This window comes from Leptodactylus fuscus, chromosome 2 (assembly GCF_031893055.1).
Source record: "Leptodactylus fuscus isolate aLepFus1 chromosome 2, aLepFus1.hap2, whole genome shotgun sequence".
Classification (NCBI taxonomy): Eukaryota; Metazoa; Chordata; class Amphibia; order Anura; family Leptodactylidae; genus Leptodactylus; species Leptodactylus fuscus.
The window spans coordinates 285,677,557-285,749,645 of NC_134266.1; the positions used below are offsets into that span (position 1 = coordinate 285,677,557).

Sequence of the window (72,089 nt, forward strand, 5' to 3'; positions counted from 1 at the left end):
ATTCATAATATAGGTGAACTGGATATTTATAATATATGTGCACTGGATATATTATATATGTGCACTGGATATATATAATATATGTGCACTGGATCTATAATATATGTGCACTGGAAATTTATAATATATGTGCACTGGATATATAATATATGTGCATTGGATATATAATATATGTGCACTGGATATATAATATATGGGCACTGGATATTTAATATATGTGCACTGGATATATTTAATATATGTGCACTGGATATATTTAATATATGTGCACTGGATATATATAATATATGTGCACTGGATATATAATATATGTGCATTGGATATATAATATATGTGCACTGGATATATAATATATGGGCACTGGATATATTTATAATATATGTGCACTGGATATTTAATATATGCGCACTGCATATATTTAATATATGTGCACTGGATGTATAATATATGTGCACTGGATATATTTAATATATGTGCACTGGATGTATATTATATGTGTGCACTGGATATACAATATATGTGCACTGGATATATATAATATATGTGCACTGGATATATAATATATCTGCACTGGATATATAAAATATGTGCACTGGATATATATAATATATGTGCACTGGATCTAAAATATATGTGCACTGGACATATTTATAATATATTTGCACTGGATATTTTATATATGTGCACTAGATATATTTAATATATGTGCACTGGATATATAATATATGTGCACTTGATATTTAATATATGTGCACTGGATATATATAATATATGTGCACTGGATATATAATATATGTGCACTGAATATATAAAATATGTGCACTGGATATATATAATATATGTGCACTGGATATATAATATATGTGCACTTAAAATATAATATGTGTTCACTGGATATATATATAATATATGTGCACTGGATATATAATATATGTGCACTGGATATATATAATATATGTGCACTGGATCTAAAATATATGTGCACTGGATATATTTATAATATATGTGCACTGGATATTTTATATATGTGCACTAGATATATTTAATATATGTGCACTGGATATATATAATATATGTGCACTGGATATATAATATATGTGCACTGAATATATAAAATATGTGCACTGGATATATATAATATATGTGCACTGGATATATAATATATGTGCACTTAAAATATAATATGTGTGCACTGGATATATATATAATATATGTGCACTGGATATATAATATATGTGCACTGGATATATAATATATGTGCATTGGATATATAATATATGTGCACTGGATATATAATATATGGGCACTGGATATATTTATAATATATGTGCACTGGATATTTAATATATGCGCACTGGATATATTTAATATATGTGCACTGGACCTAAAATTTATGTGCACTGGATATATAATATATGTGCACTGTATATATATAATATGTGTGCACTGGATATATAATATATGTGCACTGAATATATAAAATATGTGCACTGGATATATATAATATATGTGCACTGGATCTAAAATATATGTGCACTGGATATATATAATATATGTGCACTGGATCTAAAATATATGTGCACTGGATATATATGTATATATATATATATATATATATATATATATATATACATATATATATTATATGTGCACTGGTTATATAATATATGTGCACTGGATATATTTATAATATATGTGCACTGGATATTTTATATATGTGCACTAGATATATTTAATATACGTGCACTGGATATATAATATATGTGCACTTGATATTTAATATATGTGCACTGGATATATATAATATATGTGCACTGGATATATAATATTTGTGCACTGAATATATAAAATATGTGCACTGGATATATATAATATATGTGCACTGGATATATAATTTATGTGCACTTAAAATATAATATATGTGCACTGGATATATAATATATGTGCACTGGATCTATAATATATGTGCACTGGATATATAAAATATGTGCCTTGAATATATATAATATATGTGCACTGGATCTAAAATATATGTGCACTGGATATATATAATATGTGTGCACTTGATATATAATATATGTGCACTGGATATATTCATAATATATGTGCACGGGATATATATAATATATGTGCACTGGATATATAATATATGTGCACTGGATATATAATATATGTGCACTGGATATATATAATATATGTGCACTGGATCTATAATATATGTGCACTGGAAATTTATAATATATGTGAACTGGATATATAATATATGTTCATTGGATATATAATATATGTGCACTGGATATTTAATATATGTGCACTGGATATATATAATATATGTGCACTGGATATATAATATATGTGCACTGGATATTTTTATAATATATGTGCACTGGATGTTCAATATATGTGCACTGAATATATTTAATATATGTGCACTGGATGTATAATATATGTGCACTGGACATTTAATATATGTGCACTATATATATAATATATGTGCACTGGATATATATAATATGTGTGCACTGGATATATAATATATGTGCACTGGATATATAATATATGTGTACTGTATATATATATAATATATGTGCACTGGATATATTCATAATATAGGTGAACTGGATATTTATAATATATGTGCACTGGATATATTATATATGTGCACTGGATTTATATATAATATATGTGCACTGGATCTATAATATATGTGCACTGGAAATTTATAATATATGTGCACTGGATATATAATATATGTGCATTGGATATATAATATATGTGCACTGGATATATAATATATGGGCACTGGATATTTAATATATGTGCACTGGATATATTTAATATATGTGCACTGGATATATTTAATATATGTGCACTGGATATATATAATATATGTGCACTGGATATATAATATATGTGCATTGGATATATAATATATGTGCACTGGATATATAATATATGGGCACTGGATATATTTATAATATATGTGCACTGGATATTTAATATTTGCGCACTGCATATATTTAATATATGTGCACTGGATGTATAATATATGTGCACTGGATATATTTAATATATGTGCACTGGATGTATATTATATGTGTGCACTGGATATACAATATATGTGCACTGGATATATATAATATATGTGCACTGGATATATAATATATCTGCACTGGATATATAAAATATGTGCACTGGATATATATAATATATGTGCACTGGATCTAAAATATATGTGCACTGGATATATTTATAATATATGTGCACTGGATATTTTATATATGTGCACTAGATATATTTAATATATGTGCACTGGATATATAATATATGTGCACTTGATATTTAATATATGTGCACTGGATATATATAATATATGTGCACTGGATATATAATATATGTGCACTGAATATATAAAATATGTGCACTGGATATATATAATATATGTGCACTGGATATATAATATATGTGCACTTAAAATATAATATGTGTGCACTGGATATATATATAATATATGTGCACTGGATATATAATATATGTGCACTGGATATATATAATATATGTGCACTGGATCTATAATATATGTGCACTGGAAATTTATAATATATGTGCACTGGATATATAATATATGTGCATTGGATATATAATATATGTGCACTGGATATATAATATATGGGCACTGGATATATTTATAATATATGTGCACTGGATATTTAATATATGCGCACTGGATATATTTAATATATGTGCACTGGACCTAAAATTTATGTGCACTGGATATATAATATATGTGCACTGTATATATATATAATATATGTGCACTGGCTATATAATATATGTGCACTGAATATATAAAATATGTGCACTAGATATATATAATATATGTGCACTGGATCTAAAATATATGTGCACTGGATATATATAATATATGTGCACTGGATCTAAAATATATGTGCACTGGATATATATATATGTATATATATATATATATATATATATATATATATATATATATATACATATATATATTATATGTGCACTGGTTATATAATATATGTGCACTGGATATATTTATAATATATGTGCACTGGATATTTTATATATGTGCACTAGATATATTTTATATACGTGCACTGGATATATAATATATGTGCACTTGATATTTAATATATGTGCACTGGATATATATAATATATGTGCACTGGATATATAATATATGTGCACTGAATATATAAAATATGTGCACTGGATATATATAATATATGTGCACTGGATATATAATTTATGTGCACTTAAAATATAATATATGTGCACTGGATATATAATATATGTGCACTGGATCTATAATATATGTGCACTGGAAATTTATAATATATGTGCACTGGATATATAATATATGTGCATTGGATATATAATATATGTGCACTGGATATATAATATATGGGCACTGGATATATTTATAATATATGTGCACTGGATATTTTATATATGCACACTGGATATATTTAATATATGTGCACTGGACCTAAAATTTATGTGCAATGGATATATAATATATGTTCACTGAATATATAAAATATGTGCACTGGATATATATAATATATGTGCACTGGATCTAAAATATATGTGCACTGGATATATATAATATATGTGCACTGGATATATAATATATGTGCACTGAAAATATAATATGTGTGCACTGGATTTATATATAATATATGTGCACTGGATATATAATATATGGGCACTGGATATATTTATAATATATGTGCACTGGATATTTAATATTTGCGCACTGCATATATTTAATATATGTGCACTGGATGTATAATATATGTGCACTGGATATATTTAATATATGTGCACTGGATGTATATTATATGTGTGCACTGGATATACAATATATGTGCACTGGATATATATAATATATGTGCACTGGATATATAATATATCTGCACTGGATATATAAAATATGTGCACTGGATATATATAATATATGTGCACTGGATCTAAAATATATGTGCACTGGATATATTTATAATATATGTGCACTGGATATTTTATATATGTGCACTAGATATATTTAATATATGTGCACTGGATATATAATATATGTGCACTTGATATTTAATATATGTGCACTGGATATATATAATATATGTGCACTGGATATATAATATATGTGCACTGAATATATAAAATATGTGCACTGGATATATATAATATATGTGCACTGGATATATAATATATGTGCACTTAAAATATAATATGTGTGCACTGGATATATATATAATATATGTGCACTGAATATATAATATATGTGCACTGGATATATATAATATATGTGCACTGGATCTATAATATATGTGCACTGGAAATTTATAATATATGTGCACTGGATATATAATATATGTGCATTGGATATATAATATATGTGCACTGGATATATAATATATGGGCACTGGATATATTTATAATATATGTGCACTGGATATTTAATATATGCGCACTGGATATATTTAATATATGTGCACTGGACCTAAAATTTATGTGCACTGGATATATAATATATGTGCACTGTATATATATAATATATGTGCACTGGCTATATAATATATGTGCACTGAATATATAAAATATGTGCACTGGATATATATAATATATGTGCACTGGATCTAAAATATATGTGCACTGGATATATATAATATATGTGCACTGGATCTAAAATATATGTGCACTGGATATATATATATGTATATATATATATATATATATATATATATACATATATATATTATATGTGCACTGGTTATATAATATATGTGCACTGGATATATTTATAATATATGTGCACTGGATATTTTATATATGTGCACTAGATATATTTTATATACGTGCACTGGATATATAATATATGTGCACTTGATATTTAATATATGTGCACTGGATATATATAATATATGTGCACTGGATATATAATATATGTGCACTGAATATATAAAATATGTGCACTGGATATATATAATATATGTGCACTGGATATATAATTTATGTGCACTTAAAATATAATATATGTGCACTGGATATATAATATATGTGCACTGGATCTATAATATATGTGCACTGGAAATTTATAATATATGTGCACTGGATATATAATATATGTGCATTGGATATATAATATATGTGCACTGGATATATAATATATGGGCACTGGATATATTTATAATATATGTGCACTGGATATTTTATATATGCACACTGGATATATTTAATATATGTGCACTGGACCTAAAATTTATGTGCAATGGATATATAATATATGTTCACTGAATATATAAAATATGTGCACTGGATATATATAATATATGTGCACTGGATCTAAAATATATGTGCACTGGATATATATAATATATGTGCACTGGATATATAATATATGTGCACTGAAAATATAATATGTGTGCACTGGATTTATATATAATATATGTGCACTGGATATATAATATATATGCACTGGATATATAATATATGTGCACTGGATATATATAATATATGTGCACTGGATCTATAATATATGTGCACTGGAAATTTATAATATATGTGCACTGGATATATAATATATGTGCATTGGATATATAATATATGTGCACTGGATATATAATATATGGGCACTGGATATATTTATATTATATGTGAACTGGATATTTAATATATGCGCACTGGATGTATAATATATGTGCACTGGATATATTTAATATATGTGCACTGGATGTATATAATATGTGTGCACTGGATATATAATATATGTGCACTGGATATATATAATGTATGTGCACTGGATATATAATATATCTGCACTGGATATATAAAATATGTGCACTGGATATATATAATATATGTGCACTGGATCTAAAATATATGTGCACTGGATATATATATATATATATATATATATATATATATATATATATTATATGTGCACTGGATATATAATATATGTGCACTGGATATATTTATAATATATGTGCACTGGATATATTTAATATATGTGCACTGGATGTATATAATATGTGTGCACTGGATATATAATATATGTGCACTGGATATATATAATATATGTGCACTGGATATATATCATATATGTGCTCTGCATAGATAATATATGTGCACTGGATATATTCATAATATATGTGCACTGGATATTTAATATATGTGTACTGGATATTTATAATAATTGTGCACTGGATATATAATATATGTGCACTGGATATATAATATATGTGCGCTGGATATATATAATATATGTGCACTGGATATATAATATATGTGCACTGGATATTTAATATATGTGCACTGGATATATAATATATGTGCTTTGAATATTTAATATATGTGCACTGGATATATATAATATATATGCACTGGATATATAATATATGTGCACTGGATATATAAAATATGTGCACAGGATATATATAATATATGTGCACTGGACTTAAAATTTATGTGCACTGGATATATAATATATGTGCACTGGATATTTATAATAAATGTGCACTGGATATATAATATATGTGCACTGGATATTTAATATATGTGCACTGGATATATATAATATATGTGCACTGGATATATAATATATGTTCACTGGATATATATAATATATGTGCACTGGATTTATAATATGTGTGCACTGGATAGTTATAATATATGTGCACTGGATATATAATATATGTGCACTGGATATATTTAATATATGTGCACTGGATATATAATATATGTGCACTGGATATTTAATATATGTGCACTGGGTATATATAATATATGTGCACTGGATATATAATATATGTGCACTGGATATATAATATATGTGCACTGGATATATTTATAATATATGTGCACTGGATATTTAATATATGTGCACTGGATATATTTAATATATGTGAACTGGATGTATATAATATGTGTGCACTGGATATATAATATATTTGCACTGGATATATATAATATATGTGTACTGCATATATAATATATGTGCACTGGATATATATATAATATATGTGCACTGGACATTTAATTTCCCGTACGTCCTATGGCAGCACAATTACACAAGGGATTTCGTCCCCTAGGTACAACCAGAGAGACAGGTTAGTTAGCAATCGTGAATAACGAATTAAACAATTAACAAGGACCCCTCCTATAAAGTTAAGGAATTCGGCTGGCCCAATTGTGTTCTTTTTTTTCTCTAGGTGCCTGAAGAGACAGGATGTGTTGAGGACTTTTCGGCAGTTGCTGGGCTTTCCGGGCTGTATACAGGGCTGTGTCCCTGTCCCTCAGTTCCGAAGGTGTTCCAAGATGATGCCGATCATTTCTATTTGGACTTGCCTTGGTTCACATGTGGGTGGAATTACATGGTCAGGAATTCCCCACTAAACATGGATGGTAGCACATGGAGGCTCTTCAGGTTCTACCTGAAGTATGCGCGCCTAGCCCAGCAATCCACTACAAATGGCGCACTGAAAATGGCGCGCGCGCTCCTAAAGAAATGAGGCATGTTGTTCCAGGACTGGCATCAACGCTGCAGCCACCATAAGGAATGGAGCCAGTATATGGCAACATGGCGCACTTTGCCTCCTGCTCAGCCCTCTGCTTGCTGAGGTAAGTAAGGCTGAATGTTCTGAGCAGCTCCATGTTGTCTTTCCTGGTGTTCAGCTCTGCACTGGTTTTATTATACACTGTAACCCTTCACATGCCAGTAGCCGGCAGTATGGTGATCACCTCCTGCTCAGCCCTCGGTTTACTGCGGTAAGTATGGCTGAATATTCTGAGCTGCTCCATGTTGTTTGCCCTGCTGTGTTTAGCTCTGCATTGGTTCCAGTACACACTGTGACTCCTCACATGCTGCACTCGCCTCCTGCTCTGCCCTCTGCTTGCTGTGGTAAGTATGGCTGTATGTGATAAGCTGTTCCATGTTGTTTGCCCGGCTGGGTCCAGCTCTGTGCACTATTAACTCTCCGCATGCTGAAGCTCTGCTAACTGTTTGTGTTCTGTTTAGATGTCTGCGGGAGCAGTAAGAGGACCTGTAAGTCCAGACACAGGGGGCAGTAGAGGACCTGTAAGTCCAGACACAGGGGGCAGTAGAGGACCTGTAAGTCCAGATACAGGGGGCAGTAGAGGACCTGTAAGTCCAGACACAGGGGGCAGTAGAGGACCTGTAAGTCCAGACACAGGGGGCAGTAGAGGACCTGTAAGTCCAGACACAGGGGGCAGTAAGAGGACCTGTAAGTCCAGACACAGGGGGCAGTAGAGGCCGCAGCCCCTACCTGAGGACCTGGTAGCAGACACCTGTGTGAATTGTTCCTCACCTGTGGCCTCTTCTCCAGGAGAGGGCACTACAGCATGTATGGAGAGGGCACTACAGCATTTATGGAGGGGGTATACAGCAGCTTACTAAGGGTTCAGGATGTCTCCCTCACCCAGTGACCAGTACCAAGCTCCTCCAGCTCTTACAATCTTGAGGGATTAAATCCTAAATTCAGATGACCCAGGAGTTTTGTGTGCAAGGACAATGGGAATTTTTTACTTAACGCAGTTTAAAACTCAGGGAATTTTGCTAAAGAGATGTAACCAGGTTCCTGTAATCACAGGGCAATGGTGCAGCTGCCTTGGGCCCGGCTGGCACTTCATATGAGAGAGGCGGAGAGTCTGCAAAAGAAAACAAAACCAAAACAAATAACAAACAATAAATATATTGCCATGATTGGTTTTATTTCCCCCTCTCCTGTTGGGCAGGTAGTCACGTTGTCAATACCTTTGCCAGCGCAGCAGCCTATGGGCCCTATGGTTAGGTTTCTTACATACAATGTGCCTTGTTATTTGCCAGGTATGGCAGTTCTGGAGCGGTGCAGAGCGGTAGATGATGCATTGCTGCAGAGCATTCCCTCTACATCCCTAATGAAGGGTCTGGTGTTGATCCCTTAAGTTTGAGAAACAAGTAAAGAGCCCCTCATGATCTATGGTTGCATAACAGGCTCCTGCTCATAGAATAACGCGCCAATGCAGCCGTGTCCCACCTGAAGCAGATTGTGTTACGGTCAATTTTTCCTATCCCTGTCTTAGAGATCGGATATGTTCTGTGGTCAGACCATTGAATCTGTTTCCTGGAGAGCTGGGTAACAGCCAATGGATTTACTGTTGCAGATGTGCTGAAGTTTAGGTGGAGCCCTGGATGGCGGCGTGCAGTGTCCGCTATAATGACAAATATAGTCAGATATATATTCCATAATAATCCCTTCATAAAGTGACTGATTATCCTCTGCGCCAGGGCCCTCCCCAAACCCTACACTGCACAAATTTGCAGAATGCCGCAGACAAGGCGCAGGTCAGGGCTGGTAGAGACATATCCGGATAATGTTTTATGCTGTGCCCAGTTAGGGGCCATTCACACTGCTCCTCTTCATTGTCCAGCCTTCTGCTCCTGCGGCTGAATGTCTGACAGACACCGGCTTCCGCTGCGGGCTTTCCTCCACTATTGGGGCCTTGTCCATAAGGAGTCTTACAGGACTTACAGGAGTTAGCGGTTTCTCCTTCCAGTGTCCTCCCACAACCTGCACCTTCCATTGGAAACAATAGAGGCGGAGTCTGGACAAAGTCTGTCGCTGTTTAGGGGCGCAAATCCCTACATGTGAACGCCTCCTTACACCACTGTAAGCGCTGTATACTGTGCACAAGAAAATCTGCACTGGGGTCCTCGCCATACGTTTCTGTTGCATAGATTATGTGGTAAAGCCGCGCACCATAGTGTAAATGGAAAGTGTCAGACTAATGATAAATCTACCGCACTGCATAAAGCGGACAGGTCTATCAGGAGATTCTGCTGAAACTGATGTTATATTTAATGAGGTGCTGCAGCAGCTTGCACTGGGCCCACTAATGAGTTAAAACAGCGTAGGATGGAGCCTGAGAAAGAAGCTCTAATATTGTCATGTAACTAAGGGCAAGGTTTACCCGAGTCCTCCAGTCCTGCAGGAATAGCTACAATGTGACCAGGAGACTCCGAGAAAGTAACAAAACAAAACAAAAAACAAACAAACAAAAACAACCTGTGTATCTGGATCTAGATGTAAAACAACCTACAGCCGGGATATCTTCTCCACTCATGATTGGGAATTGGTTCCTAAGCTAGATCTTCCTGTCACTGAAATGTCAGTGACCATTGTGGACTGTAAGTGCCTACCATTGTCTGCTCCGGGCCGGGCAAGTGCCAGCGGAGGAGACTGACTGGGAATCACTAACTCCATTGGCTAAAAAAGCAAGCAAAACAACAAAACAGATTCTGTCTTGTAGAAACCTTCTATATCCTCCATAGGAGTTTACAATACATCTTTGTAAGTGATTCCAGTTGCCAGGTCACTATGTATACGGCTCGCTCATCTCAACAGAGATTTAGAAGACGAGTCTGAGGGCAGAAATCCTCCAGTCACTGACACAGATGGAGAATCCTTCAGATTTCTCTGTGATACTCATTTGCATAAAATAAGATCTGTATCCACAGGATCCTAGAATATATCATCTGTGGTGTATATACACTCCACTGTCTATATACTCACACACTCTATTGTGTATATACACACATAAACTCCACTCTGTATATGCTCACATACACTCCAGTGTGTATATACTCACATACACTCTGGGTATATACTTACATACACTCTACTGTGTATATGCTCACATACACTCCATTGTGTGTATACTCACACTTCATTGTGTGTATACTCAATACACTCTACCGTGTATATATTCGCATGTTCTTTATCGTGTATATATTCACATACACTCTACTGTGTATATACTCAATACACTCCATTGTGTGTATACTCACATACACTCTACTGTGTATATACTCACACTTCATTGTGTGAATACTCACATACACTCTACCGTGTATATATTTGCATGTTCTTTGTGTATATATTCACATACACTCTACTGTGTATATACTCACACTGTGTATACATTCACATACTCTGCTGTGTATATACTCACAAATACTTTGTTGTGGATACACTCTAGCATGTTTACACTCACATAAACTCCGTTGTATACATACTCGCATGTGCTTCATTTATGGTTGCACTCTCATATACTCTATTATAGAGATACTCATGAACTCTGGTGGATATGGTCCTTTACTATATGGTGATTATACTCACATGTAGTCTGATGTGTGGACTCGCATATCGCCCATTGTATATACTTACATATATTCTATTGTGGCTACATGCACATATCTTCCATTATATATACTCGGACATTTTTCATTGTATATTCTCATATATCCTATTGTGGATATACTCACATATTGTCTGGTATACTCATATATCCTATTTTGAATATGCTCATATACTCGTTAGTCTCCACCTCATAAGAACCTTTCTTCAAAGCATTGCAAATGTTAAGTCCGTTTTTGTCACCAAAAAAAAAAAAAAAAAGTTATTCTTCGGGCCCTGCAGGGTCATTAATGTGATGAATCTCCATTTGAGCCACTTCAAGAAGTCTCAATAAATGGCTAAACTTCAAAGTTTCTTCTTAATCGCCATCATATCTACCAGACCTATTAGTGTATTACAGGCTCTCTACTACAAAGAGTCCTATCGGAGTTCCTAGGAGTTTTGTCTTCTCTTGAGAGCCATCCCAGGGTTCCTTCCTAAGGTCCCTCTTTCAAGCAAATCAGCCCAGACGTTGCCTTGCCAGGGTCTTCCCTAAACCTTAGGGAGAGGAGTAACTAAAGTGGCATCTTTACATGTTAAAGAGAACTCCTGTCTGGTTGCAGAGATCCTACAGCTTCAGGAAAGCCAAAATTTTACTGGCAACATTATGGCCCAAATAAGGGGGCAAAGCACAAGTAAAAGCCCCACTGGCAAGATGGTTCAGGGCTGCGGCTGAAATGTGCTACCAACTGAGTGATCTGCAATCTCCGCTAAAGTCAGAGCTCATGCCGCTCGGCCCATGTTCACATCATGGGAAGAAGTGGGACATATTCCACTAGAACAAATGCACATGGCGGAACCGGATCCTCTTCATTCACATTTATCAAACTCTACAGACTCGATTCACGAGCAGCAGTGCGATCCTTACTAGGCAAAGAGTGGTGGCCGGCATCCCTCCCTGTTAGCTCATTGCTTCTCAAATCCCTTGTGTAATTGTGCTGCCGTAGGACGTACGGGAAAGAGGAAAATTTACTCACTGAAATTTTCATTTCCCGTAGTCCGTAGGCAGCACAAGCAACCCTCCCTATTGAATGTCTATTGCTTCAAAAAAACACAATTGGGCCAGCCGACTTCCTTACCTTTATAGGAGGGGTCCTTGTTAATTGTTTAATTCGTTATTCACGATTGCTAACTAACCTGTCTCTCTGGTTGTACCTAGGGGATGAAATCCCTTGTGTAATTGTGCTGCCTACGGACTACGGGAAATGAAAATTTCGGTGAGTAAATTTTCCTCTATATGTGCACTGGATATATATAATATATGTGCAATGGATATATAATATATGTGCAATGGATATATAATATATGTGCAATGGATATATAATATATGTGCAATGGATATATAATATATGTGCAATGGATATATAATATATGTGCAATGGATATATAATATATGTGCAATGGATATATAATATATGTGCAATGGATATATAATATATGTGCAATGGATATATAATATATGTGCAATGGATATATAATATATGTGCAATGGATATATAATATATGTGCAATGGATATATAATATATGTGCAATGGATATATAATATATGTGCAATGGATATATAATATATGTGCAATGGATATATAATATATGTGCAATGGATATATAATATATGTGCAATGGATATATAATATATGTGCACTGGATATATAATATATGTGCACTGGATATATATCATATATGTGCTCTGGATATATAATATATGTGCACTGGATATATATATAATATATGTGCACTGGATATTTATAATAAATGTGCACTGGATATATTTATAATATATGTGCACTGGATATTTAATATATGTGCACTAGATATATTTAATATATGTTCACTGGATATATAATATATGTGCACTGAATATTTAATATATGTGCACTGGATATATATAATATATGTGCACTGATTCTAAAATGTATGTGCCCTGGATATATATAATATGTGTGCACTGGATATATTCATAATATATGTGCACTGGATATTTAATATATGTGCACTGGATATATATAATATATGTGCACTGGATATATAAAATATGTGCCTTGAATATATATATAATATATGTGCACTGGATATATTCATAATATATGTGCACTGGATATATTCATAATATATGTGCACTGGATATGTAAAATATGTGCACTGGATATATATAATATATGTGCACTGGATCTAAAATATATGTGCACTGGATAAATATAATATGTGTGCACTTGATATATAATATATGTGCACTGGATATATATAATATATCTGCACTGGATATATAATATATGTGCACTGGATGTTTAATATATGTGCACTGGATATATTTAATATATGTGCACTGGATGTATAATATATGTGCACTGGATATATATAATATATGTGCACTGGATATATATAATATATGTGCACTGGATATATATAATATATGTGCACTGGATATATTTAATATATGTGCACTGGATGTATAATATATGTGCACTGGATATATATAATATGTGTGCATTGGATATATATGTGCACTGGATATATATAATATATGTGCATTGGATATATAATATATGGGCACTGGATATATTTAATATATGTGCACTGGATGTATAATATATGTGCACTGGATATATATAACATATGTGCACTGGATATATATAATATATGTGCACTGGATATATATAATATATGTGCACTGGATCTATAATATATGTGCACTGGAAATTTATAATATATGTGCACTGGATATATAATATATGTGCACTGGATATATAATATATGTGCACTGGATATTTAATATATGTGCACTGTATATATATATATATATATATATAATATATGTGCAATGGATATATTTAATATATGTGCACTGGATATTTAATATATGTGCACTGTATATATATATATATATATATAATATATGTGCAATGGATATATTTAATATATGTGCACTGGATATATATAATATATGTGCAATGGATATATTTAATATATGTGCACTTGATGTATATAATATATGTGCACTGGATATATATAATATATGTGCACTGGATATATATAATATATGTGCACTGGATATATATAATATATGTGCACTGGATATATTTAATATATGTGCACTGGATATATATAATATATGTGCTCTGGATATAAAATATATGTGCACTAGATATATACATAATATATGTGCACTGGATATTTAATATATGTGCACTGGATATTTAATATATGTGCACTGGATATATATATAATATGTGCATTGGATATATATAATATGTGTGCACTGGATATATAATATATGTGCACTGGATATATATAATATATGTGCACTGTATATGTAATATATGTGCACTGGATAAATATAATATATGTGCATTGGATCTATAATATATGTGCACTGGAAATTTATAATATATGTGCACTGGATCTATAATATATGTGCACTGGATATATTTAATATATGTGCACTGGATATTTAATATATATGCACTGGATATATATATATATATAATATATGTGCACTGGATATTTAATATATGTGCACTGGATATATATAATATATGTGCACTGGATATTTAATATATGTGCACTGGATATATAATATATGTGCAATGGATATATTTAATATATGTGCACTAAATATTTAATATATGTGCACTGGATATAAATAATATATGTGCACTGGATATATAATATATGTGCACTGGATATTTAATATATGTTCACTGGATATATATAATATATGTGCACTGGATATTTAATGTATGTTCACTGGATATATATCATATATATGTTCTGGATATATAATATATGTGCACTGGATATATAATATATGTGCACTGGATATATATCACAGTCACTAACACAGTCACTGTCTGCCGGGGCCTAACACAGTCACTGTCTGCCGGGGCCTAACACAGTCACTGTCTGCCGGGGCCTAACACAGTCACTGTCTGCCGGGGCCTAACACAGTCACTGTCTGCCGGGGCCTAACACAGTCACTGTCTGCCGGGGCCTAACACAGTCACTGTCTGCCGGGGCCTAACACAGTCACTGTCTGCCGGGGCCTAACACAGTCACTGTCTGCCGGGGCCTAACACAGTCACTGTCTGCCGGGGCCTAACACAGTCACTGTCTGCCGGGGCCTAACACAGTCACTGTCTGCCGGGGCCTAACACAGTCACTGTCTGCCGGGGCCTAACACAGTCACTGTCTGCCGGGGCCTAACACAGTCACTGTCTGCCGGGGCCTAACACAGTCACTGTCTGCCGGGGCCTAACACAGTCACTGTCTGCCGGGGCCTAACACAGTCACTGTCTGCCGGGGCCTAACACAGTCACTGTCTGCCGGGGCCTAACACAGTCACTGTCTGCCGGGGCCTAACACAGTCACTGTCTGCCGGGGCCTAACACAGTCACTGTCTGCCGGGGCCTAACACAGTCACTGTCTGCCGGGGCCTAACACAGTCACTGTCTGCCGGGGCCTAACACAGTCACTGTCTGCCGGGGCCTAACACAGTCACTGTCTGCCGGGGCCTAACACAGTCACTGTCTGCCGGGGCCTAACACAGTCACTGTCTGCCGGGGCCTAACACAGTCACTGTCTGCCGGGGCCTAACACAGTCACTGTCTGCCGGGGCCTAACACAGTCACTGTCTGCCGGGGCCTAACACAGTCACTGTCTGCCGGGGCCTAACACAGTCACTGTCTGCCGGGGCCTAACACAGTCACTGTCTGCCGGGGCCTAACACAGTCACTGTCTGCCGGGGCCTAACACAGTCACTGTCTGCCGGGGCCTAACACAGTCACTGTCTGCCGGGGCCTAACACAGTCACTGTCTGCCGGGGCCTAACACAGTCACTGTCTGCCGGGGCCTAACACAGTCACTGTCTGCCGGGGCCTAACACAGTCACTGTCTGCCGGGGCCTAACACAGTCACTGTCTGCCGGGGCCTAACACAGTCACTGTCTGCCGGGGCCTAACACAGTCACTGTCTGCCGGGGCCTAACACAGTCACTGTCTGCCGTGGCCTAACACAGCCTAACACAGTCACTGTCTGCCGGAGCCTAACACAGTCACTGTCTACCGTAGCCTAACACAGTCACTGTCTACCGTAGCCTAACACAGCCTAACACAGTCACTGTCTACCGTAGCCTAACACAGCCTAACACAGTCACTGTCTGCCGGAGCCTAACACAGTCACTGTCTACCGTAGCCTAACACAGTCACTGTCTACCGTAGCCTAACACAGCCTAACACAGTCACTGTCTACCGTAGCCTAACACAGCCTAACACAGTCACTGTCTGCCGGAGCCTAACACAGTCACTGTCTGCCGGAGCCTAACACAGTCACTGTCTACCGTAGCCTAACACAGTCACTGTCTACCGTAGCCTAACACAGCCTAACACAGTCACTGTCTGCCGGAGCCTAACACAGTCACTGTCTACCGTAGCCTAACACAGCCTAACACAGTCACTGTCTACCGTAGCCTAACACAGCCTATCACAGTCACTGTCTGCCGGAGCTTAACACAGTCACTGTCTTCCGGAGCTTAACACAGTCACTGTCTTCCGGAGCTTAACACAGTCACTGTCTGTTGGAGCCTAACACAGTCACTGTCTGTTGGGGCCTAACACAGTCACTGTCTGCCGGGGCCTAAAACAGTCACTGTCTGCCGGGGCCTAAAACAGTCACTGTCTGCCGGGGCCTAAAACAGTCACTGTCTGCCGGGGCCTAAAACAGTCACTGTCTGCCGGGGCCTAAAACAGTCACTGTCTGCCGGGGCCTAAAACAGTCACTGTCTGCCGGGGCCTAAAACAGTCACTGTCTGCCGGGGCCTAAAACAGTCACTGTCTGCCGGGGCCTAAAACAGTCACTGTCTGCCGGGGCCTAAAACAGTCACTGTCTGCCGGGGCCTAAAACAGTCACTGTCTGCCGGGGCCTAAAACAGTCACTGTCTGCCGGGGCCTAAAACAGTCACTGTCTGCCGGGGCCTAAAACAGTCACTGTCTGCCGGGGCCTAAAACAGTCACTGTCTGCCGGGGCCTAAAACAGTCACTGTCTGCCGGGGCCTAAAACAGTCACTGTCTGCCGGGGCCTAAAACAGTCACTGTCTGCCGGGGCCTAAAACAGTCACTGTCTGCCGGGGCCTAAAGCAGTCACTGTCTGCCGGGACCTAACGCAGTCACTGTCTGCCGGGACCTAACGCAGTCACTGTCTGTTGGGACCTAACGCAGTCACTGTCTGTTGGGGCCTAACGCAGTCACTGTCTGTTGGGGCCTAACGCAGTCACTGTCTGCCGGGGCCTAACGCAGTCACTGTCTGCCGGGGCCTAACGCAGTCACTGTCTGCCGGGGCCTAACGCAGTCACTGTCTGCCGGGGCCTAACGCAGTCACTGTCTGCCGGGGCCTAACGCAGTCACTGTCTGCCGGGGCCTAACGCAGTCACTGTCTGCCGGGGCCTAACGCAGTCACTGTCTGCCGGGGCCTAACGCAGTCACTGTCTGCCGGGGCCTAACGCAGTCACTGTCTGCCGGGGCCTAACGCAGTCACTGTCTGCCGGGGCCTAACGCAGTCACGGACTCTCTATCAATGTTTTTATACCTATTCTATTCTTCTCACTATGCATTACACTAATCCATGATCTATTGGACTATATTTTGTGTTTAACTCAGACTAAGAACTGAGCGTCTTATAGTAAGTTTACCCCAACAAAATGGCTGTGTATCTGATTGACCTCTACTATGATCAGCAGGTTAACTAAAAAAATAAATAAACAATAACCTGCGGAGCCCAACTGGGCTCTGAGCCGCAGAGCTACCCTGGTGTGAACAAGGACCGGCAGTTAGCGTCACTGCCGGCCTACTCCACCAACTGGGTGGACTCTGTTAGTCTCACAGAGAAAGCCTCTGCAACTCAGAACAGCCGCAGAAGAGATAAGAGTCTAGTCAGCACCCCTGAGCTAGACTGAGACTATATAGCAGTGTGTGCTACCAGTGCTATACGAAACAAAGCAGCAAGCGGCCCAAACTAACGGTGCAATTCTATCTCAGAGGTAATTCTAACTAAGACCAACTAAGGAGTAACCACACTAAAACCCATACACACACAATACAGGAATGAGGATCTGGAATGAGGCTAGGGCAGCGGGCTGACAAACCTGATCCCTAAAGTAGGGGAAGGGCGGTCCCAATCAGCCAGCCCAGCTGCCTAAGCCAGGAGCCCATAGGTGGACAGCAGTGTCAGTCAACAGCCCCAGCACGCCCACCAGCTGCAAAGGAGTTAACCCCTACTAAGCCGAACTGCCAGCAACAGGGAAATGGTGACATCTGGCAGGACATTATCACAACAGAACAGGCTGCGACCTGAGCCCTTGACCACAGCTGCCGCACTGTCCTAACAACCTCACACCTATAGCCCTACATGACTGGCCGAGGGCTCCTTGCAGAATGTCTTGGTGAAGCTTGCCCGGCCCGTGGTCATGTTATACTTCTCTCTATCTCTCTCTTTTTCTGATCTATAAATTGATGACAATTATTTTGGATGATTCATCTATAGGAAATCCCAAAAGTTTCAGATATTTTTTGGAAATTCAGACCATTTTTTATTTTGGCGAAGTTGATTCTCTCATCTCTGACTCATCTAAGTCTCTCCTCTTATCCCCAGCAGACTGTCAGTGCCTGTGGTCACATTGGGGGTTAATATTTTGCACATCTCGGCCTCTCTCATTATTTCTCTCTGATTTATTATCGGCCTGGCTCCCCGGTGGATATTCTGCTCCTGGAGGTTCTGCTGGTGCTGCTCATGGACAGGATATAAGTGAGACGAGTCTTCGGGAGGTATCTAAGCTCTGGCCTCCTCCTCCAGGTCACTCGGCTCTGTGCTGGTGAGTATCTGCCCTGCCGGTCACCGCCGGGGACTTCATTAGTCGGCTCAATCCTTCTCTATAGAAAAACTCTACAAAAGACACAAATGATATTAGAAATGATCCCGAAACATTATCTAATATCTTATCAGAACTGCTGCAAATTTATGTATCTACATGTCCTTAGGATATTGTCAGCCTGAAGAAAAGAGCTAAGTAGTCTAAGTAGTCCCTAAGTAGCTCCTCATGGGTCATCTTCTCAGGTAGACGTTAGAAGGAATCAAATCAGATCAAATCAAACAAGCTTTATTGGCACGTCCGAATAGATATTTGGCATTGCCAAAGCTAGTAAAGTATGTGTGTGTGTGTGTGTGTGTGTGGGGGGGGGAGTTGGATTCGGGTGGGTGAGTGGTGAAATGGGGGGGGGGGGGGGTTTGGGGTATAACAGTCCGTGGAGTCTCGTCTTCCTCTTAGATGGTGACCACTATATGGGGAGGTGGGGGTGGGGTGGGGCGGGTGTATTGGGATAAATATAACAGTCCGTGGAGTCTCATCTTCCTCTTGTTTGGTGACAGCTGGACACGTATTGGGCAGCGATCTCCACAGTGGCCTCTTCTTCTCCCAGTAGGATGTAGAGTTTCCTCTTCTCGTCTGCAGATATGAAGTCTGGGATGTGGGCAGAGAGTCTTTGGTAGTAGGCGGCCCTCATATCTGAGTATTTGGTGCAGTGTAGCAGGAAGTGGGTCTCGTCTTCTAGGGCCCCCTGGTCACAGTGCTGGCACAGTCTGTTCTCCCGTGGCTTGTACGTCTGCCTGTATCGCCCCGTCTCTATCTCTAGGTTGTGGGCGCTCAGTCTGTATCGGCTCAGGGTCTGTCTGTGCTTGGGGTGGCGTATTCTCTCCAGGTAGGTGGCCATGGTGTAGTCCCTTTGTAGGGATTGGTACACGGTGAGTTTCTTGGAGTTATTTATTTTGTTTCTCCATTCTTCAATGTACCGCTCTCTGTTTGCCTCTGTGGTCGCCTTTATTTCAGCCTTGGTTATCTGTTGGTGTTTTTGGTTTGGTGGTTGGCTGCTGTTTGGTTGGTGAGTGTCTGAAGACTCAGCTTTTATCTTTCCTATCTACTGACTAATCCAATACCAAGATATGTTTTATCCTTAGGATGGGTCATTAATATCTGATTGGGAGGACTCTGGCTCATGGCACTGCCAGCATCACATTTGGTGGGTATCTTACTCTACTCTGACACTCTATTAGTTGCCGATTCTCTTACATTCTTCTCGTAGTTCAGATTCTATCCAGATTTCAGCCTGCGATAACCTCTGACTTCTCCACAGTGTAGACCTCAGTGGTGGCCCATTCTTCTAAGGTTGAAGAAGATTCTTCTCAATGTTCTCAGTTGTCCTTGGTGATAGGACTTCCTCAGTTACAGGTGAGCCAAGATATTACATGGGCACAGTTCGTTAATATTCATTCACGCTGGTTCTGTGGCTGTTTTTTGAAGTTTCCTTCTTGGGTCCTCTATGGTGGAAGGAATTTATTCAGACTGGCGATCCTTACATCCGTACGCTTAGAAATTCTTGTGCCTGTTAGTGCCCCTGATAACAATTCTACACCAGTAATGGACTGGCCATAGATTTCTGGCATCGGTTATAGTTAGTCTATCAGATCAGGGAGCTCCTAGATTTTCACTGTCTATAATAATGTCCAGCCTTGTGGAGCTGAGATGGCCGGACTGAAGCTTATTCTTGGCCTCTTTCTTTTCGATATCTCAGATAGTAAATTGGCGCCTATTGTTATTTCTCTGCCTGTCTTATTCCACCCATCATATCTTAATGTTCCTTATGTTTCCTCCCTTGGAAGTATCTTATTATATTATGTTAATGTTTCAGGAGACACTCAGCATATTCTTCCATTACAGGACACCAGAAGGATAACGTTCCATGTATAAATGTCAAACACCAGCATCTTCCACCCGGACTACTTCCTCCTGAAGGGAATCCCTGGTCTCGAGAGCTCTCATCTCCTGCTCTCCATCCCATTCTGTATCATGTATCTTATGTCACTACTTGGAAACTCCATCTTGATCTTTGTCATTGGCACAAACGAGACCCTTCACGAGCCCATGTACCTGTTCCTGATGATGTTGGCCTCCTGTGACGTCCTCCTGAGCTCCACCACTGTGCCCAAGACTCTGCATCTTCTGGTTTGACTCTCATGCAATCTCCTTTAATGGTTGTCTTATCCAAACATTTGCCATACATTTCAACTTTGGGATGGAGTCCGCCATTTTGGCCAGCATGGCCTATGATCGATACTGCGCCATTTGCCACCCTTTAATGTATACAACCACCCTCACTGGATCCTTCATAAGGAAGATAGCCATAGGTGCCCTCTTTAGAAATTTTTGTGTGGTACTTCCATTTGTCTTTTTACTGAATAGATTACCGTATGAAGGTAACATTGTGATCGAGCACACGTATTGTGAGCACATGTCCATGGCCAGACTGGCTACTGCCGACATACTGGTCAATGTGATATATGGGCTTATCATAGCCAGTTTTATTTCTGGTGTAGATCTGATCCTCATAGTCATATCCTATGTGGTCATTATCAGGGCAGTTCTAAGACTGAAGTCCTCAGAAGCTCGTCTCAAGGCCTTCAACACATGTGTGTCTCATATCTGCGTCATCATCCTCTTCTACTCTCCGGCCTTCTTCTCATTCATTGCCCATAGAGTCGGCCATAAATATGTTCCATTAAAGATCCACATTCTGGTGGCCAATCTCTATGTCCTATTCCCACCAATGATGAACCCGATCATCTACGGGGTAAAGACAAGAGAGATTAGAAGCAGGGTGATTCAGATGTTCTGCAGAGAATTTTTTGCAGATTGGAAGTAATGGAGAATTATTGTTTTCAAATTTTTCCTAGCATTCTTCCACGGTGAATGTATTTTTATTAATATTGGGATCAGCCTTTGAAATACTAGAAATTTGGAAATTCTTGGATTTTTTTTTTTTGTATTTATCTCTAGTTTAAATGAGTAGTCAACATTTTAAATCACTGTAGGCTAGAAAGGGTAGAAGAATAGGAGTAAACTCACCTTCGAATGTCCCGCAGTTCCAGTAGTCCCATTCATACCATTCCCAGTCCATACTGGTCCAGAAGAGATGATGTCCTGTTTATCCCACACCAAATAGTGGTTACATGTGCATGAATGACAGGTCAGTGCTGAAGAAAGTGACTGGTTGCATTGGTCACGTAACGTGACATCACCACTACTGGAACGGCAGGGGAGGGAGCAACGCTGCTATAATGGTGCAACATTCTAAAGTGAGGAATTTTGTTTTTGTACTTAAATTTATGTCTTTCATTGTCTATAGTGAAGTTATCAAAAATGTCAGACAAACCTTTAAGGGCATTTTTATGGTATTGTAGACCAGTGAGATATTAAGATCTACAAAGATTAATAAAATTGAAGTGAAAAAAATAATTAAGGCTGAGGCCCCACATTGTGGAAATGCAGCTTTACTTGTTGCAGATTTTGCTGAATTTTTTTTAGCTAAAGCTGGGAGTAGGGTTGAGCGATCGGGATCGGAAAAGATCAGATCCTGATCGGCGATAGAGTAAATTTCACGATCGTGATCGGGTTTCAATCCCGCCTAAGAAAGATCAGGAATGGAATTCCGATACTGATCGCTCAACTTACCTGCAGAGAAGCACTGCCGCTCCCCGTTCTTCTTGCTCCTCTTCTTTCTCTTTCACATGCCTTCAGAGAGCCGTGCGCGTCCCCGCCTCCCAGGCTAGTGTTAGAGATGCTGGGAGTAAGCGGGGCTTGTGGATCAGGAGAGTGTGGGCGGGTACTGGGAGGGGAGACATCAGTGATGCACTCATGACTCCCCGCCCACATTCTCCTAAGTCACAACAAGCCCCGCCTACTCACAGCATCTCTAACACTAGCCTGGGAGGCAGGCACTCTGAAGGCATGTGAAGGAGAGAGAAGAGGAGTGAGAAGAATGGGGAGCGGCAGCGGATCTGTGCAGGTAAGTGGACACCAGGGAGGACTAAGTAGCCGGCGGATTTTTTTAATCACTACACAGCGTGGAGTCCAAAAATTGAAAGCTTCAATTGCTGTGTATTGAATAGGGTCGTTTTTAAAATCCAATCTTTGATCATTAAAAAAAAATCCCATTGATTTGCATTAGGATCGGAATTGGGATCGGGATCGGGTTTGAATGGAAAATGATTTGAAATCGGATTTTAAAAACAACCCTGAAAACTCAAGATCGCCTCAACCCTAGCCAGGAGTGGACTGAGCAGAAGTATAAGAAGTTTCCTTTATATTTCTCATTCTTTTTGTTGCCATTTTTGTCTTTAAAGGGGCTCTATCAGCAAAATCATGCTGCTAGAGCCCCACATATGCGTGAATAGCCTTTAAAAAGGCTATTCAGGCACTGTAAAAGTTAAAATAAACTACCCCCCCGTTTTAAAATAATAACTTAAAAAAGAATGTTCTCTACTTACGGAATGTGCACCCTGGGCGGGCATTCCGGATGTGTCTTCATCTTCTTCCCCGCCTCTTCTTCCTCTGACGTCTTCGGGTCCCGTCCTCCTCCGGCGCTTGCTGGCGGACACTGAAGAAAAAAAAATAGCCCGGGCGCATGCGCAGTAGCCGTAGTAGAAGCCGCGTGCTACTGCCCATGCGCCCGGGTTATTTTTTTTTTATCAGCGTCCGCGAGCAAGCGCCGGAGGAGGACGGGACCCGAAGACGTCAGAGGAAGAAGAGGCGGGGAAGAAGATGAAGACACATCCGGAATGCCCGCCCAGGGTGCACATTCCGTAAGTAGAGAACATTCTTTTTTAAGTTATTATTTTAAAACGGGGGGGTAGTTTAATTTAACTTTTACGGTGCCTGAATAGCCTTTTTAAAGGCTATTCACGCATATGTGGGGCTCTAGCAGCATGATTTTGCTGATAGAGCCCCTTTAACTCAAAAACCGCACCGAAATCTGCAACAAAACAAAAAGCGATTCCGCAAAATAGGGCCTTAGCCTAAAGGCTTGTCCAGCTGTAGACGAATGGATCTGATATTTTTTTCTTTTTTAATATCCCTGATGCTTGTCTATGAGTTGTATCTGATATTGATTCAAATATAGATCAACTGCAATACCAGGAACAGCCACAAGTGTTTTTGAAAAAAAAAACCAGATGATTTTATAATCTGAGAAAACCTCCGTGTAAAGATATATATGTAAAATATAAATGTAAAAAAATGCACAGCAATATAGAAAAAGATCCCAACTGTTATTCTGATTCCATATGGTCCTATTTATCAGAGAGAGATATACAGAGTTGTTGTCTCTATAGCCCAGGAGCCCCCTATGGCCCCACCTCTTCCTCTGTCCTGTATCTGGCTACAAGACAACCAGCTGCAGCAGGAGCTTCCCTAGCTGGGCTCTGTATTTATTAGGTCTGATTGTTAAGCCCCACCCCCTGCTATTCAATGGCGGCCAGCCTTGCTGTGATAGAATTTAGTTATGATACCCAAACTATAGATGTCACCTTATTGTCTATCTCACTTTCTCTCATTGTCTATAAACTTTCAATTCTTAAGCACCCTTCTGGGGTAAAACTTAATATACTATCTAGGAAGACAATAAACCCAGGATTCTGCAGCATGTGTGATGTCTTCTAAATGATCTTCCACCAATTTCTTTATTTCACAGTAAGCCCCCCCCTCCCCCCTTTATAATTCAGAATTTTCATGTAATGGGAATGATGCCTTTAGGATGTCGCTTCCAATCAGAATTACCATAACGTACGGTGAGAACGTGTGAAAGCAAGAAACAGAGAGCAAGAGCCTCAGTCCAAGGACATCTGGAAATCATTATACATTTATCAGAATTGACCAATAGAAGTAAGATTATGTGTAACCGATATGATTCTACCAGATACACTACTCCCACATAGTGACGGTGATCAGGTCATCTCTGGCCAAGGTTTATTTCTTGGTCTAGTCTTCTTTTTACTCCCTTCTTTAATATCCAAGCTGTAAATTCTTATAGTTTATTATAAAATAAATGTGATGCGTATTATCTCTATATAAATAAAGCTTTCACCTCCATCAAACTTGTCCATGCTTTCTTGTGTGTCAACAATAAGCGACAATGGCTTGCATAAGTATTTACCCCCTTTATTAAGGTGTCTAAATCCTTGGAGAGGCTTGGTTCCCATATGTCACGTATTTAGTATCATGGAGGTGACTGTTGTGCAGTCCGGGTGTTTCCACTAGTTGTAGTATAACTACACCTGGATATGGAAGCTCCTCATAGAGATGAAACAACGTCCTGGTAATGCAGTTTTTCTTGCGGTGCAGTTACTCTGCACTGTGTCCTGGGGAACATGGGAAGGTAAAGGGTAAAATGAATGCAAGGAAAATCTGCGGCAGTCTGCAAGAGATCTGCGTCTGAGAAGGTTTATACTGTAGGCCATGAAGGTTTTGCACCGACAATCCTTTGCGTATATTGCCACGCATGGTGCAACTGTCCAGGCTACTATAGGGGTAAGTGTTTGATGAATCAATTGTGCCTTATATACCTGAAGAGATGTTTCGATCTGCTCCGGGATTGTATTGTGACACTTTTACAGGGTAGTGTTGATGTGACTTTGTTTACCTGCTCATTTTTATTAATAGCCTTGAATGATGCAATATAGGGGGTGTTGGGGTTCATTGGGTTCTCTGTTTTACCATAGCCCTCTGTATATTTGGGGTACACACGTGTTTTAGTTTTAGTTTTTTAAATAAAAGTGTAATTTTTGGGTCTTTATGAGTTTAGTCTTTAGATAAACCTCCCACCTCCCTCTTTCCTTCTTCCAGAAATATTATTGCACTTCTTCCTTTTCTAGAACTCATCAGGTTTGTCCACCTGAGGCCACACGGCCACAGCATCTTCGCCATCAGATTACAGTGGACCCGGCTATGCTCTTGTTCTCCTCCACAGCATAGTAGTGAGCAGGTCAAAGTGTCCCATGTCGGAGCACTACGAGCCCCATAACTGGTTCACCAGCCATAGACTACACTACTACCTCTGCAATTTTTGTTCAATCAAAGATTTTAGTAGAATTTGGTCACAAATTCTAAAGAATTTCTTTCTGTTTCATCAAAATATCTGTTAACGATTGAGGTGACCAAGGCTGGATTGATGTAGAAGAAAGAAACCCCCGTTCTGCGTCATCTACCACCACCAGAAAGAGTGCAGGTGACAGCTAGTTGTAGTAGGAGCTGCCATAGTTGGTTGTGGCTGCAGTTGGCAATGTCATAAAATTTTACAGTAAACAGATGAGATTGTGGAGTACAGGGCTCTATTATCATCTGGCAGTGACACTGTGACTTTAAGCCGGTGTTCAGCAGTTTCAGCACGTGTCTCATCCTATTATAGCAGCAACACCACTCCATGGCTGCTTGTGCCTACCTGACACTGACTGACCCCTTCTTTCTCTCAAATCTATCCCTATAAATTTACTGTAAAGCTACCTGTCCGTCAGGGGTAAACCATGGGTTTCTGCTGCCTGAGGCGGACGTAAAAAAGTCACCCCCAATGGAGGAGGGGGTGGGGCGGAGGGGGCGGGGCGGAGCATAGGGGTGGGGCGGAGCGAGCGTCTTTAGCAGGCAGAGAGCAGGCACGGAGAGGACCTGCTCTCTGCCTGAGCATGAGGGGCGGCCTCTGGAGCAGCGCTGCTCCAGCGGCCTCCCCAATCCACCGCTCAGTGGCGGTGACCATAAGCCAGTCCAGGACAGTTTGTCCTGGACTGGCTTAGGTCAGCAAAAATGCCGCCCTCCCCGGGGCCCTGGCATAGCGCCGCCTGAAGTGGTCGCTTCAGGTCGCCTCATGGGAGGTGCGGTGCTGCTGTCCGTTCTGTACTTCTATCGATGAAATGCACTGATACTACCGCCATGACAGCATATCTGTGTTCTCTGCCTTAGGTCCTCTACCCTATCTACATGCCCACAACATGGCAGTGTATCCTGTCTTGGATGTGTAATGTCCCAGTACTGCTCGTCCCATTCCCTTTAATAGTCCTTGCAGACCGAGATGGTATGGACATCTGCATATGTAGTAAAGAGGTATCTCCCCATTCCTTCCTATATAATATATATATATATATATATATATATACAGTCACCGGCCACTTTATTAGGTAGACCTGTCCAACTGCTCGTTAACACTTAATTTCTAATCAGCCAATCACATGGCGGCAACTCAGTGCATTTCGGCATGTAGACATGGTCAAGACAATCTCCTGCAGTTCAAACCGAGCATCAGTATGGGGAAGAAAGGTGATTTGAGTGCCTTTGAACGTGGCATGGTTGTTGGTGCCAGAAGGGCTGGTCTGAGTATTTCAGAAACTGCTGATCTACTGGGATTTTCACGCACAACCATCTCTAGGGTTTACAGAGAATGGTCCGAAAAAGAAAAAACATCCAGTGAGCGGCAGTTCTGTGGGCGGAAATGCGTTGTTGATGCCAGAGGTCAGAGGAGAATGGCCAGACAGGTTCGAGCTGATAGAAAGGCAACAGTGACTCAAATAGCCACCCGTTACAACCAAGGTAGCCAGAAGAGCATCTCTGAACGCCGCACAGTACGTCGAACTTTGAGGCAGATGGGCTACAGCAGCAGAAGACCACACCGGGTGCCAATCCTTTCAGCTAAGGACAGGAAACTGAGGCTACAATTTGCACAAGCTCATCGAAATTGGACAATTGAAGATTGGAAAAACGTTGCCTGGTCTGATGAGTCTCGATTTCTGCTGCGACATTCGGATGGTAGGGTCAGAATTTGGCGTCAACAACATGAAAGCATGGATCCATCCTACCTTGTATCAACGGTTCAGGCTGGCGGTGGTGGTGTCATGGTGTGGGGAATATTTTCTTGGCACTCTTTGGGCCCCTTGGTACCAATTGAGCATCGTTGCAACGCCAAAGCCTACCTGAGTATTGTTGCTGACCATGTCCATCCCTTTATGACCACAATGTACCCAACATCTGATGGCTACTTTCAGCAGGATAATGCAATGCCATGTCATAAAGCTGGAATCATCTCAGACTGGTTTCTTGAACATGACAATGAGTTCACTGTACTCCAATGGCCTCCACAGTCACCAGATCTCAATCCAATAGAGGAGCATCTTTGGGATGTGGTGGAACGGGAGATTCGCATCATGGATGTGCAGCCGACAAATCTGCGACTGCAACTGTGTGATGCCATCATGTCAATATGGACCAAAATCTCTGAGGAATGCTTCCAGCACCTCGTTGAATCTATGCCACGAAGAATTGAGGCAGTTCTGAAGGCAAAATGGGGTCCAACCCGTTACTAGCATGGTGCACCTAATAAAGTGGCCGGTGAGTGTATATATATTTCACCACAGCCAGCCAGGTTATCATTATCAGGTACCACGTGGGGGCGGGTAGTCGGGGTCATCAAAAAGACTTTGTGCACATTTGGGATGAAGGGTCATTCTACAAGCCAGTCACATCGGACATACTACCCGTGACATCAGTCCTGGCCCTCCTGAGTGTTGCAGATGTTTTATAGTGACCTGACATCTATAGATCCTCTGGATTGTCTGAGGGATACCTGTAAGACATTATGGGGAAGTCACCCAGCCCATGGCCATGTAGTTCTTCTATTTGTAAAATAGTGGCCATGATTTTTAGTGATTCCTCCAAAGCAAATCCTACAAGTTTCAGAGATTCTGAGATTTTTCTAAAATTCAGACAACATTGTTGTAAGAATATCATGAATTGTATAAGATTGTCCATGTTGGGATAGTATAGACCCTATCAGATTACCAGTGACTGATCACATTGAGGGTTAATATTTTGCACATCTCTTATTATTTCCTCTCTGGCTCCCTGGTGGATATTCTGCTCCTGAAGGTTCTTCATACTCAGGATATAAATGAGACGTCTCGCCCTCAGGTATCTAAGCTCTCGCCTCCTCCTCCAGGTCACTCCGCTCTGTGCCGGTGAGTATCTGCCCTGTTGGACACTGCCGGGGATCTCATTAATCAATTCCACTTTGTTCATTATCACAAAATAAAATTCAGATTAGAAATGAAACCTAAAGAACCAAAAACAACCAAACTGGGGACAAAGTCATAATGTGAGCGGACAGCGAGTAGGAGGACATATTTACTGTAGGGGTTTCATTCATCAGGCCTTATTCACACACACTGATCCTCCATGACGCTTCGTCACTTAACCCCTTGTTCCCGTCCTCTGTGCTATGAACAGCTCCCATAATGCATTTCACTAGTAATTGTGTTTTACCGATTTCTACAACTTGCCCTTTATTAAGGTAATTTGTTACTTTTTATGCCAATCTTATATTATAAAGAGACGGCTACAAAATATCATGTGTTGTGCCGCATCTGTAACTGATGAGAGTCGCCCTCAAGAGGTTTGTTCTGTTTTCCATGTATTTGTTATATAGTAAACTGATCTATCTTAGGATCGGACATTCTCCATCGCTTCTTTGTAGCCACATTGATGATATCTGACCATTAGTAAAGGGGTTCATTACTTTAATATTGATGACCTATCCCTGAATGTATCTGGTGGTCCTAGGTCCAGGTCTAGAGAGGGAAGTCTTTGTAGTGTAGGGTCCCATCTGAAAACGTTGCCTCCTATTTGGCAGATGGGCTCTCACAATCTGATCAAAGTGTGGACTAAGAACCTCATCTATAGAGGAGACTTAGCAGTGATATTCTTGTTCGTCAGCAGACTCGGGTGTGAATGTTATAATTACATCTCCTTAGGATAAGTCATTATCAGATCGGCAGGAGCCGGACTCTCCGCACTGCCGGCAAACAGGTCCGGAACTAGCACATACCCATATGTTTTGTAGAAGACATGCTAGATTCTCAGTCCCAATCAAGTTTGACATTGGTGATCTACTCTAAGGATTACCTCTGCTCTGAGTATTGGGTGAGGGTCCCTGAGAATTGCTGAAAAAATGCTACTAATAATATGAAGACCAAATGTTTCTGAGCTTCCATCCACAGAGACGTCAATCAGTACAGGATATGACTAAGGGTGAGGCAGTTAGAACCAAACCAGACCCAAAATATTCCATAAAGTTTCGGGTTTAGCATAATTCATCCAAACTTATTGGGGTCCTCTTGAGACCCCAGAGTATGATAAGTGGAGGTCCCGGGGGGTATACTAACCTTACGTCCCTTCTCCTGGTCATCCTCATGGGATCTGCCAATACTCCAGCATCCTCCTCCAACCTCTGGCAGATGTCACATGCTTTGACCTGACATCATGACCCCATTGAGGCCCAATCACACCATAGCTGTGACTTTGGGGTGCATGATGTCAGCCAGAGTCCAGAAGAGGACACCATGTGTTGGACACCGTAAGGGTGACCAGGAAAGTTACAGTAAATATCCCTGTTTTGTTGCCCCTCCACTTATTATACTCAGAGATCTGAAGGATCTATTGAGGAAAAACTGGTCTAGATAAGGTTTCCTCAAGCAGTCGTCTTTTGGGAGGTTTCATTGTAGTTGTTGTAACTTTGGTGGGTTCTTCACTTTGTTCTTAAACATATCTTGTGGATTTCCCGAAATCTTTTCCCAGTTCAGATTCTATCCAGATTTCCTCTTGTGATTCCCTCCAACTTCTCCACAGATCTCAATGGTGGTCCAGTCTTCTAGCACTGAAGAAGTCTGCGCTTTGAACTTGAATGTTCTCCATGTCCTTAGTTATAGGATCTCCCAGTAAGAGGTGAGCCCAGATATTCTCATTGTTGATACTCTTGATATTTATATGGAGATAAGTAAATTGGATTGTAAATGACGAGATTTGAAATTCTCACAAACTTCTAAAGAAACCGAAACATCTTGAACAAATTGAGGAAAATGGACATCGCCACAAATAACGTAAGAAATAACAGCAGAGAATAGGAAGAATGCATGGGCTACATGACCTCGCGGACTTTTGTTATCATCCCCTGCCTCCCTATCATAGGTGGTGGGTGGAGAGGTCACAGTGATGATGTCATAGGCACACTATGAAACTGGGCAGGTCACCCTTTCAGTGTCAGAGCTCTTTTGTTAACCATTTTTAGAGCTGAGTATTTGGTGCAGTGTAGCAGGAAGTGGGTCTGGTCTTCTAGGGCCCCCTGGTCACAGTGCTGGCATAGTCTGTTCTCCCGTGGCTTGTACATCTGCCTGTATCGCCCCGTCTCTACCTCTAGGTTGTGGGCGCTCAGTCTGTACCGGCTCAGGGTCTGTCTGTGTTTGGGGTGGCGTATTCTCTCCAGGTAGGTGGCCATGGTGTAGTCCCTTTGTAGGGATTGGTACACGGTGAGTTTCTTGGGGTTATTTATTGCATTTCTCCATTCCTCGATGTACCGCTCTCTGAAACTCTCTATCACCCCCTTTATTTAAGCCTTGTTCAGGGCATGTTGGGGGTTTTGGCTTGGCAGATGGCTGACGCTCGTTTGGGGGGCATTGGGTTCGCTCAGGGCTCTGTGGCTTAGCCAGGCTTGGTGGTGGTAAGAGCCAGGGCTGCTGCCCTGTATGTGTGTCCAGAATGATAGCACCCTCTTCTGTATGGTGAGCCATAGGGGGAGTCTGCCTAGCTCTGCCCTGCAGGCCATGTTGGAGGTGTTGCGATGGACATGGAGCAGGTATTTGCAGAACTTCAGGTGGAAGTTCTCTGTTGGGCTAGAATCCCACTTTGACTGGTCTGGGTAGGTGGCTGGGCCCCAAACCTCACTGCCATAGAGAAGGATCGGGGAGATGACTGCATCAAATATCTTCAGCCAGACCCTGACCAGTGGTTTGAGGTGGTACAGTTGTCTTCTGATGGCGTAGAAGGTTCTGCAGGCTTTTGCTTTCAGGGTTTCTATTGCTGCTTTGAAGCTTTCTGATTGGCTGAGCTCCAGCCCCAGGTAGGTGTAGCTGTTGGTTTTCTCCAGTGTGGAGCCGTTCAGTGTGAATTGTGGGGTGGTGGAGGCTTTATTGTGGCCCTTCTTCTGAAATACTTTGACTTTGGTCTTCTTCTGGTTGATGGGTAAGGCCCATGTGGTGCTGAATTTTTCCAGTATTGCTAGGTTGTCTTGGAGGCCTCTATCGGTGGGGAACAGAGGCAGGAGGTTGTTAGCGTATAGCAGGAACTTCACCTTGCGATCATTCAGGGTGAGGCCTGGGGTTTTTGAGGTCTCCAGGACTGTAGCCAGTTCATTGATATAGATGTGGAAGAGCGTTGGGCTCAGGCTACAGCCCTGTCTAACCCCTCGGGCCTGCTGGAAATCTGCTGTCCTTTTCTTGTTCATCTTCACACTGCACTGGTTTCTGGTGTAGGAGCTCTGAGTCGAACACCTTCTTCACGAAGCATATATATTTTGGCGCTTGATGAGGCTGTGCAGATTGTAGATATGATCTGTGGTGCGGTGGTTTGGCATGAACCCTGCTTGGCTCTTGCTGAGGACCCCGTGTTGTGTGAGGAAGGTGAGGATTCTGTTATTGATGATGCTGTTGAACAGTTTCCCCAGCGTGCTGCTGACGCAGATCCCTCTGTAGTTACTGGGGTCGTGTTGGTCTCCATTCTATATTTTATAGATATATAGTCCTAGGAGCCCTGACAGTGTCATACACTATGTATTATAGATATATATATAGTCCTAGGAGCCCTGACAGTGTCATACACTATGTATTATAGATATATATATAGTCCTAGGAGCCCTGACAGTGTCATACACTATGTATTATAGATATATATAGTCCTAGGAGCCCTGACAGTGTCATACACTATGTATTATAGATATATATAGTCCTAGGAGCCCTGACAGTGTCATACACTATGTATTATAGAGTCCTGATATTCTCATACCTTTCCCTCATAGGATATCAGAATGATAGAACTACATGTTCGTAGGTTTAATACGAGCGTCTTCCACCCGGACTATTTCCTGCTGATGGGAATCCCTGGTCTTGAAGCATTACATCTCCTGATCTCCATCCCATTCTGTATCATGTATCTTATGTCTCTAGTTGGAAACTCCATCTTGATCTTTGTCATTGGAACAAATAAGTCCCTCCAGCAGCCCATGTACCTGTTCCTGATGATGTTGGCCTCCTGTGACATCCTCCTGAGCTCCACCACTGTGCCCAAGACTCTCTGCATCTTCTGGTTTGACTCTCATGCAATCTCCTTTAATGGTTGTCTTGCTCAAACATTTGCCATACATTTCAACTTTGGGACAGAGTCCGCCATCTTGGTGAGCATGGCCTATGATCGATACCGCGCCATTTGCCACCCTTTAACATACACATCCACGTTTACTGGGTCACTCATAAAGAAGATAGTCATTGTTGCTCTTATTAGAAGTTTTTGTATCATTAGTCCATTTGTTTATCTATTGTACAGATTACCGTATGAAGGTAACATTGTGATCGAGCACACGTATTGTGAGCACATGTCCATGGCCAGACTGGCTACTGCCGACATACTAGTCAATGTGGTGTATGGGCTTATCATAGCCAGTTCTGCTTCTGGTGTAGATCTGATCCTCATAGTCATATCCTATGTGGTCATTATCAGGGCAGTTCTAAGACTGAAGTCCTCAGAGGCTCGTCTCAAGGCCTTCAACACCTGTGTGTCTCATATCTGCGTCATCATCCTCTTCTACTCTCCGGCCTTCTTCTCATTCATTGCCCATAGAGTCGGCCATAAATATGTTCCATTAAAGATCCACATCCTGGTGGCCAATCTCTATGTCCTATTCCCACCAATGATGAACCCGATCATCTACGGGGTAAAGACCAGAGAGATCAGACGTAGAGTGGTTCATATATTTTGTAGAAGAATTTGTTGCTCATGAAAAATAATGGATTTTTTTTTCAAATTTTTGATAATGTTTTTCCATAATTATTGTGTCCGGATTAATATTGAGATCAGATGTTGAAGCTTTAGCCTATCCGGCCATTTCCTCTTCTCACATCCTCGCGTCACCACCACAATCATTGTCTCAGTGGCTGCCAATGCCTGAAAGGTATATCAGGTCTAAGGACACAACAATGGAAGGGAGGTCACCAAGTCTTCAGGAATGGAAACAGGAGCAACTCTGAGAATACGGCTCACTGGAGAGCAAAGAACGAGCTGACTCTGGTCATGTATACGACGCTCCAAAGCCCCACTGACTTAGATGTATATATGTATAACAATGTGTCCTCAGTGTGTGAGCTTGTATACATTCACATTTCTCTACTAAACATATCTGTGTTTATAATAAGAGATGGAAACTTTAAGAAATCTTGTATTTGGGCAGGAGTAATGTCGGGATTTCTCATTAAACTCATGTAAACACAGGGAGAACAAACTGTATGCATCCGTGCAGATGGTCAAACCTAGCGCTGCTAGGCTAACCTGCTACCCACTGAGCCACCAACAGTACTAACCAGTGAGCCACCAACAACACTGAGCACTGAGCCCCAACAACACTGAGCACTGAGCCACCAACAATGCTAACCACTGAGCCACCAACAACACTGAGCACTGAGCCACCAAAAGTACTAACCAGTGAGCCACCAACAATGATAACCACTGAGCCACCAACAACACTGAGCACTGAGCCACCAACAGTACTAACCAGTGAGCCACCAACAATGCTGACCACTGAGCACCCAACAACACTGAGCACTGAGCCACCAACAATGATAACCACTGAGCCACCAACAACACTGAGCACTGAGCCACCAACAATGCTGACCACTGAGCCACTAACAACACTGAGCACTGAGCCACCAACAATGCTAACCAGTGAGTCACCAACAATGCTGACCACTGAGCCACCAACAATGATAACCACTGAGCCACCAACAAAACTGAGCACTGAGCCACCAACAACTCTGAGCACGGAGCCACCAACAACACTGAGAACTGAGCCACCAACAATGCTGACCACTGAGTCACTAACAACACTGAGCACTGAGCCACCAACAATGCTGACCACTGAGTCACCATGACTCCCTAATGATACTGTATATTGTAACTTTTGATATTACAAGCAATTTTCTGTTAATTTTGAAGTCGTTTTGTTCACATTGTTTGATTTTAGTATTTTCTGACGTCCATTCTTCCTACTGAGATAATTGAGTAACTAATCAATATATTTTTCTATCTCTCACTGAAATAAATATTTTTTCTTGAGAAAAATGTCTCCATAGATATCAAGCATGGGCTGAGCAAGAAAACACGATCATTCACCCCATCCCACAATGCTAAGAGGAATAATTCTCAATGATTGTATCCTGGAGAGGTTGTGGCCTGAGATGTTCATAGTTCCATATGTGGTGACCCCGACCTGGAGTCAGTTCTTATAGGTTTAAGATATTTTATATTATTTTCATAGTGTCCAATAAGTGTCTTCTCTGAAATCCTTCCCTGCCATGGTTGGAGGAGTTTGTTCTGGAAGAAGATGACTGGCACAAGGTCCTGACCTCAACCACATCCAACACCCAAGGGTTGGCGAGCCGGGCCCACTCATGTCCAACATTAAGGTCTGACCTCACAAATGCTCTTCTAGGGCAACATTTCCTACAGACACATCCATGTCTTGTAGTAATCCTTCCCAGAGGAGGGGAAGTAGTCTTAGTCAAAAGGGAGGAGCGACTCCAAGAACTAAGTCTATGGTAATCCATAACAAGCGATTACCCACCCATATGCAGGGGATATCTAGTAATGGGACTGAGCTCATTGATCTATACCTTGCCGTTTGTTTGGGCAGGTTGTCTGGTGGGTCATGTTTTTGTGGGTTTATGATTCTTAATATTCTGGTGATACTAAAACTAGACAAGGCCAAACGTCCGGAGTCTAATTTGCATATTTTTCCCACCACTAATATATGATTGGTGAAGATGGGGACACAACACCTGTCACACCCAAAGGTCCACTGACTAGAGAAGCTACGACTTTTGAGCACTCTTCCCCATCATGGCACTGCACATTTTCCAGGATCTGTGCCCGGGACTTCGGTCCTTCCCAAGAAAATAAGCAGCGACCGAATATATAAAGCTATTCATGGTAAACGATGAAGGGGGCACAGCGTTTGCAGAAACAGCTTAGTCACATCTGCCGGATGGTTGGTTACAGTGCTGGGATTTGGACCTTCACCAATCTCATACCAATGGGACAAGCCAATGTCACTAAGGTTCAGGAAAACTTGTTAAGTGATGGATTTTACTGAGCTACATGGACTGTTCTTAGATCCATCCCCTGACTGATACGTTGCAGTAACCATATCACAGATGTGTATGAGGTCTTCTCCTGTCTTATTGGTGCCATTTCTACCAGGACATTGCTCCATCTCCATTGGGACTTTGCAAGTCCAGGATGCTACAACCAGTGGAAACACCTTGACTGCACAACAGTCACCTGCATGATATATGGGTCAATGATATGTGGCTTTTATAACCAAGTCTCTGCTCCAGTGAGGGTCTAGGTGTCATATGGAAGGGGGTGAATACTTATGCAATTAGTAAGTTTGTGTCTAATAACCTTCATGAATGTAAATCAAAGACATTTATTGTTGATGTCCAGGAAGGTACAGACACGTCTAACGGGGGGGTGAAAGCTTTATATACATAGAGATTATAATATACACATTCATCTTATAATAAGCAGATGGAGAAGAATTTTACAACTTGGATGATCTTAAAGTACAAATGAGATAAAAGAACAGAAAACCAACAAATAAGTCATGAAATCATTCTGGAAGAACATCCTAAAACTGACAATAATTCTCCATTACTTCCGACCTGTAAAACATTTTCTACAAAACATCTTAATCACTTTACTTCTAATCTCTCTTGTCTTTACCCCGTAGATGATCGGGTTCATCATTGGTGGGAATAGGACATAGAGATTGGCCACCAGAATGTGGACCTGAAGAGAGACATATTTATGGCCGACTCTATGGGCAATGAACGAGAAGAAGGCCGGAGTGTAGAAGAGGATGATGACGCAGATATGAGACACACAGGTGTTGAAGGCCTTGAGACGAACCTCTGAGGACTTCAGTCTTAGAACTGCCCTGATAATGACCACATAGGATATGACTATGAGGGTCAGGTCTACACCAGTACTGCTTGTTGCTATGATAAGCCCATAGACCACATTGACCAGTATATTGGCAGTAGCCAGTCTGGCCATGGACATGTGCTCACAATACGTGTGCTCGATCACAATGCCACCTTCATACGGTAATCTATTCAGTAAAAAGACAAATGGAGTTATGATACAAATACTTCTAAAAAGGGCACCAATGACTATCTTTCTCATGAAGGACCCAGTGAGGGTGCTCGTGTATGTTAAAGGGTGGCAAATGGCGCGGTATCGATCATAGGCCATGCTCAACAAAATGGCGGACTCTGTTGCAAAATTGAAATGTATGAAAAATGTTTGGATAAGACAACCATTAAAGGAAATCTTGTGAGAGTCAAACCAGAAGATGCAGAGAGTCTTGGGCACAGTGGTGGAGCTCAGGAGGATGTCACAGGAGGCCAACATCATCAGGAACAGGTACATGGGCTGCTGGAGGGACTTATTTGCTCCAATGACCAAAATCAAGATGGAGTTTCCAAGTAGGGACATAAGATACATGATACAGAATGGGATGGAGAGCAGGAGATGTAATGCTTCAAGACCAGGGATTCCCATCAGAAGAAAGTAGTCCGGGTGGAAGATGCTCGCGTTCAACATTTCAACATGTAGTTTTTTCTTTCTGGTACCCTATAATTGAAGAACATGCTGAGTGTCTCATGACCATCTTACAACGAAACTAGAGAGGAGCGAATTGGTTTGTAAGAAACCCAATTCCACCAGAATATTCTACATTGTTGGGATTCATCTCAGACAAGCAAAACTGGGCACAATGACGGGCAGTAAATTGTTATACTCTCGGGTGGCGTGACATTGGTATGCAGAGCGTGATGATGTCATGACACTTGGCGTGTCCATGTCATCATTGAGGCCCAATCACAGACCCAAGAGTATAAGGATTTCCCTTCTATTCTAACAAGTTGATGGGTACGAAACAAATCTTCAGATATTTGCCCATCTCTAGACAAAACCTAATAGTCGACATATCAGTTAGGAAATTCAAGGGGAACATTAAGATTGGGCGGAATAAGACACGATGGAGAATATGGAAATAACACAGAAGAAGGTTCATCATGACAGGGGCTTAAAAAAACAATCACAAAATGAGAGTGCAGAAAGAGTAACACTCTACAATTTTGGTATCTAGGCTCACCTGTCACTGAGAGAGTCCTATCAACAAGGACAACTGAGAACATTGAAGAGAACGTTGAAGGTTCAAAGTCCAAAATTCGGCAACCTTGCAAAAATGGGCTACCACATAGATATACACTGCAGAGAAGTCAGAGGTTATCTCCCAATCTGAACTGATAACAGAACGTGGGGAAATCGACAAGTAAAATTTAAGACCAGAACAAGAGACCCACCAAAATTACACGGACTACAATGAAGCCTTTCTAAAGGACCACCTCTTTGAGGACACCACCTCTTCTTCTAGACCAACGTTTCCTTTCATTCCCATCATGTCCTACATCTATTGGCTTCTGTTTTGATGAAATTAGAAAAAAAATCCACAATTTTTTTTTCTTTGGTGGAAAATCTAATTATGCAAATATTACCCACAATAGGATGAAACTACCTGTGAGGGAATATGGAGTTACTAGATGGGTAGGGGGTAGTATTCCATCCCTTTGACCCTCATCTAATACCCAGAGCAGAAATAATTAGGGTTGAGCCGACCTTGAGATTTCAGGATTGTTTTTAAAATCTAATTTCCAATCATTTTCCATCTGAACCCGATTCCGATCCTAATGCAAGTCAATGGGATTTTTTAAGGATCGAAAATCGGATTTTAAAAACGATCCTATTCACTACACAGCGTGAAGTCCAAAAATTGAACGCTGTGTAGAGATTAAAAAACACCGGCTACTTAGTCCCCCCACACACTTACCTGCACAGAACTGCTGCCGCCTCCCCTCCCGATGTGTACGCCGCTCCCCAGAGCTCCTGGCCATTGTTCTCTGTCTGTTTCTCTCCTCTTTCATTCAGACGCTGGCATAGCGCCGTACACGCCCCCGCCTCTCTAGTGAATCACTCACGTCTCCCTGCCCTGTACCCACCCACACTTTCCTAAGCCACAACAAGCCCCGCCTACTCCCAGCATCAGTAACACTAGTCTAGAGAGATAGGGGTGTGCAAGGCGTTCTGCTGGCATGTGAATGAGAAAGGAGAGGACAGAGAACAACAGCCAAGAGCTCCAGAGAGCACTAGCGGTTCTGTGCAGGTTAGTTACAGTTAAGCTAATTTGCAGATAAGGGTTGAGCGATTGGGATCAGAATTTCATTCCCGATCATTTTTAGGCGGGATCGGAACCTGATCGCTATCGTGAAATTTACTAGATCGCCAATCGGGATCTGATCTTTTCCGATCCCGATTACTCAACCCTAGAAATAATCCTTAAAATAAGACAACTTCAGATTTCAATTGAATGGGTCTGAGATTACAGGTCCGTTGTCTTCTGCTACTCTGTGTACAGATATGAGTTAGTTCCGGAGCATCAAGTCTCCTTCCAGAGGTTTGGTGGCAGTGCCGAGTGTTAGACTCTAGCTGACCTCATATTAATGACCTGTCCTAAGGATGAGGACCTATAGATCATCGATATTAAAGTCCTGATATGTGCCTTCAGTGATAATGAATGTGGTTACTGAGAGGGAAGAGATGAAGAGATCAAGTCCTAAGTCACATCAATGCATAAAAGGACAAATGTGACTAAACCTGCACCAAATTTATCAAGAGGGAAAAGATTTTTTATGTATTGACTTATTGTGGCTTTATGTGACTGTCTTTAAAAACTTTTTATAAAACAAGGTCAGCATTAAAGCAATGCACAATTTAACATAGGGCATCTTGTAAACTTTATGTCAGGGACCCGAACAACCCCCGGGTACACAAGCACGTGTGACCTTGGATTCAACCTTTAAGGGGGACTCTGCTTCCATAACCACTTCCACATTCACCTATCACAAAGGACTTCAAAGGAATGAAGCGACCCAGACATCTACACAAATAGAGGCAACCGGCCGCCACATAGTGTAGGAGACACCAATACACCAAGACCAGAACATTGACATATAAAAGGTAACAAAGTGTAAGCAGCAAAATCCAGTGTTTGCAAAAAAAGAAAAAATATTCAATAAAAAAGACATACAAGCAAAACAGTATACAAAAAAAATGGAGAAACAGAACAGACATCTTCCTCAGATTGTTAGACAGGCCCTTGGACCCACAGTACCTGTGCGTCTGTGTTCCCTGCCCATCTTCTTGTACCTGGATTGTTATAAAACATGAATTATGACACACATTGGGCCATTTGTAGGTATATTTTCCTATGTTCCATGTAGGGACTTGCAGGTTTCCAGGTTTCCTAGACCGTACGGCAGTCGAGCTGTCTTGCTGACATCTTGGCCATTATAGGAGGTGTAATGTGAATTGGAGTGAGCACACACAGTACGCACTCATAAAACAAGACACAGCTACACGAATAAATCTCATCCTGTGGGCTTCCTCTCCTGTGAATTACTATTTCTTTCCTTTCTGCAGTCGGTTGTCTAGATATTATCTGTATTACGAATATTTGTAGAATTTTTCTCCCCGGCAGCATCCAACAATACAGATACTCACCAGCACAGAGCCGAGCGACTAGGAGGAGGAGGCCAGAGCTTAGATACCTCCCGAGGACTCGCCTCACTTATATCCTGTCCATGAGCAGCACCGACAGAACCTCCAGGAGCAGAATATCCACTGGGGAGCCAGGCCGATAATAAATGATAGAGAATTAATGAGATGTGCAAAATATTAACCCCCAATGTGACCACAGGCAGTGACAGTCTGCTGGGGGTTATTGTCTCAGGGCAATGACTGTAGTTTCCTATCACTGATCATCTGCAAAGAGCAATAAAGTCATAAAAGAGATCTCGTCGTGTTCTGATACTAATGATAAGTCACTAATCTCAACGTGGTCACAGTCATGTCCTGTCCATAATAAACTGCGGGGTCACTGCTATCAATGTGCAAATAATCGTGTCCTATCATATCTCATATTTGTTATATACTTTAACTATATACTCCTTGGGGAGAGACCACCATACAGGTGTGTGGAGACTTATTAAGCCTTTAGCACTCCACTTTGCAAGGGACCATGGGAAGTATATGCAAATCTGTCTTCCATGATGTAATTAGGAAGTCAGGTGCCTCAGTGTTGCAAACCAATAGAGGGCGCTCACTGGAATGTGCAAGCCTATATCACTGAGATTCTGTCTTCCTAATTACATCATGGAAGACAGATTTGCATATTCTTCCCATATACTTATAATACATAGTATATGACACTGTCAGGGCTCCTAGGACTATATATATCTATAATACATAGTGTATGACACTGTCAGGACTCCTAGGACTATATATATCTATAATACATAGTGTATGACACTGTCAGGACTCCTAGGACTATATATATATATAATACATAGTGTATGACACTGTCAGGACTCCTAGGACTATATATATCTATAATACATAGTGTATGACACTGTCAGGGCTCCTAGGACTATATACTGTATATATCTATAATACATAGTGTATGATACTGTCAGGGCTCCTAGGACTATATATATCTATAATACATGGTGTATGACACTGTCAGGGCTCCTAGGACTATATACTGTATATCTATAATACATAGTGTATGACACTGTCAGGGCTCCTAGGACTATATATATCTATAATACATAGTGTATGACACTGTCAGGACTCCTAGGACTATATATATCTATAATACATAGTGTATGACACTGTCAGGACTCCTAGGACTATATATATCTATAATACATGGTGTATGACACTGTCAGGGCTCCTAGGACTATATACTGTATATCTATAATACATAGTGTATGACACTGTCAGGGCTCCTAGGACTATATATATCTATAATACATAGTGTATGACACTGTCAGGACTCCTAGGACTATATATATCTATAATACATAGTGTATGACACTGTCAGGACTCCTAGGACTATATATATCTATAATACATAGTGTATGACACTGTCAGGACTCCTAGGACTATATATATCTATAATACATAGTGTATGACACTGTCAGGGCTCCTAGGACTATATATATCTATAATACATAGTGTATGACACTGTCAGGGCCCCTAGGACTATATATATCTATAATACATAGTGTATGACACTGTCAGGACTCCTAGGACTATATATATCTATAATGCATAGTGTATGACACTGTCAGGACTCCTAGGACTATATATATCTATAATACATAGTGTATGACACTGTCAGGACTCCTAGGACTATATATATATATATATATATATATATATATATATCTATAATACATAGTGTATGACACTGTCAGGGCTCCTAGGACTATATACTGTATATCTATAATACATAGTGTATGACACTGTCAGGGCTCCTAGGACTATATATATCTATAATACATAGTGTATGACACTGTCAGGACTCCTAGGACTATATATATGTATAATACATAGTGTATGACACTGTCAGGACTCCTAGGACTATATATATCTATAATACATAGTGTATGACACTGTCAGGACTCCTAGGACTATATATATCTATAATACATAGTGTATGACACTGTCAGGACTCCTAGGACTATATATATCTATAATACATAGTGTATGACACTGTCAGGGCTCCTAGGACTATATACTGTATATCTATAATACATAGTGTATGACACTGTCAGGGCTCCTAGGACTATATATATCTATAATACATAGTGTATGACACTGTCAGGACTCCTAGGACTATATATATCTATAATACATAGTGTATGACACTGTCAGGACTCCTAGGACTATATATATCTATAATACATAGTGTATGACACTGTCAGGACTCCTAGGACTATATATATCTATAATACATAGTGTATGACACTGTCAGGACTCCTAGGACTATATATATATATATATATATATATATATATATATATATATATATATATATATATATTATATATATATAATACATAGTGTATGACACTGTCAGGACTCCTAGGACTATATATATATAATACATAGTGTATGACACTGTCAGGACGCCTAGGACTATATACAGTCCTATGAAAAAGTTTGGGCACCCCTATTAATCTTAATCATTTTTAGTTCTAAATATTTTGGTATTTGCAACAGCCATTTCAGTTTGATATATCTAATAACTGATGGACACAGTAATATTTCAGGATTGAAATGAGGTTTATTGTACTAACAGAAAATGTGCAATATGCATTAAACCAAAATTTGACCGGTGCAAAAGTATGGGCACCTCAAAGGAAAGTGACATTAATATTTAGTACATCCTCCTTTTGCAAAGATAACAGCCTCTAGTCGCTTCCTGTAGCTTTTAATCAGTTCCTGGATCCTGGATGAAGGTATTTTGGACAAACAATTCAAGTTCAGTTAAGTTAGATGGTCGCCGAGCATGGACAGCCCGCTTCAAATCATCCCACAGATGTTCAATGATATTCAGGTCTGGGGACTGGGATGGTCATTCCAGAACATTGTAATTGTTCCTCTGCATGAATGCCTGAGGATTTGGAGCGGTGTTTTGGATCATTGTCTTGCTGAAATCTCCATCCCCGGCGTAACTTCAACTTCGTCACTGATTCTTGAACATTATTCTCAAGAATCTGCTGATACTGAGTGGAATCCATGCGACCCTCAACTTTAACAAGATTCCCGATGCCGGCATTGGCCACACAGCCCCAAAGCATGATAGAACCTCCACCAAATTTTACAGTGGGTAGCAAGTGTTTTTCTTGGAATGCTGTTTCTTTTTGGACGCCATGCATAACACCTTTTTTTTTATAACCAAACAACTCAATTTTTGTTTCCAAAATGAAGCTGCCTTGTCCAAATGTGCTTTTTCATACCTCAGGCAACTCTATTTGTGGCGTACGTGCAGAAACGGCTTCTTTCTCATCACTCTCCCATACAGCTTCTATTTGTGCAAAGTGCGCTGTATAGTTGACCGATGCACAGTGACACCATCTGCAGCAAGATGATGCTGCAGCTCTTTGGAGGTGGTCTGTGGATTGTCCTTGACTGTTCTCACCATTCTTCTTCTCTGCCTTTCTGATATTTTTCTTGGCCTGACACTTCTGGGCTTAACAAGAACTGTCCCTGTGCTCTTCCATTTCCTTACTATGTTCCTCACAGTGGAAACTGACAGGTTAAATCTCTGAGACAACGTTTTGTATCCTTCCCCTGAACAACTATGTTGAACAATCTTTGTTTTCAGATCATTTGAGAGCGGGCTGTCCATGTTCGGCGACCATCAAACTTAACTGAACTTGAATTGTTTTGTAGAAAGAAATGGTCCAAAATACCTTCATCCAGGATCCAGGAACTGATTAAAAGCTACAGGAAGCGACTAGAGGCTGTTATCTGTGCAAAAGGAGGATGTACTAAATATTAATGTCACTTTTCTGTTGAGGTGCCCATATTTTTGCACCGGTCAAATTTTGGTTTAATGCATATTGCGCATTTTCTGTTAGTACAATAAACCTCATTTCAATCCTGAAATATTACTGTGTCCATCAGTTATTAGATATAGCAAACTGAAATGGCTGCTGCAAACACCAAAATATTTAGAACTAAAAATGATTAAGATTAATAGGGTGCCCAAACTTTTTCATAGGACTGTATATCTATAATACATAGTGTATGACACTGTCTGGGCTCCTAGGACTATATATATATATATATATATATATATATATATATATATATATATATATATATTACATAGTGTAGGACACTGTCAGGGCTCCTAGGACTATATATCTATAATACATAGTGTATGACACTGTCAGGGCTCCTAGGACTATATATATCTATAATACATAGTGTATGACACTGTCAGGACTCCTAGGACTATATATATCTATAATACATAGTGTATGACACTGTCAGGGCTCCTAGGACTATATATATCTATAATACATAGTGTATGACACTGTCAGGACTCCTAGGACTATATATATCTATATAATACATAGTGTATGACACTGTCAGGACGCCTAGGACTATATATATCTATAATACATAGTGTATGACACTGTCAGGACTCCTAGGACTATATATATCTATAATACATAGTGTATGACACTGTCAGGGCTCCTAGGACTATATATATCTATAATACATAGTGTATGACACTGTCAGGGCTCCTAGGACTATATATATATCTATAATACATAGTGTATGACACTGTCAGGGCTCCTAGGACTATATATATCTATAATACATAGTGTATGACACTGTCAGGACTCCTAGGACTATATATATCTATAATACATAGTGTATGACACTGTCAGGACTCCTAGGACTATATATATCTATAATACATAGTGTATGACACTGTCAGGACTCCTAGGACTATATATATATATATATATATATATATATATATATATATATATATATAATACATAGTGTATGACACTGTCAGGACTCCTAGGACTATATATATCTATAATACATAGTGTATGACACTGTCAGGGCTCCTAGGACTATATATATCTATAATACATAGTGTATGACACTGTCAGGACTCCTAGGACTATATATATCTATAATACATAGTGTATGACACTGTCAGGACTCCTAGGACTATATATATATATATATATATATATATATATATATATATATATATATATATATATATATAATACATAGTGTATGACACTGTCAGGGCTCCTAGGACTATATATATATATATATATATATATATATATATATATATATATCTATAATACATAGTGTATGACACTGTCAGGACTCCTAGGACTAGATATATCTATAATACATAGTTTATGACACTGTCAGGGCTCCTCCGGTCCCCTCTCCTCCGATCCCCTCTCCTTTGCTCCCTTCTCCTCTCCTCTCCTCTGCTCCCCTCTCTTCTGCTCCCCTCTCCTCTCCTGTCCTCCCCTCTCCTCTGCTCCCCTCTCCTCTGCTCCCCTCTCCTCCGCTCCCCTCTCCTCCGCTCCCCTCTCCTCCGCTCCCTTCTCCTCTGCTCCCCTCTCCTCTGCTCCCCTCTCCTCTGTTCCCCTCTCCTCTGCTCCTTTCTCCTGTCCTCCCTTCTCCTGTCCTCCCCTCTGTTCCCCTCTTCTCTGCTCCCCTCTCCTCTGTTCCCCTCTCCTTCGTTCCCCTCTCTTCTGCTCCCCTCTCCTCTTCTCCCCTCTTCTCTTCTCTGCTCCCCTCTCCTCTGCTCCCCTCTCTTCCGCTCCACTCTCCTCTGTTCCCCTCTCTTCTGCTCCCCTCTCCTCCGCTCTCCTCCACTCCCCTCTCCTCCACTCCCCTCTTTTGTCCTCCCCTCTTTTCCGCTCCCCTCTCCTCCATTCCCCTCTCCTCCGTTCCCCTCTCCTCTGCTCCCCTCTCCCCTGTTCCCCTCTCCTCTCCTCCGTTCCCCTCTCCTCTGATCTCCTCTCCTCTCCTCTGTTCCCCTCTCCTCTGCTCCTTTCTCCTGTCCTCCCTTCTCCTGTCCTCCCCTCTGTTCCCCTCTTCTCTGCTCCCCTCTCCTCTGTTCCCCTCTCCTTCGTTCCCCTCTCTTCTGCTCCCCTCTCCTCTTCTCCCCTCTTCTCTTCTCTGCTCCCCTCTCCTCTGCTCCCCTCTCTTCCGCTCCACTCTCCTCTGTTCCCCTCTCTTCTGCTCCCCTCTCCTCCGCTCTCCTCCACTCCCCTCTCCTCCACTCCCCTCTTTTGTCCTCCCCTCTTTTCCGCTCCCCTCTCCTCCATTCCCCTCTCTCCTGCTCCCCTCTCCTCTCCTCCACTCTCCTCCACTCCCCTCTCCTCTGCTTCCCTCTCTTCTGCTCCCCTCTCCTCTCTTCCCCTCTCCTCCACTCCCCTCTCCTCCGCTCCCCTCTTTTGTCCTCCCCTCTCTTCCGCTCCCCTCTCCTCCGTTCCCCTCTCCTCCGTTTCCCGCTCCTCCGATCCCCTCTCCTCCGTTCCGCTCTCCTTCGCTCCCCTCTCCTCCGTTCCCCTCTCCTCCGATCCCCTCTGCTCCGATCCCCTCTCCTCCGTTCCCCTCTTCTCCCCTTCCCTCTCCTCCGCTCCCCTCTTCTCCGTTCCCCTCTCCTCCGTTCCGCTCTCCTTCGCTCCCCTCTCCTCCGTTCCCCTCTCCTCCGATCCCCTCTGCTCCGATCCCCTCTCCTCCGTTCCCCTCTTCTCCCCTTCCCTCTCCTCCGCTCCCCTCTTCTCCGTTCCCCTCTCCTCCGCTCCGCTCTCCTTCACTCCCCTCTCCTCCGTTCCCCTCTCCTCCGATCCCCTCTGCTCCGATCCCCTCTCCTCCGTTCCCCTCTTCTCCCCTTCCCTCTCCTCCGCTCCCCTCTTCTCCGTTCCCCTCTCCTCCGATCCCCTCTCCTCCGTTCCCCTCTTCTCCCCTTCCCTCTCCTCCGCTCCCCTCTTCTCCGTTCCCCTCTCCTCCGTTCCGCTCTCCTTCGCTCCCCTCTCCTCCGTTCCCCTCTCCTCCGATCCCCTCTGCTCCGCTCCCCTCTCCTCCACTTCCCTCTCCTCCGCTCCCCTCTTCTCCGTTCCCCTCTCCTCCGCTCCGCTCTCCTTCGCTCCCCTCTCCTCCGATCCCCTCTGCTCCGCTCCCCTCTCCTCCACTTCCCTCTCCTCCGATCCCCTCTCCTCCGTTCCCCTCTCCTCCGATCCCCTCTGCTCCGCTCCCCTCTCCTCCACTTCCCTCTCCTCCGATCCCCTCTCGTCTTCTCCCCTCTCTCAAGCAAACTATTGGTGACTATGAACATTGAGAGTTAACTTTGTGCACATTTCGGCTTCTCTCATTATGTCTTCTATGATCTAATATCTCATTGCTCTCTGGTGAATATTTCCCCCCCTATAGGTTCTGCCTGACTGGATATAAATGAGACGTCTCACCTGCAGGTATCTCAGCTCTCGCCTGATAGGAGATAGATAGATAGTTAGATAGATAGGATATAGATAGATAGATAGATAGATAGATAGATAGATAGATAGATAGAAGATAGATAGATAGATAGATAGATAGATAGATAGGAGATAGATAGATAGATAGATAGATAGATAGATAGAAGATAGATAGATAGATAGATAGATAGATAGATAGAAGATAGATAGATAGATAGATAGATAGATAGATAGAAGATAGATAGATAGATAGATAGATAGATAGATAGATAGATAGATAGATTCAAATCCTCCTAGAGACATGGACCCGGGCAGATGACGAGTCCCTAACACCCATGGGCTACAAGGAACTCTCAGTGCCCGCCCAGAAAAATAAGACCACCAAACATGGCCGCCACTCAGGAGGCATACTAATATGGTACAAGGAGGAGCTCAAAGAACACGTAAAAGCTACCAAACGTGGAACTAATCACATATGGATAAAAATAAGCAGCTCCATCCTCAGCGGCCAGCAGGACATCTATCTCTGTGCAGTATATATGCCCCCACCAGGGTCCCCCTACCACGACCCCGACACTTACGAGGTCCTACAAAGGGAAGCTGTCCACTTCCAACCCAAAGGCAGAGTACTAATATGCGGAGACCTGAATGCAAGGACAGGCACAGAGATAGACTACCTGCCCCCGGACGACAACCCACATACGCACGGTAGTGAGATCCACCACCCAGAACCCACACAGACAAGAAGAAACAGCCAAGACAGAATTGTCAACAAGAGTGGGAGACAACTGCTGAACATGTGCCGAAGCCTAGGACTGTACATAATAAACGGACGTACCACAGGCGATCCCAGAGGACGCTTCACACTAAACTCTCAAGTGGGCAACAGCGTGGTGGACTATGCCATTACAGACGCAGACCTGTCAGACATTGAAGACTTCACAATCGCACCTGACTCCCATCTATCAGACCACAACCAGATCCTACTATACATGAGAACCAGGAACAAAACACCCACACATGAGCCCCAACAGTCCGGCCTCTACAACCTACCAAGACATTTCAAATGGGCCAACCACCAGGCCATAGAATATAGCAACGCAACCAACCGACCCGAAATCAAGACACTGCTCACAAACTTCCATACAAACAACTATCAGCCAGACCAACAGGGAGTCACCAGAGCTGTGAAGGATCTCAAGTACATCCTACAGACCACAGCAGAACTAGCAGGCCTGAAACGAACCAAACCCATAAGACAAACCAACAAACAGTCCCACAAATGGTTCGACAGCGACTGCAAAGCACTACGCCATACCCTAAGAACAGCCTCCAACCAAAAACACAGGGACCCCAACAACAAGGAGGTGAGGGAAGCCTACAACAATCTATGCAAGAAATACAAGGGCACCCTCAGAGAGAAGAAACAGAGGGACCTCTCCCACAAAATACAGCAACTAGAGGACTCCCTCCAGGACAGCTCATTCTGGGAGACCTGGCACCACATGGGCACAAAGCCCAAGAAAAACTCTCTCCACATCCAAAATGGCAATATCTGGCTCAACTACTTCAGAGGTCTCTACAAAAACATCCCAGAAGAAGAACTAACTCCAGAACAGCAACAGATAATCACCAAACTGAGGGACATGGAGAAAGTCATCAAAGACTTCCAGAACCCTCTGGACTCGCCAATCACCATAAAAGATATACAGGAAAGAATTGCCGTGCTGAAAGGCAAAAAGGCCAGTGGCCCTGACGGCATCCTACCAGAGATGATCAAATACAGCTCCCCAGCAATACACGCGGCACTGGCAAAGCTATTCACCCTCGTGCTCAATGCTGGACACTTCCCCGAAGACTGGAACAAAGGGCTCATAACCCCCATCTACAAGAATGGGGACCAATATGACCCCAACAACTACAGAGGGATCTGCGTCAGCAGCACGCTAGGGAAACTGTTCAACAGCATCATCAATAACAGAATCCTCACCTTCCTCACACAACACGGGGTCCTCAGCAAGAGCCAAGCAGGGTTCATGCCAAACCACCGCACCACAGACCATATCTACACCCTGCACAGCCTCATCAAGACGCACGTCCACAACACCAGAAGAGGCAAGATATTCGCCTGCTTCGTAGACTTTAAGAAGGCGTTCGACTCAGTATGGCACCCAGGCCTACTCCTAAAACTCCTAGAGAGTGGAATAGGAGGAAGAACGTACGACGTCATCAAGAGCTCCTACACCGGAAACCAGTGCAGTGTGAAGGTGAATGGGAAAAGGACAGCATACTTCCAACAGGCCCGAGGGGTCAGACAAGGCTGTAGCCTGAGCCCAACGCTCTTCAACATCTACATCAATGAACTGGCTACAGCCCTGGAGGCCTCACCAGCCCCAGGCCTCACTCTGAACGACCGGGAGGTGAAGTTCCTGCTATACGCCGATGACCTCCTACTCCTGGACCCCACTGAGAAAGACCTCCAAGAAAGCCTGTCCGTGCTGGAAAAATTCAGCACCGCATGGGCCCTACCCATCAACCAGAAGAAGACCAAAGTCATGGTATTTCAGAAGAAGGGCCACAATAAAGCCTCCACCACCCCACAATTCACACTGAATGGCTCCACACTGGAAAAAACCAACAGCTACACCTACCTGGGGCTGGAGCTCAGCCAATCAGGAAGCTTCAAAGCAGCAATAGAAACCCTGAAAGCAAAAGCCTGCAGAACCTTCTACGCCATCAGAAGACAACTGTACCACCTCAAACCACCGGTGAGGGTCTGGCTGAAGATATTTGACGCAGTCATCTCCCCGATCCTTCTCTATGGCAGCGAGGTTTGGGGACCAGTCAAGGTGGGATTCCAGCCCAACAGAGAACTTCCACCTGGAGTTCTGCAAATACCTGCTACATGTCCATCGCAACACCACCAACATAGCCTGCAGGGCAGAGCTAGGCAGACTCCCCCTATGGCTCACCATACAGAAGAGGGCGCTAGCTTTCCAGGCACACATCCAGGGGAGCGACTCCTACCACCACCAAGCATGGCTAAGCCACCTGAGCAAACCAGACATTCACCAACCAAACAACAGCCAACCACCAAACCAAAAACGCCAACAGATGATAACCAAGGCCGAAATAAAGGCGACCACAGAGGCAAACAGAGAGCGGTACATTGAAGAATGGAGAAATGAAATAAATAACTCCAAGAAACTCACCAATGTGTACCAATCCCTACAAAGGGACTACACCATGGCCACCTACCTGGAGAGAATACGCCACCCCAAGCACAGACTGACCCTGAGCCGGTACAGACTGAGCGCCCACAACCTAGAGATAGAGACGGGGCGATACAGACAGACGTACAAGCCACGGGAGAAGAGACTGTGCCAGCACTGTGACCAGGGGGCCCTAGAAGACCAGACCCACTTCCTGCTACACTGCACCAAATACTCAGCTATGAGGGCCGTCTACTACCAAAGACTCTCTGCCCACATCCCAGACTTCAGATCTGCAGACGAGAAGAGGAAACTCTACATCCTACTGGGAGAAGAAGAGGCCACTGTGGAGATCGCTGCCCAATACGTGTCCAGCTGTCACCAAACAAGAGGAAGATGAGACTCCATGGACTGTTATATTTATCCCAAAACACCCGCCCACACACTAGATAGATAGATAGGAGATCGATAGATAGGAGATAGATAGATAGGAGATAGATAGATAGATAGATAGATAGATAGACAGACAGATAGATAGGAGATAGATAGATAGATAGATAGATAGACAGATAGGAGATAGATAGATAGATAGATAGATAGATAGATAGGAGATAGATAGATAGATAGATAGATAGATAGATAGACAGATAGGAGATAGATAGATAGATAGATAGATAGATAGATAGATAGGAGATAGATAGATAGATAGATAGATAGATAGATAGATAGATAGATCTCCATGTCACTAATTTTGGAGATTTGTTATTATGGCATTCTCTTTGTCGCCCAGATACCATGACCCCTGTCCTTTGGGTTGGTTTGATCCCGGTGATAACACATTTATGTAATGTTTGTTATGTTGTAACAATGTAACACAAATCCAGAACTTCTCCATGTGCAGGAAACATTTGGAGACGGCTGAATATTTCTCCTTCCTGGATTTATAGGATACGATAGAATTGACAATCTTTCCTGATCTCCATCTAGACGAGGGGGAGGTCTTCTCACAGGGGAGGTCTTCTCACAGAGGTGGGCTCTCACCAGGTCTCTCTGTAGCTCTCACCAGGTCTCTCTGTACTTGTAGTTATGTCGCGTTTCTTGTTCTGGTGCTGAAGGGATTTTCTGTGAATCCTTAGGATCGGTCATCAGTTACATTTTAGTAGGGGAACTCCAGGAGACTTCCATTGACCCGTTGTTGGGGGGCCTTTCCATTGTATACCAGACGCACTACTTGGACAAGTCAATAAGAAGTCAATGGAAACGTTTTGGAAGACCCTTTAATTATTCATTGTCACTTTCCTTGTATCCTGTTTCCAGTTCAGGTTCTTTCCATACTTCAATCTATGATAATTTCCTATTTGTCAAGGTGATGGCCCATTCCAAGGCTGAAGAAATCTCCTCCTTGACCCTTTAAGGTTCCCCTCCATGCTTTCCTTGGATTCCCTCAGTGTCAGGTGAGCCTAGTTATTAGATTTGCGGAGGCGTTAGTATTTACTCTGGTTTTGTGGTTGTTTTTGAATGTTTTTGTCTCCCTATGATGGAGAACGTCTTACAGTATTATTTCCATCTCAATCCCGTCTTATTCCCCCCACATTCTTCATTGTCCCATTAATTTGTGACCACCTCATATTAACACTGATATGTACTGATGTTATCCTTGTAGGCCCCTAGTCAATCCCCTTAATATTTGGTGTGACCTTTGCCGGGCATGGTGGGATTCTGCTGCTGATAAGGCTCAGATGAAGGGGCCCGATCATCAGGGAGTCTCAACCTGCTGAATCTACGGCAGAATTGTACAAGTCCCGCTGTGATCCCTGAATCCCAATGAAAACAATTGAAGGCAGAATCTGAGCGGAATCTGCTGGTAATTCGGTGGACCCCAAATCCATGGCAAATTCCTCCATGTGAACTTACCCTTCCAAGCTGATGTATACTGAATATCAGTATATTGTGTATTACATTCATTTGTATTACATGCTGCCTATGGCAGGATGCAATAGAATCTCAGCAATGATCCCCCCCGGCACCCTCAATAGGCTCCCGGCTGTCATGACAATCGCTATCCTCTGTGCCGCTGCTATTTCGATGCCTTGGCCATACTTGATAAGTGATTGGTTCTGAGCCCTCTCCTCGCTACCGTAGGACACTATGGGGTAGAGGTACATGGTGGGTTGCTAAGGGGTAACAGTGTATCAGTCTATCATATATTATAAGTGTCGAATATTGTTACTTTTTATTTCCCATAATTTTTGGTCTATTTAGAGTTCACTCTTAGATTTCTCTTTGTATACAGATATGACAAAAACAAAGTCCTCGTTCTTCCAATTCTCTGATTTGACATTTACATCACAGGACACAATAAAAACATCTGAAGATCTTGAAATAAGGTAAATCCATCCTCAGATGGTCAAATACTCTCATTATCAAGTGTGACCACCTCTATATAATCATGAGTTCTAGAAGTTTGCTGGTCTGGAGCAAGGAGGAAAGACATCAGCAAAGATCTTAGAAAAACAATTATTAATGTAAAAAACCTACAAGTCATGTTACACATTCAACTTCATGATAGTGCACAGAAAAAAACAGAAAAACTATGGCCTGTGTGGGAGGGTTGTCAGGAGAAAGTCTCTTCTTTCTAAAAAGATGAAGGTTACATAGTAGCAACTGTATAAACTAGAAGACTTCTAGAACAATGTCCTATAGACAGACGAGGCCAAAGGGGCCACAATGCACAGAAACCCAGCACAAACTCTTCACACCAGTGCCTTGGTGGACAGGGACGACTTGAGCTTGTTTTGCAGCCATTGAGTTGACCGTCTGTATAGTAGAGTATGGTAGAGTCAGAGCTCAGGCCGTCTATACAACAGCTAAAGCTTGGCCGAAACTGGGTCCTGTAACAGGACAATGATCCCAAGCACCTCAACGAATCTACAGCAGATAGGTAAAGAAGAGTCGGCCAAAATTCTTCCAGAATGAGAATGATGTGAGATTGACAGAGTCATCCAGAAGACCAGGACTCCGGGTTATTGCTGTAAAGGAGCTTCTACAAGTTACTGACTCATGGGGGGCACTTACTAAATAATGACCTGGTGGAATCTGCTGGGTGTTGTTGTCCATCTGAGGTTGGATTTACCCCATTTTAAGACCAGATCTTTCTTTAGTACGTCCTGATATGTAAATCTGTAGCATAGAGGGCGGATCCTGATTTTCCATGACTGTATGGTTGAGCCCCACATTGCAGAAACGCAGCACTTGTGCATTTGACATTTTCCATATCGGAATAATAAGGGCAGAAAGTCCACAGAGAAAAACTCATGGATGCGTTTCCGAGGGGCCTTAGCCTAAATGTATCAGGAGACACTCAGCATATTCTTCCATTACAGGACACCAGAAGGATAACGTTACTTGTGGAAATGTCAAACACCAGCGTCTTCCACCCGGATTATTTCCTCCTGAAGGGAATCCCTGGTCTCGAGAGCTCTCATCTCCTGATCTCCATCCCATTCTGTATCATGTATCTTATGTCTTTACTTGGAAATTCCCTCTTGATCTTTGTCATTGGAACAAGTGAGACCCTTCACGAGCCCATGTACCTGTTCCTGGTGATGCTGGCCGCCTGTGACCTCCTCCTGAGCTCCACCACCGTGCCCAAGACTCTCTTCATCTTCTGGTTTGACTCTCACAAAATCTCCTTTAATGGTTGTATTGTCCAAACATGTGCCATGCATTTCTTCTTTGTGATGGAGTCCGCCATTTTGGTGAGCATGGCCTATGATCGATACCGCGCCATTTGCCACCCTTTAACGTATACAACCACCCTCACTGGATCCTTCATAAGGAAGAAAGTTGCTGGCGCTCTTGTTAGAAATGTTTGTATGATAACTCCATTTGCTTTGCTACTGAATAGATTACCGTATGAAGGTAACATTGTGATCGAGCACACGTATTGTGAGCACATGTCCATGGCCAGACTGGCTACTGCCGACGTACTGGTCAATGTGGTCTATGGGCTTATCATAGCCAGTTCTGCTTCTGGTGTAGTTCTGATCCTCATAGTCATATCCTATGTGGTCATTATCAGGGCAGTTCTAAGACTGAAGTCCTCAGAAGCTCGTCTCAAGGCCTTAAACACCTGTGTGTCTCATATCTACGTCATCATCCTCTTCTACACTCCGGCCTTCTTCTCGTTCATTTCCCATAGAGTTGGCCATAAATATGTCTCTCTTCAGGTCCATATTCTGGTGGCCAATCTCTATGTCCTATTCCCACCAATGATGAACCCGATCATCTACGGGGTAAAGACAAGAGAGATCAGACGTAGAGTGGTTCATATATTTATTGGAAATCGTAAATAATGGAGGTTTTTAGCAATATTCTTCAGTAATGACTAGGCTTTGCTCAAGATTGGGATCAGCCTTCGAGAAACTCAAGAAATTTGGAGATCCCTAAAATTTCATACTTCTCTCTTGTATAAGTTGGTTGCAGTAGAACAAATTAAAGGGTCAGTCCATGACATGAGACTCAATTGGAGATCAATTGCGATACCAGAAACAACCTCAAACACGAGAGGCACTGGTAGGATAACCTGGGACAGCTTTTTTAAAATAACATATACAAATGTACAAAACACACAAAAATTTGCAAAAATAATACCCCAGTGCTCCGTAATTCTTATCTAGTCTCTTGTTAATGACATTTCCTGAACATACCTGTGGAGCTCCGCCTTGCCTCTCTGTCCTCCTCCGTCCTCTGCCATTCCTCTCCGTCCTCATACGTCCTCTGCCATGCCTCTCCATCCTCCGCCTTGCCTCTTTGTCCACCTCCGTCCTCCTCTGTCCTCCGCCTTGCTTCTCTATCCTCCTCCGTCTTCTGCCATGCCTCTCCGTCCTCCGCCTTGCCTCTCTGTCCTCCTCCGTCCTCCACCATGCTTCTCCATCCTCCGCCATGCCTCTCCATCCTCCGCATTGCCTCTCTGTCCTCCTCCGTCCTCTGCCATGCCTCTCCATCCTCTGCCATCCTCCTCTGTCCTCCTCCGTCCTCCACCATGCCTCTCCCTCCTCCGCATTGCCTCTCTGTCCTCCTCCGTCCTCTGCCATGCCTCTCCATCCTCTGCCATCCTCCTCTGTCCTCCTCCGTCCTCCACCATGCCTCTCCGTCCTCCTCTATCCTCCGCCATGCCTCTCCATCCTCCTCCGTCCTCCTCACTGTTCTGTTCCTGACTACAAGACCACTGGTTGCGGTAAGAATATCCCCGGCTGCACCTTAGGACAAAAACATTGCTAAGCCCCGACCACCCCTTCAGTCAGTCTCAAGGCCAAGGAGGAGCAGGGCAGTAAGAGGTTGACATCGTTGGTTGGGATTTCCTTATTCCAAGAACTTGGGATCTTGCAGAAGATATTGTGGACTGACCACCAGATCCTCGATGGTTTATGGTACATTTCTAGGTTTTGTGTTCTTCTAACTAACGTGTCCTCTTTGTTCTTGGGTTACATCAGGATCATAAAATTCTTCTACATCTGGTTTATTATAACAAGAATGAGCTGCATATTATATTGTCTACATAAATAAAGTATTCACACCCTTTGTAGGACACCTAAGTCATCGCTGTAACACGGACTACCACACATACACGACATCATGGAGGTGACCAAGTCATACAACGAGGAAACTGTTTCCAGGTAGATGTAAAACAAAGAGGAACCAACGGTGTCACCTGAGATTCATTGCGTCCACCAATTAAGATTATTCTGCGGGCCCAACCTCTGACAACCCCTAAAAATCATCAAATGTGGGTGTCCCCTGCTCACCCACTATTGTGCTAGAGCCTGGGACCTCCAGAGCTGGGCCAGTCCATCACTTAATGAGTTTTCATTGAGTTTGTAGACCATGGACTGTCATCATTATGAGATCAGTAGATTTCCAACTCCCAAAACAAGAGTTGAGTGATTACGATTGGGAAAGATCGGATCCCAATCGGCGATCAGGTAAATTTCACGATCATGATCGGGATCGGCTGGAATATGATCAAAAATCGGATTTTGAAGTCTCAAGATCAGCTCAACCCTACTGTATGTATAATATACAATTAGGGTTGAGTGATCGGGATCGGGAAAGATTGGATCGGATTGGTGATCAAGCAAATTTCATGATTGCGCTCAGGATCGGGATCAGCTGGAAAATGATCGGAAATCGGATTTTAAAATCAATCCTGAAATCTCAAGATCAGCTCAACCCTCCCAACACCCAAACAAATCAATTGATAGAATAGTCCAGGCCAATCCTGACAATACCATGTGCCCTTTACTGACTACTATCCACAGCTCCATAGATTTGGTGGCAGCTGAGGGAGATTTTAGGTAGTCACAGCAGTCTGTGTCAGTGTATTAAGCAGGACCAGTCCGTATATTAGGCAGATTCTGGCAGCCATTGCTGTGACTGTTGCTATACTATTCCCTTACATTCGGACTGTGTCCATGTCACCATTGTGTGATCCACATTCTGCCACATATTTCTTTTTCCATACAGGGCCACAAAACTATGTATTTTTTTCTAAGCCATAATGACCCAAACTAGGTGTTGCCCTTAAAGGGGTAGAATATAATGATAAACCTGCACCTGACTACCCCTGTAGTGCATGACATAATGGTCATTGTTATAATTTATCTTTGTTCCAATTGGGCCCCCCCAGTTTTCCAGTGTTAGTAGTGGGGACCATTTCCCATGTGGCCTCCTGCTTGTTCCTGCCTCCTTCCTGTCCTGGCTATGCCTCTCCTGCACTGTGTGGGGTATCTGTGCCCAGTAGCTCATATATAGGTGCCCGGTAGCTCATATATAGGTGCCCGAAAGCTCATATATAGGTGCCCAGTAGTTCATATATAGGTGCCCGGTAGCTCATATATAGGTGCCCGAAAGCTCATATATAGGCGCCCGTTAACTCATATATAGGTGCCCGGTAGCTCATATATAGGTGCCTGGTAGCTCATATATAGGTGCCTGGTAGCTTATATATAGGTGCCTGATAGATCATATATAGATGCCCGGTAGCTCATGTATAGGTGCCCGGTAGCTCATATAAGCTCATATATAGGCGCCCGGTAACTCATATATAGGCGCCCGATAGCTCATACAGTATATAGGTGCCTGATAGATCATATATAGGTGTCCGGTAGCTCATATAAGCTCATATATAGGCGCCCGGTAACTCATATATAGGTGCCCGGTAGCTCATACAGTATATAGGTGCCTGATAGATCATATATAGGTGCCCGGTAGCTCATATATAGGTGCTCGGTAGCTCATATATAGGCGCCCGGTAGGTCATATATAGGCGCCCGGTAGGTCATATATAGGCGGCCGGTAGGTCATATATAGGTGCTCGGTAGCTCATATATAGGCGCCCGGTAGCTCATACAGTATATAGGTGTCTGATAGATCATATATAGGTGTCCGGTAGCTCATATAAGCTCATATATAGGCGCCCGGTAACTCATATATAGGTGCCCGGTAGCTCATACAGTATATAGGTGCCTGATAGATCATATATAGGTGCCCGGTAGCTCATATATAGGTGCTCGGTAGCTCATATATAGGCGCCCGGTAGGTCATATATAGGCGCCCGGTAGGTCATATATAGGTGCCTGGTAGCTCATATATAAGTGCCTGGTAGCTCATATATAGGTGCCCAGTAGCTCATATATAGGTGCCTGGTAGCTCATATATAGGCGCCCAGTAGCTCATATATAGGTGCCCGGTAGCTCATATATAAGTGCCTGGTAGCTCATATATAGGAATGTTGGGACATTATCTGGTTGCGAGTCCGCTCGGCAGTCCTGACCACATCCGCTCTGGTAGAAGAGACAGCAAAGTCCTCAGACATTAGGCTTAGGCTTGGCACTTGTCAAATCACTTTGGCACAAGCTGAGTTCAACACGAGTATCCCAAATTTTTAAGTAAACCCAAGAACATACATTGTGGGAAATGATTTTGCTCGGAGGCCTCTTCATATCCCGGAGTATAATAAGTTGAGGACCAGGAAAGGTGTAAAAAATAAAAAAACATTTATACTCCCCTCCCCCCATAAGAGACCCCAGAGTATAATAATATCATTTACAGTTCATTCTCAACTTGTTTGACCCAAAACAAATCCGGTACCTGAGCCAACATAACCCGACATGAAACAAATCTTGAGAGGTTCATCCATCTCTATTGCCCATCAGTAAAGTGATCCATTAAGTGGATCTAGTCGTCCGTGTCTCTGTCCATCAGTTCCTGCACTTTGCAGGACAACCAGAAAAACTTGCATTCTACTTCTCATTTTGCTTTCTCACCGGGGGTCCTGGGTATTGTCCTGGTTTTTGACCCTGGCTTGTGTATTACTATGTTACCTACAGAAATGTTTCCGGTGCAGACCTTCTCCTGCAGGTTCACCGGTTTTCTGGCACCTTGTTCTTGGGTTCCACCTGCAAAGTCCGCCCTGTGGTAGGCTGTGGTGAACACCTCGGGGTAGATAAGACTCTACTAACCAGAGAACCTGTCATGTAGTCTTATCTCTGAGCTGCCAGTAAGGACACAGAGGTTTCATTTTTAGTTTTTCAAAAATTTGGATTTTTATTACGTTGTAAAGTTAACTTATCACTAAAGTGTAATAAGATTTCCTAAATCTGATATCACCGCGATTGCACCGACAACAAAATGCAAAGATGACAAATGGAAGTGAGAAGGAGGTAAAGAATCATTTAGCAAATCCCACATTACTTCCCTAGTATTAGTCACTGACTAATTGTGCGTCCCAGGATTTCTCCATGGCAGGTCATTACAGGTAATTGCTCATCTTTCCCACCAGAGTTGTGCAGGGTCCCCAGTGGTGGATCACCAATAAAGTATATAAGTCGCATAGTCCCTTCTGAAAGTCACCGCACAGCAGCCCGAGCTCCGTCTCCGGTGAGTCCTCTCCAGATTATCTTATTCAGGGAACACGGTCAGAATTCTTAACTCTCATTCCTGAATCCTCGAACCTGACAAAATCCTCAGTACACGGTGATCCTGGTCAATGGAGTATAGTCCACGGCAAGTCCACAGCGAGTCCACCATTAGCGGTATTTTCATGGAGAATTATTAGGTGGCCTGATCATGGAACATGCAAGGAGGGAGGAGAAGGTGATTGACTGAGCAGGGGATGTGTGTAGGGCTGTATCTGAGCAGAGGAGGTGTGTAGGGTCGTATCTGAGCAGGGGATGTGTGTAGGTTGTATCTGAGCAGAGGAGGTGTGTAGGGTTGTACCTGAGCAGGGGATGTGTGTAGGGTTGTATCTGAGCAGAGGAGGTGTGTAGGGTCGTATCTGAGCAGAGGAGGTGTGTAGGGTCGTATCTAAGCAGAGGAGGTGTGTAGGGCTGTATCTGAGCAGGGGATGTGTGTAGGGTCGTATCTGAGCAGGGGATGTGTGTAGGGTCATATCTGAGCAGAGGATGTGTGTAGGGTTGTATCTAAGCAGAGGAGGTGTGTAGGGTTGTATCTGAGCAGAGGATGTGTGTAAGGTTGTATCTGAGCAGGGGATGTGTGTAGGGTCGTATCTGAGCAGGGGATGTGTGTAGGGTCGTATCTGAGCAGAGGATGTGTGTAGGGTTGTATCTAAGCAGAGGAGGTGTGTAGGGTTGTATCTAAGCAGAGGAGGTGTTTAGGGTTGTAACTGAGCAGGGGATGTGTGTAGGGTCGTATCGGTTGTTTGGGGATTGGATTCTGAGTTTCTGTCTCACCACCACCAACCCTGCGCTATGTATAACTAATAAGGAATAAGACGTCACATTATCGGGTCCTTCTGAACCTCCATTTCTTCTGTAGCCTTTAGTGTAAGGATCATCCACCCTATGACATGTCTACGGCCAGTATAAGATACCAATGTCTATCTCTCATTATCTATCATTGTGCTGTGTAGACAGAGCGGGCAGAGTATCCGTGATGTCATTGGCTGTATCTATGACACGTTACACCAGGCCGCACCTCGAGCCATCGCCTTATTTACCGCCAGCACATTTCCATCTTCCAGACTTGTAGATTTTTATTTCCTATTTCCTGTTTTTTAGAATTCTCTTTAGGAGAACCGCTCTGAGTTTTTCAGAGGATCATTAACCATCGGATGACTATGGCAAGATTTTGTGAACGTGTCGTTGGTTTAATGATTTCCTGCTCTGGGACTTCTCAATCCAATGTTCCTCCTCCTATCAAGAGAGAAAGAGCTCAGAGGTCTCATTGTAGAAGGAACAATCCAACGTAGTAAGAACGGGGAGATTTATGGGAAACTCAGGGCGGCCATTACTGATCTTCATTGGGAGTCCTGAACCCCCAATACAAAGCTGCAATGTGTAAGGTCAAAGGACTTCTAGGATCCTTTCTATCCAATGTCAGTCAATTTGGAGCCCCTGGACCCTGCTCCTGCCGTCTGTATCCTGCAAAGAGGAGAGGAGCAGAGCAACGTACAGCAAAGTGATAGTGAAACACAAAGGTACCTGCTGGGGTTACTGATTCTAGTAATGTCAGGGATTTGGGGTTATTAATTCACTTTTAGTAACTCCATGTGCCTCACATTAATAGGAATTAACCCCCTCATGTCCCTCACATTAACCCCTGTGTGCCTCATATAAAGGTTACTAACATGGGAGGCATATGGAGGTAATAATGAAGGACCCTAATAATGAAGATACCTAATTATTACCTCCATATGTCTCCCATATTAGGAACCTTCTGAGGTGCACAGGGGTTAATGTGAGGTACATGATGGGGTTACCAATGTCTCCCCGGCTCCAGTGGTTTCCTATCCCTATCATTTAATCCTTCCATGAATTTCGCTTTGTAATGTTTTATCTCTTCCATTTAGATGCAGAAAACAGTTTCCAACGTGATAAGATCCGATGGTGTCAAACGTGAGCATCTTCCACCCCGATTATTTCCTTCTGCTGGGTATTCCTGGCCTGGAGGACTCCCACCTCCTGCTCTCCATCCCCTTCTCCATCATGTATGTCATGGCTCTGTTTGGTAATTCCATGTTAATGGTTGTCATTTCCACCAATGAGCAGCTCCACCAGCCCATGTACATCTTCCTAGTGATGTTGACCACCACGGATCTTCTTCTGTGTTCTTCTGCTGTTCCAAAGACCCTCAGTATATTCTGGTTCAATTCCCATGAGATTCTCTTTGACTGCTGCCTCGTCCAGATCTTCTCTATCCATTTCCTTTTCGTCATTGAGTCGTCAATCCTTTTGACCATGGCCTATGACCGGTACATTGCTATTTGCTCCCCGCTGACCTACACGACCATCATAACGGCCTCCTTCATCAGGAGGACAGCACTTTTAGCCATTATCAGAGCCTTCTGTATCATCTCCCCTCTTATATTCCTCCTGAATCGTCTTCCATACAGTAACGGCAATGTCATCCCCCACACGTACTGTGAGCACATAGCAATGGCGCACAAGGCAACGGCAGACATCACAGTCAATAGTGTCTATGGCTTGGTGGCTGCATTTTCCTCCACTGGAGTAGACATGATCCTCATCGCTGTGTCCTATGGGGTCATCATTCGCACAGTCCTTAGAATTCCGACCTCCGAAGCTCGATCCAAAGCCTTCAATACCAGCATGTCCCATGTGTGTGTCATCCTTCTCTTCTACATACCAGCATTCTTCTCTTTCATTGCCCACCGGGCTGGTCAAGGTAAAATCCCTCCTTCAGCTCTCATCCTACTGGCCAATCTTTATGTCATCATCCCTCCAATGATGAACCCCATAATCTACGGCATCAGAACCAGAGAGATTAGACAGAGGTTGGCTGCTATGTTGTTGAAGAACAGAATGAGAAATTCATTCTTAGTCTTCAGTCTGGGTCAGAAGATGAGAACTTCTTAGGACTTCTTAGAGATTCTTTAGGATGTGGACAGTAAATCCTACTAATATTATCAATGCTGTGAGTGGTAGAGCGTAACAAGAGACATGCACATAAGGAAACCCCAAAATACCCATCAGAGGTGGCGATCATACATGGATCTGATCTTATGCTCAGTGAATGTAGTGGCCTCACATGTAAACTGAGGACCATATGGACACCATTAAAGGGGTTCCATGCTCTATGGGTAACAGCAGCCTCAGTACTGGAGGACATGGCCCATCCATGTAATACAATAACAACCATTTATATAAAACCTTTCTCCACCAGTGACCTTACTGTATAATACCGCTACCATATCATGTGTTGGTGTCTGCCATGATACATGTGTGTGAATATGTGTGGGGACGTTAAGGGAGCCTGGTGGGGGTGCACAGATTTGGCTTATTGAAGAGTGGGAAGTCATCTGCTGGAACCGTCGTCCCCTCCAGACACCGCTGTCCTCGCCTAGACCCCTTGGACTCTCTTTGTTCTCCTGCCTCTTACAGTCGTCTGCCCTTCCGAGAAGTTGTCTTGTCCCAATATCATCCAATGAGCCAGGCCAGACTGATGATGTTCCTCTTATTTATACCTCCGATGACATTGGTTATGGTGGAAACCTAGGAGAAGGACAGATCTACTGTAGACATGAGCAAATGAGAAGGATCTCATGACCTTGAGGACCTGATAGACGTCCCCATAATGCCTGGAAGCATCGTAACTGTGAGAGGTCATTGATGACATCCTCCGATGCCACAGGCAATAGCTTTCATGTTATCTGGGAAGCTACGACATCGCCCCATCATTTCAACCTCTTGGGTCTCCTGCAATGACATTACAGGGTCCAAGGGGTGGCCATGGATTGGTCTCGTGGCTGAATTTCCCTATAACGCAAATGGATTCTACTGTCTACTGTGATTTTAATATAAAAATAAACAAAAGAGAAATTAAGAAAAACTTTAGAATTTAAAAAATAAATGATGAAAAATGCATAAAATAAATAAACATTAGGTAGTGCCGTGTATATAGGACCGCACTATCCAAAAATAATATTCATTATTCCGTATGGCAGATGATGGAAAATAAAAAGCTAATGAGTTTTCATCACCTAAAAAAACAAGAAGTTACAGCGACCGGGAAATGGTGTCAGTAATAAATACGAGTTATCAGGCAAAAAAGAAGCCCTAATATAATAATAATAACTTTCTTTATATAGCACCAACATATACCGCAGCACTTTACAAATCAGTGAGGACATGAACAGACAATATGAGACATTACAATTAGAGATGAGCGAACGGCATTCGATCAAATTGATATTCGATTGAATATCATGGCGTTCGAGGTATTTGATTACAATCGCATACCACACGGCAAACGCAGTAAAAATTTGTATCCCCTCCCACCTTCGCTAGCGCATTTTTTGCACCAATAACTGCACAGGGGAGGTGGGATTGTAACTACGACAACGGAGGCAGTGAAAAAAATCGGAAAAAGTAATTGGCTGCCGAAATCAGGTGACCTCCAATTTATGCGAATAGTGGATTTAATATCCGGGTCATATGAGACTGTGAGACAGGGACAGATGTACAGGCAGGGTTAGCTAGGGGTTACCTTTATTTAGGGGGAATGTCACTCACCCGGCTCTTTGGGACTTTATCTGGTCAGGATCCCTGTCAGATTGCGATATGCCGGAGCTGACTGTTTCCCATAGGAATGCATTGACCAGCGTTGATTGGCCGGATGCCATATAGAGTACAGAATTCAGCCAATCAATGCTGGTTCTGCTGGAGGAGGCGGAGTCTAAGATCGGTCCACAGCAGTCTCCATTGTGGTCCGATCTCAGATGCAGCAGTGTTGAGCACACAGGAGATGTAGCAGAGCTGGCCGTGTGCTGAGCTCTGCTACATCCAGAAATGTAGCAGATGATGAAATTACTTAATCTGATAATGATTCCAGTGCAGGTAAAACACAGCACTCGGGTCAAGGAAACATCACATGAAGAGAGTGGAAACAATATCCAAAACACTTGCCTGGTTTAGGGCTAAGGCAAGCTCTGGTGGTGGCACTGGCAGTCACGTTTCCACTACTGATGGTTTTGCTATGAGCTGTCATCACCCGTATGGGGATTTCTTTATATGTTCCCAAATAAAATATTCATGGCGCGGTGCAATATCTACAAATAGACAGTTATCCATGGGCGTGCAGGCCCACGTGTAAGAACCAGGTCTCTCCGTCCTCACATGAAATGGTTTCACCAGCTCATTTGGATAAATAGAATTGACAGGCAAAGTAAACAAGACCGTTCTATTCCTTCTCACTGTGATCTTCTTTGTAGGCAGGTCACGACCATTACACACCTAGCACATGGTCATCATCATGGCAAGTACACTGTCCCCATGGAGAATACCTAGCCTCCATTATTTCTGTAGCACATCTGTCATGCTATGGCCATGTGGACCTCTCTGTGTCTCCTTTTCTGCCTGCCACACTGATAGTGTATCACATTTTTTTTTCTTGAAATTGTTGCACCTAAGAGTTGGACCACAGAAGGAGAGATCTAAGATGCCAAACCGTATGACCATGTGATAGCTTTGGTGTGACTCGGTATAAAGATCAGCTTTTGCACCTTTTTGGGGGGGGGTTGTTACACAATTCGGGTTTATTTGGGATGGAACAACTTGGTGAAGGAGGTCAATAGGGAGGACAGCAGAAATGGCTAAGGGAGAGTTCACACGGTGTAACGTGCCATGTGATGTGGCATGTGTACGCCACGGGAGCCTTTGCGGGCCGTACACGCTCCAATTGATTTCAATGGGAGCGGGGATCGTATGCGCCGCACTAGTTTGCGGCCGTGATGTTGCAATCAATGGGAGCGTGTACGGCCCGCAAAAGCTACCGCGGCGTACACATGCCACATCACGCGGCACGTTACACCGTGTGAACTCTCCCTTAGAGTGAGGATATGGAAATGATAGTACCGAAGGCAGCGTGTTCGGGAGGGAGAGCACTGTTCAGTCCAATGTGTTTAAGGTTACAGGAGACAGACCACAAGGGAATGAGTTTTAAGGCCCGAGGACTTTGGTTGAGCCGATCTTGAGATTTCAGGATAAATTTTAAAATCCGATTTCCGATCATTTTCCGATCGTGAAATTTGCTCGATCGCCGATCGGGATCCAACCTATCCCGATCCTGATCGCTCAACCCTATTAATGATATTTACATGACTAGGGTTGAGCCCATCTTGAGATAACCTTTGACCTTGATCCCGCTGGAAAAGATCAGGATCTGAATTCTCATCGCGATCGTGAAATTTATTCGATCACAGATCGGAATCCGATGTTTTCTGATCCCGATCGCTCAATTCTACCGAGGACTGGACAGCCCTTACTAAGCTCAACACTGAGTGAAGCCTTACTGTGCATAAGGAGTTTCAGTAGAAGGTTCCTTGAGGTACACGAGTGATAAGTGGTTTGCCCATTAAACCCCCACCATATATTGCCAATGGAGCAGCTGGGAGCTTATATTTCGGCTATGATGATAACCACACTACCGAAACTGTGGGCATGGATGAGGAGAAAGAAAAGAGGTACAAACAAGTGGGGCCTTGTATCAGGAGGGGTGCAGAAGATTGGGGTCCCTTGCCTGGACCAAGCAAACAATGGTCCTTGCACACTGGATGACCCTACAAGAAGGAATCCCAATTCAGGAAAGGTCAGGAGTAGGATTTCTAATAAAACTAAGAGAAGAGGATCAGAATGTTGTTGATGTCCTGAAGAGGAATAACATGGCCCAGTTGGAACAGAGACTGTTGTAGATAGTTGTACTGCCAGCTTATAAGTAAATCTCTGAGTTAGTTGGGAGTCAGTTTTGTCAGGCCAAATGAGCTATGGGATGCCCCAAGAAGCCAAAGGTGGAAAAAACACCAGAGGTTCATAAGGTGTATCTAGAACGTGTAGCTGATGGTTGGGACAAGAGGTGCCCAACATTGGGTCCCATCTCTAGGACTCTGGACGTCAACCTGCCTCAGAACCAAGTGGCTCCAAGTATGAAAGGTCTGGTAAGTGGTGCGGTAAACCCTACGGCCCTTAGTGATCTGCTTTCTGGCCGCTCAGACCAGTGATAGTCAGTTAAGTAGAGTTTCGCCATGTTGAGATAACCTCAGCCTAGAACTAAAGTAAAGGTAAAATCTAGCTCCTTGGTTGTCAGAGTAGAACCTTTCATTGTTGGGACATCGATGGAATATAAAAAGACAAAGAGTTAAAATCCCTATCAAAATCCCCAAAGTTTGGAATCGCTAAATGTCCGTACGTTAGGGTTATGCCGAATTATGACCTTGAGATGTTTTCAATGAAGTTTATTTGTGTAAGTTCTTGTGTTGTCCCGGGTGTGCCGGGTGATAATGAGGAGACTGGGGAGGAGAGGACGGATTCCCTGGTCTATGTGCAGATCGCTGATGTCATCTCTCCTCTTACACTGTCTACATGGACACGGCGGTGACCGGGGACTCTCAGCCAGGACAGGTAACGCGTCTCTTGTGGTTGTGACTTTCTGTATAAACCTCATGTCTGGTCCATGTGCTCAGTCCTCAGCTCCAGGCTAGAGCGGATTTACAGGGAGATGAGTCTGGCGGTACTGGGAAGGGCGGTGAATGTAAGGTAAGATGGCTGCAGACCCCGCTAACCAGCTGGAGATCACCTCTATAGAACATCAATAATATTATTAGTGCTTCTGCTGTAATAAGCCCTGTGTTATTGTGTATCTGCTATTCCTTAATCATATTATACACACATATACAGGGAGGGACATAGATATTGGCACAGAGACGACATTTTACTCCTTTTGGTTCTGGACTTTACCACAATGAATTATGAACAGAACAAATCCCATGCCGATGCCGATGAAGTTCAGACTTTCAGCTTTATGAAAATGACTGTATAGAAATGTGAGGACTATAAAGTGTTTTATCCCCAGTCCCTTCATTTCAGGGGCTCAAACGTCATTGGACAAATGAAATAATTGTAAAGAAGATGTGATTTTCTAATATTTGGTTGTTCCCCCTTTGTTGGCAGTGACTGGCCCAAGTCTTGACCTCATGGATGTCTCCAGACGCCATCGCTGGGTCTCCTCCTTGTTAATGTTCGGCCTTTACTGCAGAGGTTTATCAGTGGCTTTTATGTCTGTGGTTTAGTCTGTAACAAGTGAATTGCTCAGAGGGACTGGCAGCCATGTCTGCCCCAGCCATCACACTGCCGCCTCCGCCATATCTTACACATGACTCAGAGCCACTGGCGGCCATGTCTGTCCCAGCCATCACACTGCCACCTCCGCCGTGTCTTACACATGACCCAGAGCCACTGGCGGCCATGTCTGTCCATACCATCACACTGCCATCTCTGCCATGTCTTACACATAATAATAATTATAATAATAATACATGTTATTTCTATAGCGCCAACATATTCCGCAGCGCTGTACAATTTGTAGGGTTCAAATACAGACAGAAAGATACATTACAGAGAAAGTCATTTCACACAATGGGACTGAGGGCCCTGCTCACAAGAGCTTACAGTCTATGAGGTAGAGGGGGTGACACAGGAGGTAGCAGGGGCGGTATTACTTATACAGGGGTCAGACACTTCTGTAATAGAGGTTACAGTCATTACACAAACATAAGACTTTATGAGCCGTCACCAGTCGTGTCCTGTAACATGTGGATGGAGCTTGGACCTATAAAGTTATCCTGAGATGACATCATATCATGTGGGGTAATGTGGGGGCGGGGACAGAGGAGGGTTAAAGGGATTGACCACCCTTAGGGTGCATGCACACTGAGTAACGCCGGGCGTGTATGAGAGCCGTACACGCCGGCATTACAGCAGGGTTGCTGAACACTTCCCATTCACTTCAATGGGAGCGCTCGTAAACGCCGCTGTTACGAGCGCTCCCATTGAAGTGAATGGGAAGTGTTCGGCAGTCTGCTGTAATGCCGGCGTGTACGGCTCTCATACACGCCCGGCGTTACTCAGTGTGCATGCACCCTTAAGCTGAAAAAATCAAAGTGCCCCAGAGAACTCAGAGAGATGGTTACAGGACAAATGTGCTAGAGAAAGGGTTCTTATCTTACCTGTTCCTCATTAAAATGAGATTTTGCAGTGTGAGCTCAGCCGGCCTGTGTGGGCGGGACAACCAACAAACTGAAAGTAAAACTCCTGCCGGCATTCCATTGGTGGAGCTGAGGTCACATGACAGCTCGGCATCTTTCCACACATAGGATGTGATCACACAGCTTTATTTACTTCAGCTCCTCCACAGACAGTGACAGAAACACTGACAATGGTGAGAGGCCTCCGATCTAACACCAGATAATGTTCATTACTAGAGATGAGCCAACAGTAAAATGTCCGTTATTCGTTTCGATTAGCCGCTCAATATGTGACTATTGGAAGGAATCTGGAACCCCATTATAGTCTTTGGGAGAAAATGCTTTGTTTCAGGGAATCCCACCATTCACCTCAGGAGAGTCACCAAGTCCACTATGACACCCCAGGAAATGATGCAACACCTCTGCAATGTAACTGGGCCAGCAGGGGGAGCATGTCTGGGGGCATCTAACAAGCCCAAGTCACTGGATTATGTCAGGATCACTGTCAGCTTGTGATATGCGGGAGCTGACTTTTCCCATAGGAATGCATTGACCAACGTTGATTGGCCAGTGTATAACATTCAGCCAATCAACGCTGGTTCTGCCTGAGGAGGCGGAGTCTAAAATCGGTCCACAGCAATTTCCATTCTGGTCTCCTAAGCCCCACCCCTCTCCCCGACTAGTATTATAGAGAAGGTGGGGCTTAGAGTGTGGGCGGGCACTGGGAAACGTCTCCCCGTCCAGTACACGCCCACACTCTCCTAAGCCCCGCCTTCTCTATAATACTAGTCGGGGGAGAGGGGGCCGGGCACTCTGAAGACTGGACAGAGGACCGAACCGGACCAAAGAAGAACAGGGAGCTGCAGGTAAGCGGACACCGGTGGGAGGAGGGGGTTAATCACTACACAGCATGGGGTCCAACAATTTTTGGACAACATGCTGTGTAGTGAATAGGATCGTCTTTAAAATCCCAGCATCGCCCACTTAGTAGTGTCCGAACTGCACACTCAGCTCAACTATTCCAGATGTAGGAGAGCAGGACTGCTAACATCGGCCAGCTCTGTACATCTCTGGTGTAGCAACTCCGCACTACTCCCAACCATCCCTCCATCTATTCCTCCTGTCACACACATCTCGTGTGTAGCAGAGCTCAGCACACACTCAGCTCTACTACATCTATACAACAGAGTGTAGAGATGTAGCAGAGCTGAGTGTATGCTGAGCTATGTTACACCAGAGATGTGTGTGACAGGAGGAGTAGCTGGAGGGATGGTTGGGAGTAGCAGAGCTCTTTCAGGAGTAGCCGAGATAACCGCACAGCTAGCTCTGCTATATTTCGCCATTGGAATGCATTGACCAGAGTTGATTGGCCACTGTACGGCATTCGACCAATCAACGCTGGTCAATGCATTCCTATGGGAAAAAGTCATCTCCTGCATATCACAAGCTGACAGGGATCCCGACCACATAGAGCCCCAAAGAGCTGGGTGAGTAACATTCCCCCCTAAATAAAGGTAACCCCTAGCTAACCCTCCTGTACATCTGTCCCTGTCTCACAGTCACATAGGTCACTGTCCCAAATTAACAGAATG

At 42.7% G+C, this 72,089-nt stretch overlaps 4 protein-coding genes and 1 pseudogene across 4 annotated transcripts; 4 read left to right on the plus strand and 1 right to left on the minus strand.

Moving 5' to 3' along the window:
• The first annotated feature begins 22,057 nt into the window (after nt 1-22,057).
• Nucleotides 22,058-31,074, plus strand: LOC142194246 (olfactory receptor 52Z1P-like; annotated as a pseudogene).
• A 3,008-nt stretch (nt 31,075-34,082) lies between these two features.
• On the plus strand, nt 34,083-35,003 carry LOC142194247 (olfactory receptor 52Z1P-like). The gene has a single exon (XM_075263263.1). It carries the CDS (start codon nt 34,098-34,100, stop codon nt 35,001-35,003), a length of 906 nt encoding a protein of 301 aa, XP_075119364.1. The 5' UTR covers nt 34,083-34,097.
• Nucleotides 35,004-37,927: 2,924 nt separating this feature from the next.
• Nucleotides 37,928-38,881, minus strand: LOC142194248 (olfactory receptor 52Z1P-like). The gene has a single exon (XM_075263264.1). The coding sequence runs from the start codon at nt 38,879-38,881 to the stop codon at nt 37,928-37,930; it is 954 nt and encodes a 317-aa protein (XP_075119365.1).
• A 16,971-nt stretch (nt 38,882-55,852) lies between these two features.
• LOC142194249 (olfactory receptor 52D1-like) lies at nt 55,853-56,794 on the plus strand. The gene has a single exon (XM_075263265.1). It carries the CDS (start codon nt 55,853-55,855, stop codon nt 56,792-56,794), a length of 942 nt encoding a protein of 313 aa, XP_075119366.1.
• A 6,525-nt stretch (nt 56,795-63,319) lies between these two features.
• Nucleotides 63,320-64,336, plus strand: LOC142194250 (olfactory receptor 52B2-like). The gene has a single exon (XM_075263266.1). The coding sequence runs from the start codon at nt 63,344-63,346 to the stop codon at nt 64,334-64,336; it is 993 nt and encodes a 330-aa protein (XP_075119367.1). The 5' UTR covers nt 63,320-63,343.
• Nucleotides 64,337-72,089: the final 7,753 nt, after the last annotated feature.

Excerpts from the sequence above, each read along its gene's own strand:
- LOC142194247 (XM_075263263.1), top strand. The coding sequence starts at position 34,098 with ATGGGAATCCCTGGTCTTGAAGCATTACATCTCCTGATCTCCATCCCA.
- LOC142194248 (XM_075263264.1), bottom strand. The coding sequence starts at position 38,881 with ATGTTGAACGCGAGCATCTTCCACCCGGACTACTTTCTTCTGATGGGA.
- LOC142194249 (XM_075263265.1), top strand. The coding sequence starts at position 55,853 with ATGTCAAACACCAGCGTCTTCCACCCGGATTATTTCCTCCTGAAGGGA.
- LOC142194250 (XM_075263266.1), top strand. The coding sequence starts at position 63,344 with ATGGTGTCAAACGTGAGCATCTTCCACCCCGATTATTTCCTTCTGCTG.